The 69,505-nt window shown below is 42.6% G+C and overlaps 2 protein-coding genes and 1 long non-coding RNA gene across 4 annotated transcripts; 1 reads left to right on the forward strand and 2 right to left on the reverse strand.

The window, feature by feature from the left end:
- Positions 1–8,624: 8,624 nt before the first annotated feature.
- LOC308678677 (immunoglobulin superfamily member 1-like) lies at positions 8,625–26,758 on the forward strand (the record flags this gene model as incomplete). Its single annotated transcript, XM_081345907.1, has 7 exons — positions 8,625–8,634; positions 15,358–15,654; positions 17,267–17,557; positions 18,839–19,129; positions 21,343–21,447; positions 23,534–23,571; positions 26,540–26,758. 7 exons carry the CDS (start codon positions 8,625–8,627, stop codon positions 26,696–26,698), a joined length of 1,191 nt encoding a protein of 396 aa, XP_081202033.1. The 3' UTR covers positions 26,699–26,758.
- A 5,719-nt stretch (positions 26,759–32,477) lies between these two features.
- On the reverse strand, positions 32,478–35,552 carry LOC308676960. The gene is made up of 2 exons (XR_014028390.1): positions 35,262–35,552; positions 32,478–34,232 (listed from the first exon to the last, which is right to left on the reverse strand). It is a non-coding gene; the product is annotated as an uncharacterized lncRNA (long non-coding RNA).
- Positions 35,553–43,029: 7,477 nt separating this feature from the next.
- Positions 43,030–65,567, reverse strand: LOC308679135 (histone-lysine N-methyltransferase KMT5C-like). 2 transcript variants are annotated; one of them, XM_081346410.1, is made up of 9 exons: positions 65,514–65,567; positions 56,463–56,602; positions 55,838–56,003; positions 54,922–55,031; positions 54,569–54,732; positions 51,150–51,169; positions 50,428–50,564; positions 49,694–49,878; positions 43,030–48,983 (listed from the first exon to the last, which is right to left on the reverse strand). In XM_081346410.1, the coding sequence occupies exons 2-9, from the start codon at positions 56,570–56,572 to the stop codon at positions 48,148–48,150; spliced, it is 1,728 nt and encodes a 575-aa protein (XP_081202536.1). In that variant the 5' UTR covers positions 56,573–56,602; positions 65,514–65,567; the 3' UTR covers positions 43,030–48,147. The 2 variants fall into 2 exon arrangements, with proteins under 2 accessions (XP_081202536.1, XP_081202537.1); XM_081346411.1 differs by having other exon boundaries at positions 56,463–56,605; positions 65,514–65,542.
- Positions 65,568–69,505: the final 3,938 nt, after the last annotated feature.

Here is a 69,505-nt window from a genome sequence, read left to right on the forward strand (position 1 = left end):
CAGTTTTACACTAAGAGAACTGAAGTTAATATTAATACCCTATTCTATCATACCATTTTACTATAGTAAATAACTGAATAGAGTTGGACTTCTGGTTTGCCATCACAGCTGCCATGGCTGCTGGAAGGCAAGCTCCGTCTTCTGCATTCAATTTTGTTCTGCTGGGGGACCCTGGAAAGGGCCGAAAGTCACCCTGTAGGGGCAACAAGTAAGGAGGAGACCCCTGCTTGATCACAGGAGGGCAGCAGCCCTTCCGCTCGATCCGTGGCAGCACTCCAAACTGGCAGAGGAAAGACCGGCCATAACAATATGGCTCGTCACTAAGCTAGAGACAGCCGAAGTCAAAATTACCATCAAGCACTTCTAAAGCAACGCAGATGAAACTGGATGAGATTTGATCTTCTCTTTAACATCCTAAGTATTTTCTTTTCCTGTAAAAGCTGCCCAAAGTATCTTTTCCCCCTGTGAGGAGAGAGGGAAGGGGAATTTCTACCCCACCCTCTAAGAATAGCGGCGACTGACTACCCAGGGGAGTTAAAGCACTAAAAGAACAATTTTAATCTGATTGGATTTATATGTTTCTGAAACCTGGGGACCAAAAGTTTTCTTATTCTTACTGGAGACTTTTGCTTTTATCTACAAAAAAGAAATAAAACTATAGTAATTTACTGTCATTTATTATACTATGACAGACTAGACAAGACTATTCTTGAACCAATAATAGACTAGTAAAAATACCACTGCCCTCTCTTCCCCCACGCAAGTATTCTGACTGAACGTGAGGCATAGGAGGCAGCTAGACCAGGGGTGTCAAACTCAATTTCATTGAGGGCCGCATCAGCATTGCGGTTACCCTCAGGGGGCCGGGTGGGTATGGCCAGGGTGGGCGTGGCCTACTGGGTGGGTGTGGCTAGAGTGCTTATGGCCTACTGGGTGGGCATGGCCAGCTCTACATCGTTCGCATCAAGGGTGCCTATGGGGGCCTGGGCGGGAGTGGGACAGATCTGAGGGTCTCTGGCAGGAGGAGGGTCTCTGGGCCAGGGCCAAGGCAGTAGGGGCCATTCCCTCACTGTTTCCAGGATGGCTTTCCGGGCCACATGAAACCACTTCGTGGGCCGGATACGGCCCCCGGGCCTTGTGTTTGACATGTCTGAGCTAGACGATCCATATGATAGAGAAATACAGAGGAAGCCTTGAAGAAAATATCCACAGCTATTACAAAAAATGGCAGCTTAGCTGCGGATGAGAGGAAGAGTGAGGAAGAAACTCAAGATTCCTGGGTATAAAAGGGAGGAAAGAGAAACTCTGTCAGGGATTCAAGATTCTGTTATACCCCATATTAATATAATCACTAATAATCACTAATAATCAGAATAAAGCTGGAAGGGACCTTGGAGGCCTTCTAGTCCAGCCCCCTGCTCAAGCAGGAGTCCCTATATCATTTCAGATAAGTGGCTGTCTAGTCTCTTCTTAAAAAGCTCGAGTGATGAAGCACCCACAACATCTGAAGGCAAGCTGTTCCACTGGTTAAATAGTTATAGTTTTGGTGATGCCTGTTTCTTGATCTGACCTACTTGAAGAGCTGACAATTGTGAGCTGACAATATCGGAGCTCTGAGGCAGAGACTGATGAGGCAGAACACCACCAAACATCAATCTGAGGAACCAACAGGCAGTCAGACTCCTGGAGTGCTCTAGGAAACAGTGATCCCCCAAGAGGGTGAGATCTGATTCAGATTGAGAGATGCCAGATGCTGGCAAGACACCCAGCCCAATACCGCATTGGCCAGCAGCTGCAAAAGGGCTGAGCTAAGTTGGTCAGCATATGGGACGCAGTGGCTCAGTGGGTTAGGATGCTGAGCTTGTTGATCAGATGATCAGCAGTTTGGCGGGTCGAATCCCAAGTGCTGCATAACAGAGTGAGCGCCTGTTACTCGTCCCAGCTTCTGCCAACCTAGCAGTTCGAAAGCAGGTAAAAATGCAAGTAGAAAAATAGGGACCACTAAGGTGGGAAGGTAACAGCGTTCCATGCACCTTTGGCATCTAGTCATGCCGGCCACATGACCACGGAGACGTCCTCGGACAAACGCTGGCTTTGAAACGGAGATGAGCACCGGCCCCTAGAGTCGGAAATGACTAGCACGCATGTGTGGGGGAACCTTTACCTTTACCTAAGTTGGTCAGCATTGATAGAATAGTGAAGCAGCTACCCAGTCAAGCTTATTTGGCATCCTGGGGTTCTCTAAGAGCTCCTTTTGAGCTTTTGGTCACTCTTGGACAAAAACTCCCATAGTCCAGAGAAGGGTTCCTCTCACACGTGCTCCCGGCCCTACCTTCGAACCCCCAGCTTGACATTCTGGCTCATGGAATTCTATGTCTCTTCAACTCTATGTCTTTTCTCCTGTAGCAAGTCCCTACAGCTCATGTCATAAGCAAGTCATGAACTTTTGGAATTCAAGTCTCAAGGCTGACCTGGTTCCTGGCTACTGTCAGGACGTAGACAATGCACCAATGAAGATGTTCAAACTTGTATTTGTCTTTCTGTTTGTGATGGCTGACAGAAGATATGCTGAAGTGGGCAATAATTTATTCTCAACCCTTCACTGTCATGCCATCCTCATAGAAAGCAGCTTAATATTCATTGGACAAAGAAAGGCAGGGGATCTGCCAATGGCAGCCCTGGAACTATGCCCCATTAGATCTGGAAGGACAGTCCACTCCTCAGCCCCACTGCTGAGGTACAGTAAAGATACCAACTGAGGTATCAGCTGCGGAAGCTATAGGAGTTAAATACTTTTTCAGCCAACTCATGAATGCTTGTGGACCCTGCCATAAGGAAGCACCCACAATGAGGCAGAGGTTTGTACACAAAGAAACTGGAGGCTGATGTTTCCAAAAGGCAGTAAAAGATAGATACAGTATTTGTGCCAGACCATATTCTGCACAAAGAAGTACTACTTTCCTATCCAAATCCTATTTAAACCTAACCCTATTTAACTTTGGAAAATGACTTGAAATCATTTGGGGCCACCTGCTGGAATGGTTTCATGGTTTATAAAGTAATAAAAAGAGCGTATAGAGCGATAGAGGGCGTATCTATGGGAGTGAGTATGGACATGGTTTCTTATAAGGAACTACTTAGATTGCAAGGGACTGATTGGCAACTTAAATCATTAGAGGAGTTAAGACAAGAAAACATAAGTTACTCTTGGTTTCAATATACCCAATTGAAAGTTAGGTGGAAGTCAGATCAAAAGGTTGGCATCACAATTACAGATCAAAATTTAGTAAAACAAATTAGAGATTTAAATTGTGCACATATAAAGAGGATATATAATGCTTTAATTGAATTGGATTCAGAAACGGAACTGGTTAAAGACTGTATGATAAAGTGGTCACAAAATATTCAGGAACCAATTTTGTTGGACACCTGGGAGATAATTTGGGTTAGAAATGTTAAATTTACTCAGGCTCAAAATTTAAGAGAAAATTTTTATAAAATGTTTTATAGATGGCATCTGGATCCCAAGAAGTTGTCCAACATGTATCCTAACTTACAGTCTAAATGTTGGAGATGTGGTAGTTTAGAAGCTACCTATTTTCACATGTGGTGGACTTGTAGAAATATAAAAGCTTTTTGGATCAAAATTTGGTGGAACATTCAAAAGATTTTTAAGAGAAAGATAAAGTTTTCTCCGCAATTGTTTTTATTGGGTATTGTTGTAGATTGTGATGTTAAAGAAACTAACTTGATGTTGAACATGATAACAGCAGCACGGTTACTGGTGGGACAATATTGGAAGAAGGATAGTTTGCCCACTATAGAAGAATGGGTGTTTAAAGTTTCGAATCTTGCAGAAATGTCTAAGATTTCTGCTTTTTTGAAAGATCATTCACAGGAAAGATATATTTCAGTTTGGAGGAGATGGATAAATTATATTCAGAACAAATATGGGACTAAAAAGTTCCATTTAGCTTATGAGTAGATTTTAGTGGGATATTGTTAATGGTACTTTGTTTGTAGTTATGTTAAAGGGTAGTTAAAGCACATTATGAATTTGGTTAATTGTATATTATGCATAATTTTTATTTAGAATATGATTATTGTAACTATAATCCTGTATTTAGCTCTGGGAAGTGGGGGGGGGGGAAGTGGGTGGGTTTGGGGTGGGAGGGATTTGGGGATATATTGTAAAATTTTGTTTTTGTAAAACTCTTTAATAAAAAAAAAAGAGCGTAAATAGTTTGTGCCAAGGTATTCTTTGGAGAGCTACCGTTTGCATTTCCAGTTTAAGGTACACGATTCGGTCCCAACCCTTGAACATACTGCTGTCTTTCTTTGTAATGGATGATCAGAATATTGTGGTCATAGACCAGGGGTAGGCAACCTCGGCTCTTTTATGACTCGTGGACTTCAACTCCCAGAATTTCTGAGCCAGCATGGCTCAGCTTGGAAACCTCTCCCTTTCCCCTCAGCATAAAAGAACCAAGGTTGCCTACCCCTGTCATAGACCATTGTCAGGTCCACATTATATTAATTCTGTGTAACGTGAACCTAGCTATCATGATAACTATTCTTGCAAGAATATTGTTCCCGTATCTTCTTAGTGCTTCTTTTCTATGTGCAGATCACTTCATTTTAGTATTTATTTCTTCACTGATTTGATTTGATTTCTATAGCCACCTATCTCAACAAGTGACATCATAAGGCATAAAAACAATTAGAACAATTCAAAATGTACTTTTGTATAGCAAACGTATTTTTAACCGTAGCTTTTACAGTATATCATTTGTTTTATTTGTAAACCATCCAGAGGCATGCAAGCATGATAGGTGATATAGAAATTTGATAGATAGATAGATAGATAGATAGATAGATAGATAGATAGATAGATAGATAGATAGATAGATAGATAGATAGAAGGAAGATATAGATATAGATAGATAGATAGATAGATAGATAGATAGATAGATAGATAGATAGATAGATAGATAGACAGACAGACAGACAGACAGACAGATAGAAGATAGATAGATAGATAGATAGATAGATAGATAGATAGATAGATAGATAGATAGATAGATATAGAAGATAGAGATATAGATAGATAGATAGATAGATAGATAGATAGATAGATAGATAGATAGATAGATAGATAGACAGACAGACACACAGACAGACACACAGACAGACACACAGACAGATAGAAGATAGATAGATAGATAGATAGATAGATAGATAGAAGATAGATAGATGGATGGATAGATAGATAGATAGATAGATAGATAGATAGATAGATAGATAGATAGATAGATAGATAGGCAGGCAGGCAGGCAGGCAGACAGGCAGATATAGATAAAGCACCCAGTAAAGTTCTTAATACGGGTGTTAATACAGTCAGGAAATAGGGTGCTTAACATACTCTGGGTCCCAAGTCTGGGCAAACAAGTAAGTCTTTACAGTCTTATGGAAGGCAAACAGGGTTGGGGTCATCTGAATAGCAGAAGGGAAAATATTCTAGAGGGCAGGGATTATGGCACAGAAGGCACTTCTCCTGGCTCCCACCAGTCGACATTCCTTGGATGACCTCCAGCTTGTGGGTGCTCCGTCTCTGGGGTTTTTCAAGAAAAGATTGGACATCCACTTGTACAGGATGGTCCTACCTCGGGTAGGCTGTTGGGCTAGAAGACCTTCAAGGTCCCTTCCAACCCTATGATTCTAGGTCTATTTTATTCCATCTGCTGGCAATGGGAGGAAAACTTGATATTCCACTTTTGGACCTTAAGGTGTTTTTTTCCCCTCCTTGTTTCCCCAATTAAAAGGGAACGTTGCAGAGCCTTAAAGCTCTGAGTCTGGGGACTTCTGGGTGGTGCTTCAGCGGCAAGGATGGTCGGATTCGACCGCCGGCCCTTCGATCCTGTTGAAGCCGTGGAATAGCCGACGATCAGCTGTTCCGCCGCTTGAAAACCCTTCTCCTTGGGCAAAGAGGGGAGGGGGAGCTTCCAGGTAGGGGTAGAGCTCCCCTAGAGCCCCAGAATGCTCCGGATGAAGGACTCTTCTGCTTTAGCAGAACAAGACGCTGAATCCACTCCTGCCGGATCTGATTGACATCTTGAGTGACGGTAGCAGCAGAGCTGATGCAGGAGCAGTATAAATATCAAGTACAAAGCTTTAACTCTGAAACTTAAACTCTCTTCCTGCTCCAACGATCGTTTTGAAAGAAGGGGAAGATGGCGCCTGACTGATTTTTTTCTTTTTAACAAGAAGCAAAAGTGTTTTTCTTTAAAGTAAAGTGACTGTTTGAACTGAGTTGGAATATGTAAAATGGACTTTTAAACCTTAAAAGAGCTATTTATGATTTGGAGGTGCTAAAAAGTTATTTTCCAAATTTGGTTATTTCACAGTTTAACTACAAAGTACTAGAAAGTGAAAGTGTGTATTGAAAGTCATTAGTTGCAAAAATGGCTCCCAAACTGCATAGACCCATTTTTAAAAGTGAGGAGGCATTGTTTGTTCAGCAATCTGGAATGCAGTCTTTGAAGTTACCCCCCCCCCAAGCTGCTGCATCTGTATTGACTTTAAAAGATTTACAATATGCTCTAAACATGCCTTAAAAATTCAGTCTGAAAAAATATTTGAGAAGGTGGCAGAATTTATTGGAAAGGAGAGCAAGAAAATAAGGGAGGACACTTTGATGGCACTTCAAGTGTTTTCAGGCTGTATTGAGAATCTGGAAGAAGTGAAACAAAATAATCTGATCCTGGAGGCTAAAATGGGTGAAGTGGAGAATAAAATGGAAAAACTTGAAGATGAAATGATGATGATGCAATATAGAGATATGGAATTCGCCCTGAGGATCAGAGGTTTGAAAGAAAATCCGCAGGAGAATCTGGAAGAGATGTTGGTGGATGCCCTGGCGCCTATTTTGGGGTTTCAATTTGAGGATTTTTTTGAGAAGATAGATAAAGTATTTTGTGTTAATTCTTGGATTGCTAAACAAAGGAAACTGCCAAGGGATGTGGTTGTGTATTTTACAAAGAGAAAGATTAGAAATGAGATCATTCAAACCTCTTATAATAAAAGACTTAAAGTGGCTAATCAGGAGGTTTTCATTCTGAAAGAGATTCCTCCAAGAATTTTGAGAAAAAGGAAATATTTTTTCTTTCTGACAGATGAATTAAAGAAACAACAGCTTCGGTTTAGGTGGGAGATACCAGTGGGGATTGTGGTGAATTATTCTGGAAAAAGATATTGTCGTAATACAGTAAGGAAGGCACGTGATTTTTATTCTAATGTATTGAAAGCAGGCTTACCATCATCCTCAGAAGTCAAAAAGGAAAGGAAGAAGGAGAGCGACAGTTACAAGAAATAGTTTCGGAAGCTGTGCAATCCTTGGTTTTATTTAAAGATCTTAAGATTCAAAGAAGGACACGGGCTGCATTTAGATTTAAGGAATAATAATAATAATAACAGTAGAGATTAATGGAGGACTTTGATAGAAATAAGATTTAGAAATGGAACTTGTTAAAAATTGTAGGATAATTAAGATCTAATAATGGTGGATATTTGGGGATGGTATTTACAGTAGATCTTAAAAATTAGTATGTATGTATTTAAATTGTTAGTCTAAATCTTGAAGATGTGGTTGTGATGATGCAATGTATTATCATGTATGGTTGAATTGTAAAAGATTACAATTTTAAAAGTTAAAGTAATTTAGTGGAATATGTAAGATCTTTAAGAAAAAGATATTTATAATTAATAACTATAGTAGAATTTTTGATACTGTTATATTGGAAGAAGGTTGATTTGTTTATTATAGAAGAATGGATTTTGAAAGTTTTGAATTAGATAAAAATGGTAGAATTTGGAATATGTGAAGAATATTTGTAATGGAGATATATTATGATGTTTAAGGAGAGTTAAAGCGCGAATGGATTTAAAGTGTAATTATAGTTAATTAGTATATTTTAGATTAAGATTGTGAAAATAATACCCTGTATTCTGCTTTGGGAAGTCGGGGGGGGAGGGGGAGGTAGGGGTATTGGGTGGGTTAGGGTATGGGGTAGGGATAGGGGGGATGGGGTTTATGTTCAAAAATGTACTTTAAAACTTTTTAATAAAAAAAAGCTCTGAGTCTGACGCAAAATGAAGCTTCAGTTCCTCCATTTCAACACGCCCATAGATTGTTGTCACTTCTTCTATTTTCTTTCTTTCTTTTTCCTCTCACAAGTGAGGAAGTTTAGAGAATTGTCAGGCAGAGTAAGGAGGCTGTTGTCTGAATTAAGCTGCTTTGGGGGGACTGTGTATGCAGGACAAGATCTTTTCCATAGATTCTTGTGATATTTCAGCATCAAACAGAGAGGTTCCTTTGAGCAACAGGGCGAGACAAGACAGAAGACCTAGTGAAGCCGGAAGATCTGCTGCCTACAAAAATCCTGGCATGAAGCTGATTTTCAATCTGTTCCTGGGTTGGTATTGCCAGTAAATAGAAGATGGGAGCAATAGGGATGGCAACATGGTGCCAAGATCAAAGATCCAGTGTCAATTTCTGCTGCTCAGATATTTTGACACTAATGGAATCATCTTTTTTTTCAGGATGGTGGCTGACCCAGCATACGTGGATGGCTGAAGGTGAGTCTCATTAGACACACAACTATTGGATGTATGCAAAATTTCTCTTATCCCAGCAGGACAGCTAGATATTTTATAATTTATAGGAAGCCCAGTGTTTCTCACCTCTCATTGCATTATATACAACTCCACCCCAAAAATACAGGATTTTCTCTCTTGGTCTTTGATCGTACAACAGCTTAAAAAAAAAGTGAATAACAGTTTTCTGCAGTGGTCCAATATAGCACTCTCTCTCTCTCTCTCTCTCTCTCTCTCTCTCTCTCTCTTTGGCTTTTGCAGATAGGAAGGGAGAAGGATCTGCTCAAGACGAGCAGTAATCCTAAGTGCTGAAGCCCCTTCCCTTGCATCATGCATATTCGTATCAATCGGTGGGTTCATCTTGCCTGAGTCTTGTTTTCTGCAAGGAGGCATCTAATGACACTGCATGAATGCAGACAGATGATCAGAGCCAAGTTCCTAAAAGGGAGAACTCTGGCTATCCCTGTCACCTCAGTTCCAGACGAGTTGTGTGGATGGAGTTTACAAAACTCAACACTCAATCTTATCCTAAGATTTGTTACTTCCTTAGACTTACATAGCCTAAGATTTGGTTGAGTAGAATTTTTCTCAGGAGGCAGATGTCTAAAATCAAAACAAGGCATTAGAGGAGACAGGGCTGCGTTCATACTCTGTCCTGTGCCCCCAAAACCAAGGTGGAAGATGGTCTCCCTTCCAAAATGTGGAGGGAAGATCTCCCCAGTCCTATGGGATTTACTCTTCAAATCAGAGGGACCCTTTTTCCCCCAGACAGCTACAGTATCTTGCATTAGTGCAGACATTCTCTCTCTCTCTCTCTCTCCCTCCCTCCCTCTTTCTCATTCTCTCTCTCCCCATCCCTCCCTCTTTCTCTCTCTCTCTCCCTCCCTCCCTCTTTTTCTCTCCCTCCCTCCCTCTCTCTTTCTATCTCTGGCAACTCATGTGGTGTGAATCACTGAGTAAGGGAAATGTTGCTGCTTTTTCATGTTTTGCACAATTTCACATATAGCCGTCACCCACCACATGAAATATTATTTGTTGGCTAAAGGTATAACCTACGGATTTCTTCCAGATTCCACAAACAGCTGCTTTCAGGTTCTCCATGTTACAACCTCTCTCATCTTCTCCTCTTATCCAGGACAATTTTATCCCCAACCTTCCATCTCGGTGAATCCCAGCGTCGTAGTTGCTGTGGGGCAGAATATAAGCATCAGTTGCAAGAAGGAAGGGAACGTAAAAACGACATGCGTTTTCTATCTATACAAAGAAAATGTGGAAATAAGTCATGGAGATACAGATCTCAATGAGTTTGAATTTCATATTATCAATGCCCAAGAATCACACGAGGGGCTATACTGTTGTATATATAAATTATATTCGTTTTGGTCATCCTACAGCCAGACAGTTTTTATCTATGTTCGAGGTAAGAGCGCTTCCGTGCTGCTTTCGTCAATGAGACTAAACTAGTTACAGGTAGTCCTTGAGTTACAACTGTTCGTTTAGTGACTGCCTGAAGTTGCAACAGAACTGAAAAAGTGACATGACCAGTGCCTTTTTTCTAAAAAAAAAAAGGTGCCGGAACTCAGAGGTGCTGTCACTGGGAGCGATGCAGGTGTCTTGCTACGGCGTCGCCACCCATCCTTTGCACCCCCACCCCTGTGGCTTGGAGCCACATGCTGTGGGGATTCCTCTCCCCACAGCCGCTGTGGGGATTCCCCTCCCTGCAGTTGCCACACTGTGGCCCATGCTGAGCCCCCACCCGGAGCTGCTCCGAACCCCGACCCAGAGCTGTGTTCCTCATGGCAGTGGTCTCCGGCGCCAAATAGCCTCTTTCCAACCACATCCAGAAAAATTTGTAACAAACATTGGAATTCTCAAAGCCATGTTTGGTATTTCCCAGCAATCTGTTACTGGAAGGAAAAAGCAATCCCTGCTGCGTTACTGATCCCAGAGAAGCATTTGCATGTATGCAGGTATCCTTAGGGTTCCATAGTTATGGATGAGAAATATTGGTTGCAAAGGTGGCATTTCTGGATGTAATACAGATATTTTGGACTTATTTTTGTTTCTTTGCATGTTTCATATTTTTAAAAGGGCATTGTGACAAAAGAAAATTTTAATGTACAGATAATACCACCAGAAATTATTTTAGCCTTTTTAATAAATGTTGTTATTGATGTTAAGCTCACCATGGAAAACATCATATATTGTTATGTATAAACTAGGTTAATTATTTAAAGACTGAAGTGCAACATAACTAGGTTCTAAATAATCTATTTTTCAAAACACACAACAGTCCAAACAGTAAAAGTAAAGTCCAAATTAAGAATATTTCATTCTTAAGAATTGTTTAATTTAAAGTGGTTTAGTTGTAATAGATGGTTATAGATTCAAAATAGTTTTTAAGAGTGTACAAAAGATACTATTTTTTCTAGAATCAGCTAAATTAGACATATTACATTGAGAAAAATGTTTCTCATTTCTTTCCTGTTACCTTTATTGATTTCATTGCAGAGATGTTAACAGAAAATAGATTATTTTGTTATCTAATTTTACCTTCCAAAAGACAGAAGCAGATGAAAAATGTGAGGTTCTTTCCTGTTGGCTTTTTTGAATTAGCTGTTTTAGATTCTAAAAGTTTAGTTCCTAAAGAAGTAACCTTGTAAATAATTTTAATGTCCTCCTCTAGTGCAGGGTAGGCAACCTTGGCTCTTTAATGACTCAAGGACTTCAACTCCCAGAATTCCTGAGCCAGCATGGCTCAACTTGGAAACCTCTTTCTTTCCCCTCAGTGTGGCTGGCTCAGGATTTCTGGGAGTTGAAGTCCACGAGTCATAAAAAGAGCCAAGATTGCCTACTCCTAAAGTCAATAGAGGGAGCTTTTTTTTGCAAAAAAAAAAGGTGCCGGAACGCCATTCTGAGCATTCTATGAGAAAAAAAGCCCTGGACATGACCATTTTTAACACTTATGACTGTTGCAGTATCCCCATGATCATGTGATCAAAATTCAGACGCTTGGCAACTGACTCATATTTATGATGGTTGCAGCGTCCCGGGGTCATGAGATCCCCTTTTGCAAACTTCGGACAAGCAAAGTCAATGGGGAAGTCAGATTCACTTAACAACCATGGTACTAACTGAACAACTGCAGTGATTCAGTTAACAACTTGGAAAGAAAGATCTGAAAATGGGGCAAAACTCACTTAACAAATGCCTCACTTAGCAACAGAAATTTTGGGCTCTGTTGTGATGGGAAGTCAAGGACTTCCTTTATTTTTCCTAGATGTAAAAAAGGGAAACCAAAGTCTGCATTCTCCAAAATGCAGGAGGGATGGAAAATGCCATTTTCTCCCCAAGGCTGATTCCTGCCAAGGTCTCAAGAGATCATTCCAAACTGGAGCAGGCTGAGGGCCTGCTGTTTATCAGCTAATATCCTCCCCTGAACTATAATCCAATAATAATAATAATAATAATAATAATAATAATAATAATAATAATAATAATAATAATAATAATAATAATAATAATAATAATAATAATAATAATAATAAAGTTGGAAGGGACCTTGGAGGTCATCTAGTCCAACCCTCTGCTCAGGCAGGAAAACCTATACCATTTCAGACAAATGGCTGTCCAGTCTCTTCTTAAAAACTTCCATTGTTGGAGCATTCACCGCTTCTGGAGGCAGGTTGTTCCACAGGTTAATTGGTCTAACAGTCAGGAAATTTCTCCTTAGTTCTAGATAGCTTCTCTCCTGTTGCTTCTTGTCCTGCCTTTGGGCGCTTTGGAGAATAGCTTGACTACCTCTTCTTTGTGGCAGCCCCTGAGATAATGGAAGACTGCTATCATGTCCCCACCCCCATTCGTCCTTCTTTTCATTAAACTAGACATACCCAATTCCAGCAACCGTTCCTTATACGTTTTAGCCTCCAGTCCCCTGATCATCTTTGTTGCTATCAAAGTCATGTTTTCCATACAATTAAAGAAAAATAGTATTATTAATAGAAAAAATAAATACTTATAGCTCAAGGTTAAACTATGAGGTCTTTGGCACTCTCTGAGCTTGGTGGGTTTCTTGCAGATGCTTCGTTGCCAAACTAAGTAACATCATCTGTGTAAGCCCCACTACCTTTTAGCACCCAACTTAGCCATGAGTGTCAACTGATAAATTAAGAAGCTTTCTCAAGGTGGCTGCTGCTATATTGGCCCCTCCCCTGCCTCAGTCCCCACAAAGTGAGAAAAGAAAACACAAATTTGCATGGATTTGTTCGTCCCTGAAAGTTTAAGGGAACGTATGACAGTTTAGATCTCTCCACCTGTCTTTACGCCAGCAGGAAATTATACTGGCATGAATTGGCTATCCTATTGCTGGTGTCTAATCTACCCTACTGCTCTTTGCTCCCTGTCACGTGACGTCCTCCAATGGTAGCGGGTGATTACATTTTGTAAGTTACCCAGAGACACCTTTGTGTAAGTTGGGTGGCTGTGTAAATTTGTTTAAGAAATAAAATAAAAGCAAGCAAAGCCAAACTGACTTTATGTCTTTAGAGGCTGCCCATGGCTGGGATCAGAATGAGGGGGAAACCATCAATTTACCAGTGCAACAGGGGTCTTGTAGCTGTCACCCGCTGGGGATGAGCTGAAGTCAGTATCCTGGAGACAAATAAGCCAAAGAGGCCATGGTTGAGGAAGGATTTTGTCACGGTTAGAGGCAAGAGAGGTGGCATTATCTAAGATGAGATAAGCTCCAAGACACCAAGAACTATGCTAGGAAGTGGTCGTGGTCCTGTTTTTGTCCCTTCTTCTGCCCAGGAAGGAGGGAATCACTGGGCAAGTGATCCCTAATCAGGCTTCGTTTCTTGATCACCATCCATTCCATCACTGAGAGCAAAAAAGTGAGTTTTTAAAAAATGTAAAAAATTGAGAAGGTGCTAATTTAACCCTTGCCTGATCAAAGTCTTCTGAAGGAATTGCAGTCTCCAGGGTGGGATCATTAAGGCAACTTGGCGGCTGTGACAATATTTCTACATTCATCTCATGCCTAACACTGGTAAAAAAAAAAAAGGGTCCTTGGTGCTCTCTGAGCTTGCTTGTTTTCTTGCAGACGTTTCATGACCCTAACTAGGTAATGTCATCAGGGCTAGTAAGGAGCGCTGTTTGCTGTTGGTTTATGCCTGTCTGTAAGGGTGGGGGAATGGGACGCGGTGGCTCAGTGGGTTAGGACGCTGAGCTTGTCGATCAGAAGGTCGGCAGTTTGGCGGGTCGAATCCCGAGTGCCGCGTAACAGAGTGAGCGCCTGTTACTCGTCCCAGCTTCTGCCAACCTAGCAGTTCGAAAGCACGTCAAAACGCAAGTAGAAAAATAGGGACCACTACAGTGGGAAGGTAACAGCGTTCCGTGCGCCTTTGGCGTCTAGTCATGCCGGCCACACGACCACGGAGATGTCCTTGGACAAGCGCTGGCTCTTCGGCTTTGAAACGGAGATGAGCACCGGCCCCTAGAGTCGGAAACGACTAGCACTCGTGTGCGGGGGAACCTTTACCTTTACCTTTAAGGGTGGGGGAGGTCTTAGGGATTCTTTGGTTGGGCTGTTTATTGTTGGCTCTTTGGAGTCTTCTTCTCTTTGGGGCTGGCTGATTGTTTCTTACCTAGACTATAGATGTTAAATCTGTCTATATGTTGTGAAATTAAAGACTTTTCCTCATGCCTTTTGGCTGCCAGTTGGTGTTCATGGATGCGTTCTGCCAGTCTTCTGCCTGTTTGTCCTCCATAGTGGTTGTTGCAGTTCTTACTTGGTATGTTGTGGACGACTCCTGTTTTTTTGGCTTCTGGAGTCTCTGGGTCTTTTGGTTTGCTTAGGATGTTTTGAAGGGCTTTAGTTGGCTTGTGTGCCGTGCTGATTCCATGTGGTTGTAGTAGTCTATTTGCAGTTTCTGAGATATTCTTGATGTATGATGAAAATTCTTTAAGTTCACAACATACGGACAGACTTAACCACAGTTTCAATTGGGAAAATGTGACAATCCTAGACGAGGCCAAGTCCAAAACTGTCAGGGAATTTCTAGAAGCCTGGCACTCTGACGAATCAGCCATCAATAGACACGTAGGCATTGACAACATCTATAGACTGTGCAAAAGAGACAATCAACCAGCCCAAAAGAGAAAAAGGACTCCAGCATCTCTCCACCAGTAATCAGCACTCAGATCAGCATAGATTAACTCCAAGCCCACCTTCAGACTAACAATCAAGTAAGCAATACCCCAGTCAAGAAACTGCCATTAGTCTAAGAGCCATTAGTAAACAGCCCAACCAAGGAATCCCTAAGACTGCCCCCACCCACACAGACAGGCAAGACACCAGAATATAAACTGACAGCAAACAGTGCTCCTTACTAGCACTGATGATGTTACCTAGTTAGGGTAATGAAATGTCTACAGGAAAACAAGCAAACTCAGAGAGCACCAAGGACCCCTCATTTCAACCCCGAGCTACAACCTTTTCATTGGTACAGGTAAAAAGGGGACAAATTTAGATCAGCTGATGGTCACAGTTGTTACCTTGATTCCTTGCCTCCCTCCCCAGGTGGGCTTTAGCCTAACCATGGTTGTTTGTTTCCTCTTGAAATGCGAATATCTGCCACTTTAAAGACTCAGGCTGTTGCAAATATTGCAATATTACAATCTCATCTTTTTTTCCCCCTTATTCAGCACAATACTACCCCAGCCCCTCTATTTCAGTGATCCCCAGTGGCCTGGTTGAGCTAGGAAAAGAAGTCACCATCCAGTGCAAACAGGAAGATCACCGAGTTGTACAATTTAACTTCTTCAAACAAGGGGCTTTAGGACTACTAGCAACCCGATCTGTGCAGAACCAAGAGGCTAGATTCCTTATTTTCAATGCCCAAGAATCAAACGGAGGGATCTATTTTTGTGACTATCGATTCTACTACCCAACTTACAACAGATACTCAAAGTTCAGTAATAAAATATATATCAATATAACAGGTAAGAAGTGGATTCCTATTCTTCATAACTGCTTCACAAAAGAGAGTTCAGTGTTTTGCATTTTCTGTACTTAGAATACAAATAATCTACAACAACAACAACAATAATAATGATGATGATGATGTTGATGATGATGATGGAAGGGATCTTGGAGGTCATCTAGTCCAACCCCCTGCTCAGGCAAGAAACCCTATACCATTTCAGATAAATGGCTGGCCATATAGCACTTGAATTTTCTTTTTCCTCCATCTCTTCATGCATCTGCAATTCAGTTAATGTTTTATTATTCACTTGAACATCTAAGAATATACAAATGTAATAATCATAGTGTGATCTTCCCGTGTTGTATGGCAACAGTTCATGCTGTAGAATGAAAGCCCTCGAGTAAGTTTGTGACTCCTGATGACTGCTTGGACTAGTTCCTGCAATTTTTGTGACAAGATTTTTAGAAGTGATTTACCATTGCCTTCTTCCTGGGGCTGAGAGTGAGTGATTGGCCCAAGATCCCCTGTTAGTTTTATGCCCAAGGAGGGACTAAGACACACAGTCTCCCGGTGACTGGCCCAAGATCTCCTTTTGGTTTCATGCTGAAGGAGGGACTAGAATTCCCAGGTTCCTTGTGATTGGCCCAAGATACCCTGTTGGTTTCATGCCTAATGAGGGACTAGAATTCCTAGGCTCCTTGTGATTGGCCCAAGATACCCTGCTGGTTTTAGGCCCAAGGAGGGACTAGAACGCACAGGCTCCCGGCGATTGGCCCAAGATACATTGCATGCATGCATGAATGAATGCTGAAAAGATGTGGATTGCATAATTGAGAAACCATTATGAAAGAAATAGGTGGTTTGGTCATATAGAGAGAATGAACATAAGGCAAAACAAAGCTTAGAAAGAGCGAGTGGGTTGAGTGAAAGTCTGAGAAATTATGTCTAGCTGGAGTTGATGAGTTTGTTATGGAATGCTTAGGTTAAAGATAAAATTTCAGAGGAAATCCAAAATTATTTTCAGGTTAACAATGAACTTGAAGCCTTTTCTAAATTCAGGAAAGCTGTTTGTTTTGTGTTCCTTATTTCTCTGCTTTTATTTTCCTATCCAGCAAATTCCTCCCCGGCTATATGAGTCTTACTAGTGATTTTTGCAGAAGGGACGCGGTGGCTCAGTGGGTTAGGACACTGAGCTTGTCGATCAGAAGGTCGGCAGTTTGGCGGGTCAAATCCTGAATGCCGCGTAACAGAGTGAGCGCCTGTTACTCGTCCCAGCTTCTGCCAACCTAGCAGTTCAAAAGCACGTAAAAATGCAAATAGAAAAATAGGGACCGCTACAGTGGGAAGGAAACAGCATTCCGTGCGCCTTTGGCGTCTAGTCATGCCGGCCACATGACCACGGAGACGTCCTCAGACAAGCGCTGGCTCTTCGGCTTTGAAACGGAGATGAGCACCATCCCCTAGAGTTGGAAATGTCTAGCACGCATGTGCGGGGGAACCTTTACCTTTACTAGTGATTTTGCATAAATCTAAAAGAGGGGGAAATTGTAGGTCCTTGCCATTTTTAAGGCTTGTCGTTTGGTGCTTCTAATGGTTTTGCTCTTTATCTGATGTTTTGTTGCCTTCAGATCCCATGGTCCACAAGCCTTCCATTTACCTGGAACCCAAGGGACAGCAAAGGCTTGGTACAAATGTCCAGATCTACTGCCAGGGGCCAGAAGACGACCTGAACTATTCCCTCTATAAGTCAACAGTCTTCGTAACGTCCCAAAGGGCAAAACCAAACAGTTCCTTGGCTGAGTTTTCCATCTCGGGAGTCAGATTGGAAGACATTGGGAACTACAGTTGTTGCTATCAGCTTAAAAAAAATCCCTTTATGTATTCAAAGTTAAGTGATCCTCTGCAGCTGCAAGTAAGAGGTAAGGAATTTGCTCTCCCCACAGTCCCGGCTATCTTCCAAACCCCAATTCCCTGAATAAGAGCCATGAGTAAAATTGGGGACCATTTATCCTGAACCATTTGAGGCAACCAGAGGATGAGATGCTGTAATGAGCAAAGTTAAAAAGAAAGAAAGAAAGAAAGAAAGAAAGAAAGAAAGAAAGAAAGAAAGAAAGAAAGAAAGAAAGAAAGAAAGAAAGAAAGAAAGAAAAATGAGAATGAGAAAGAATTGCCGCCGATGTCATTTGTCATAGGTCTGAAAAGCAGCCTGTGTAGAGTCGAAAGAAAAAGGGCTGGGGCTGGTCTGATGCAACACCAGTGTAATATGTGCATGTGTCAATCACTTCTACTACGGGAAGACTAGTGTGAAGACTAGTCTGCTAAGTGTCTATGGAGATTCTCAGTCATCCAGCAACAGGTAGATGTGACTGGCAAGAGTTATCTGAGGGATCAAGTTATCCCTCAGATAACTTGATCCCAAGCCATGAAGGGCTTTAAGGGAGACAACCAACACCTTGAATTGCACCCGGAAGCAAATCGGCAATCAATGCAGCTCCCACAGGAGAGGTAATAATACATGTGCACACCGAGGTCTGCACAAAACCATGTGGGACGCTGCATTTTGCACCAACTGGAGCTTCCAGATGCTTTTCAAGGGCAGCCCCATGTGCAGCGTGTTGCAATAGTCAAGACGGGAGGTGACTAGGGCATGACTGACCGTGAGTAGGGATTGTTGGTCCAGGAAAGGTTGTAATATCACAGAGTCATAAACAGTGAGTTTATATGTTCGTGCGTGCGTGCCTGTACACCTTCACAGCCCTATTGGTTCAGCCCTCCACAACAGTCCTAGCTTCTCGCATGACCCTCTGGGAAAATTAATTGCCCACTCCTCCTCCAGCCTTAACCCTACTTTGATTGTCTGATAGAAGAGGATGCAGTGAGCATTTATAGCTTCATTTTAACATCTTGCTTTTACAATGCCATTCTTCTCTATAAGCTAAATTGTATAGCATATCACTTTGAAGACACAGAATGTAATATAAGGCATATTTGGTCACCTAGATAGAATAACAGAGTGGGAAAGAAAGAAATAGGCTTTCTTATCAATGTTTGGGGAAAAAATATGTATGTGAGAATGGAGAAGAGGATCCTTTCATTGCCAAAAGACTGAAAAGGGAAGGATGTTATTTGTGGTTGAATGAAACTGGAGATACTGATCTACAAGGGTGTCTGAGGTTCCACTGAATCTTTCCCCCTCCTAGATCCCAGCCTGACCAAGCCTTCCATCCAGATTATAAATGCAGAACAAGATGCCCTGGAAGCAAACATCTCCATACGGTGTGAGGGGACAGAACCAGATCTGATTTTTGCTCTTCTGAAATCAAGGCAGCAGATAGATTACAAGGCTGCAGAGCTGGGGGGAAAGGCGGTGAATTTTTCTGTTCACTGGATGAAGTCGGAAGAGGCACAAAATTATACCTGCCAGTACCACCACAAAAGCAGCCCCTTTGTCTGGTCAGTGCCAAGTGACCCACTGGAGATGCCTTGGAAAGGTAGGATGTCAACATAGCATCTTTCATTTTCCCCCATTTGCCCTGTCAGTGAATCAGAGACAGGCTGGATTTCTGGAAGACCTTGAACAGATCTCTTAGCAATGGATATCGGACACACTGTCTACACAACGTGGAGGTCACACACATCTGAACATGAGCAGGAGTGGGTGGGCCTGGGTCTACTTTGGGAGTTTTGAAATGTTTTGTGGGTGCCATCAAGTAAAGGTCGAGAGACAGAAATATGGACATATAGGCTGACAGCTAGACTTTCCACTTTTTTAGTAGGCTAATGGAAATTAAGTTAATAAACATAAGAGACTGAAAAAGAGCTAGAAACTCAGAGGAGAGAGTAGACCAGGGGTAGGCAACCTCAGCTCTTTTATGACTCATGGACTTCAACTCCCAGAATTCCTGAGTCAGCTATGCTGACTCAGGAATTCTGGGAGTTGAAGTCCATGAGTCATAAAAGAGCCGAGGTTGCCTACCCCTGGAGTAGACAAAGACCAGAGGCTTATCTGCATTGCTGAGTTATTCCATCACCAGATTATAACAGATCATAAAAATTGTACGTATGATAGGCTATTAATGAAATAGTGAGCCACTTGCAACGATTGCTTGGGTGAACCTAAAATGAGAAGGTCTAGTTAATGATCATAATAATAATTATGGTGGTGGTGGAAGAGGAGGAGGAGGAGGAGTCATCCCTTGACAGCACCTGCTCAAATTATTTTACCAATGACAAGAAAATGCTCTCAAGAAAATGTGGTAGAGGTGGAGGTGTGAATTCCCTTTTGCAGGGAGGGTGAAGGAGAAGGGATTTGGTCACAGTAGGACCTGCAGTAGCTTTAGGTGCAGGCTCTACCGGACCCCTGAAGTTGATCACATGACCAGCTTCAGATGGACCTCCAGTCATGAAAGAGTGCCAAGAGCAGAAAAAAGTCTATCTAGTTGAAAAATAATGCAGAAAGAAACATAAATGGAATCCTCGGAGTCCTCTGAGGCTGGTTGTTTAGATGTCACATTATCCCAACTTCTATAGGTAACATCATCAGCATGAGTAAGTGTAATGATTGCTTCAGTAGCTTGCCCTGCCTATTTTGGTGGGTGTGTGGTTTTCTTCTTAATAGTTTTTTTTATTAGGGTATTGTTTTCTGCTTTGCTTGTTTGTTTGTCTGGGGTTAATCCCTGCTTATCTCAGTGTTGGCTGATGGAAAGGATGTGTTCTGGAATAGAACAGAACAGAACAGAACAGAACAGAACAGAATAGAATAGAATAGAATAGAATTCATAATCCTTATCTTGAATCAAACAACCAAGCTCAGAGAGCACCTAGGACTCCACAATTCAACCCCACATCAAGAAAAACACAGCTGTGCAACTTGCATAAATTGTTAAAAGTTGCATTGTCTGTAAAGTAGAATAAAATGGATTTCAAAACCAACAGGCCGTTCTAGTATTCTTTCCAGTAGATGGTTGATGGTAATGAGCTGATGAGTGGAGGAGAAGTTCAAATGTTATTTTGTTGCAGTGGTTAAGATGGTGGATTAGAAGCTAAACTGGTTATGAGTTCTAATTCTTTAGCTACAGAAGCCAACTAGGTAACTTTGGGCCAGTCCATCTGTCTTAACACAACCCACTTCTTGGGATTGTTCTTATGGGAAAATGGGAAGAAGCAGCAATGTGTATGTTATGTATTGGGCTCTTGTGATACACCACGTGGGTTGCTAGAGCAGCTAACAGCTCTCCAGCAACCCAGACTACCAGTCTCCTGTGCTGCAATTGGCTATCCCCAGGTGGCAATGGTTGATTCAAACCTATTGGCTGCCACCTAGGGGCTAGACTATATATTGAGGCTGGTTGCAGCCTCTAGCCTCAGTACAGTTCCAGCATAGAATAAACAATGAGTTATCCTGTACTCAGCTTCGCATCGTCATTCCTGCACCAAAGAACCCGCTATTTAACAGTGTACTCTGCCTTGAATTGTACAAAATAAAAGCAGGATATAAATAAACTGAATAAACTGGAAAAGGCCACCATTGTTTTCCTCGCTATTTGCCTGGAATCTTTAAGGGGCTGTTAAGAAGTTGAGGAAGATGAACAAATGGGTGGACTGGACTGGTGAAAAGATCACAATAGGTAGTCATTCATTGACAACTATGCATTTCTTAGATAGCATTATTAGCCTTCTAATCAAGATGTCTGTGGCTTTACAGCTGCATCCTTAATAACTCTATGGACAAGTACTGCTGTATTCCTTTTCCTTCTGGCTGTCCTCCTGCTGGTACTAATCCTCATTTTATACAGAAAAAGAAGAAAAGGTAAGCAATATGGGTTGGTAGAGGAGAATATTTGTAGCTCAGGTTTGAAATGAGCTTGGTTGTTTTCTGGCAGGCATTTCATTATCCAGATTAGGTAACAGCATCAGTGCCAGCAAAAGGAGCACCAAGGATTCCCTTGGATAGGGATTGCTTTAAACAGCAGCAGAGATTAAGGCTACACTTAACTCTGGTTGCTTAAGAGTCTCATTTGATTAAAAACCTATTCATACTACAGCTAGTCCTCAATTTACGACCACAACTGAGCCCCAAATTTCCATTGCTAAATGAAACATTTGTTAAGTGAATTTTGCCCCGTTTTATGACCTTTCCTGCCGCTGTTGTTAAGTGAATCACTGCAGCTGTTAAGTTAGTCACACGGTTGTTAAGTGAATCTGGCTTCCCCATTGACTTTGCTTGTCAGAAGGTCACAAAAGGTGATCACATGACCCTGGGACACTGCAACTGTCATAAGTATGAACCGGTTGCCAAGCATCCGAATTCTGATCACACATGACCATGGGGATGCTGCAATGGTCCTAAATGGCTTGGGTCCAGGATATCTGAGGGAACACCTGCTGCCGGCATCAAGCTCCCTTCGTCCAGTGCGCTCCCACAGGGAGGGTCTTCTCAGGGTGCCACCGGTAAGAGATTGCCGGCGGACGACACCCAGGGATAGGGCCTTCTCAGTGGGTGCGCCTGCCCTCTGGAACCAGCTGCCAGTGGAGCTGAGGACTGCCCCCGACCTCCGTTCATTCCGCCGGGACCTGAAGACCTGGCTCTTCGAGCTCTCTGGCCCAGGCTGAGAATTAATTTTAATTTTAACTGGGGTTTTATTTATGCAGGGACGAATATAATTTTTTTAATTTGTTTTTAACTTTTGTATCTTTGTTTTTTAATCACCCTGTAAACCGCCCTGAGTCCTTCGGGAAAGGGCGGTATATAAATGTAATAAAATAAAATAAATAAATAAAATAAGTGTGAAAAATGATCATAGGTCACTTTTTTTAGTGCCATTATAACTTTGAACCATCACTAAATGAACTGTTGTAAGTCGAGGACTACCTGTCCAAAGTGTAGTTTGTGTGAGAAAGACGAATTTAAAAATGAAATAAGATTCTAGTCCTTATAACAGCAAGGAAATAGGTTGCAGAATACATATGGACAATTCCATTTGGCCTCTTTGGAAAAGCTTGGGACCAGAAGTAGAAATGGCTCCAAACTGACTTGATTTGGGAAGAAAGTTTGTGCAGATAACCCTCCCAGGTAGTTTAACATTATTGCTATTATCATTTAATTATTCTATTTTGCAACTACTGTTTGCTGTTATAGTTTGGATTGGTCTACAAATATTACAAATACTTTAAATCGCTGTAAAAGAAAATCGAAGGCATTCCCTTACCAAACATTTTTTGGGGGAATCAGTACGGGTGGCCCTGAACTTATAGTCACAATTGAGCCTAAAATTTGTTAAGTGTGTTTTGTCCCGATTTACGATCTTTTTTGTCACAGTTGCTAAGTGAATCACCACAGTTGTTAGGATAGTAACGCAGTTGTTAAATGAATTTGGCTTCCCCATCGACTTTGCTTATCAGAAAGTCGCAAAAGGGGATCACGTGACTCCCCCCAGGTCGCCACAACTGTCATAAATACATGCCAGTTGCCCAGCAACCCAATTTTGATCACATGACCATGGGGATGTTACAGTGGTCATTAAGTGTGCACAATGGTCATAGTCACTTTTTTTTAGTGCCGTTATAACTTTGAACCATCACTAAATGAACTGTTGGAAGTTGAGGATCACCTATATTTTTATACCGAATTGCCTGTAATGTGAGTTTGGTCCACTTTTCAGGTTGTGGGAGGTAAGAAAGGTTGGGAACAGAATGGCGTGGAAAATTCACTGCATTTCTGCGGAGTACAGAAATCAATGTAAAATGTAAATGCTTGATTGCAGAATTCTCCTACTGCAGAATATATGCAGCCAAAAGAGTTAAGACCAGGAGCTTGGGTGTAGCAAATAAGCCAGCATTTCTCATTTAAAATAGGCCAAAGAAGGATTTTTTCACAAGATCTCTTTAACTTACAGACGCTGTTACCGAAGAAAGTAATGTACCACCTAAGATGGTAAGAAACATTATTGTCAACATGTCGTCCATGAATCTGTCAGTCGTAAATCAACAGGGCAGGGCTAATTTTCATTTTTAAAATAAGGGTTCACAAAAGGCAAAGGAAAGTATTTCGGCCTTAAGAAAACCTTCGCATTTCATAATTAGGCCAATACTTTTACTGGGTCTCCTAAATTGGCACTCCCCAACCTTTGCAGCTTGACGACCCAGCTGGGGATGGGGAGAAGGGAACCGGGCTGCATGAGCGGCGGGCTGGCCCACACGCACATGTACATGCAGCCCGACTACAAGTCGAGCTGCACACATGTGTTGGCTCACCGCTCGTGCAAGTCAAGCTGCACAGGCATGTTCGTGCGCCAGCTCACGGCCCAGTAGTGGGCTATGACCCAGGGGTTGGGGACTCCTATCCTAACTGATCACAAGCACTGTGCAAGTTTTCGAGGTAAGTTTGAATGCCAGCAAAGGAATGAGACAAGGCTGTACACTGTCTCCTTATTTATTAAACCTATGTGCTGAATAAACATTGAAGGAGGTTGGATTGGAAGAAGATGTTTTTAAAACTAGAAGAAGAAACATCAATAACCTGTGCTATGCTGGCAACCTTATTTCCGGTAGCTGAGAATGCAAATGCTCTGCAAGCTGTAATAATGAAAGGCAAGGAGTACGGTGGGGAAAAAAAACGAAAGCACGATTAAATATAAAGAAAAGCAAACTAATGGCAATAGGCACAGCAGAGAGACTTAAGATTTGCAAGACATATACTGAAGTGGTGGATAGCTTCTGCCTTTTAGAATCAACTATTAGCAATAAAGAAACCAGCAGTCAAAAAATATGCCACAGACCAGCACTTGGAAGGGGAGCAACAAAAGCCTTAGAAAAATGTTATTCTGGTCCTTGATGTGTCTAGTATTGTGCAGGCAATGTTTTTCTTTGATATTCTATGGAAGTAAATTTTGGACTTTGAAGAAATAGGAAGGGAATTGATGCTTCTCAACTTTGGTCAAAAGTTGGAGTTGAAGAAGTCTCTTGAAGATATTAAGGTCAGCCCAAAAAACAAAACAAAACAAAAAGATTATACCACTTTACAATGCCTTGGTAAGGCCACACTTGGAATACTGAATCCAGTTTTGGTCACCACGATATAAAAAAGATGTTGAGGCTCTAGAAAGAGTACAGAGAAGAGCAACAAAGATGATTGGGGAACTGGAGGCTAAAATATATAAGGAACGGCTGCTGGAATTGGGTATGTCTAGTTTAATGAAGAGAAGGACGAGGGGGGACATGATAGCAGTGTTCCAGTATCTCAGGGGCTGCCACAAAGAAGAGGCAGTCAAGCTCTTCTCCAAAGCGCCTGAAGGCAGGACAAGAAGCAATGGATGGAAACTAGTCAAGGAGAGAAGCAACCTGGAACTAAGGAGAAACTTCCTGACAGTTAGAATGATTAATCAGTGGAACAACCTCCCTCCAGAAGCTGTGAATGTTCCAACACTGGAAGTTTTTAAGAAGAGACTGGACAGGCATTTGTCCAAAATGGTATAGGGTTTCCTGTCTGAGCAGGGGGTTGGACTAGATGACCTCCAAGGTCCATTATTATTATTACTATTATTATTATTATTATTATTATTATTATTATTATTATTATTATTATTATTATTATTATTAGTAGTAGTAGTAGTAGTAGTAGTAGTAGTAGTAGTAGTAGTAGTAGTAGTAGTATTCAATCCAGAGCCTTAAATCAGAAAATAATCATGTTCAAACTGTCATGTTTGGAACATATTATGCAAAAAACCAACTTTACTGAGAAGTCCTGGGAAAAGTGGAAGAAAAGAGAAAATGATCTCTATCAGCACTTTGGATGAACTGCAACAGCGGTGGTGCACCATGGTGAGGGCGGATCTGAAGGATCAAGTTAGGGACAGATCCTGGAAAAGGTCTATTAATGTGCTGACTAAGAGTTGATGGCATTTAATCAATCACAGGGCCAAAAATGGCTACTGAAAGACATACCTAATTTCCATATCTGCTTCTCCAACACATCACCAAATAATGGTTTTCAATATCCAAGTCACCTCAAGGTACATGACTAATCAGCAAAAGTTCTAATGAGCTCAACCCTGGAAGGTTTTTTTTTAATGATGTTTCCAAACATTCATTATTTTGGGGGGTAAAATTCTGCCTAGTGATGAGAATGTGCAATTAAATTTGCTAACGCAGAACAAAGCGTGTGGCCACTTCTGCTTTCTACACTTTCCTTTGTAAGATGAAATCATAATGAGTTCCTGTATAACTCCAGATTATATAATTAGGATGATAACTGGAAGAAACCATGTGATCAAGAGTTCTGCATATAGCATTTTGAGAAAATTAGCTATCAATAAGGCTCTTGAAAGAAATTGTGTGTGTGTGTGTGTGTGTGTGTGTGTGTGTGTGTATAATTACACATATACACACACACTCACACACACACACAGAGACATATACATACATACATGCATATATACACCAGCATCCCAACTACCACACCAAACAGGCTCTCAATGAACATTGAATGAATATTGTTGATTCATAATATTTTAAATTGTTGTCTACTTTGAATAGCCAAGCCAGCCTTAGGTTTCTATTGGAAGAACATGAAGACAAGTGACAAAACGTGTGACATGATATCATTTGGTATATGGGGACACCAAAGAACATAAGAGTGTTTGGGCTGAGAGGGAGTGACTGGCCCAAGGTCACCCAACTGGTTTTCATGGTCAGGTGGGACTTGAACTCAGAGTCTCTTGCTTTCTAGTCCAGTGCCTTAACCACTAGACCTAACTGGCTGTTGGTTAAGTATGGATACCCCAGGATTAGTTAGCTGTTCAGGAGAGCCCACACTTAACGTTTTTTAGAGCATACTTAAAGGCTTCTGTTGAAACATTAACAGAAACACTGCATTCTCAATTTCTTTCTTTTCTCCTCTGCAGTTCTTAAACTCTCCCATACAGGAAACCCCTGATGAAGTTTTTTATGCTGCAATTAACCACAATACATTGAAAATCAGACCAACAAGCCTTTATGATACAGACCCCGAATCCTGTGCCTATGCAACAATATCCAAAGGAAGAATTAAGGAGACCCAATAAGGAAGCCTATTCAGAAGTGAAGGTCATTCTGAGATGTTGGCATACCCAGCTATACCCATGTTCAGATCATCTTGGGTATTCACATCCCTCTTCCTCTTTCACAGTTTTAATTGTTCAATCTCAGAGGTATGCTGGGTTCAGCCGAGCACATATCCTGCCCATAAATGTCTTCACAAGCAGATTATTATAATAACCAATGCTGCAAACTGAATCCTGGCATCCCGTAACTCAAGTCCAATTTTTTTTCCCAAGACTTGTGATGGGCCAACAGCAAAAAGAATCAGACAGGGAGATGTTAAGAGACTCGCTATGGAATTACGAGTATCAGAACTCTATAACTGTAATCACGGCTGGAAGTGAATATCTAAGGAAAAACTCTGAAGTTCGGATTAGTAAAACAATATATTTTTAAAAAGGACACTACAGAAATATTTTTGCTTTTAAACATGAACTCTATCTAGAGGCAACTGTATCAAAACCATTGGATCTTGCTTCCTCTTTTCTGACTTTTCTATGCAGCCATGAGGAATTTTATGTTTTGTGAAAGCAAGTTAACCTGCACCTATGGTAGATATAGGGACGCAGTGGCTCAGTGGGTTAGGACGCTGAGCTTGTCGATCAGAAGGTCGGCAGTTTGGCAGGTCGAATCCCGAGTGCCGCGTAACAGAGTGAGCACCTGTTACTCGTCCCAGCTTCTGCCAACCTAGCAGTTCAAAAGCACGTAAAAATGCAAGTAGAAAAATAGGGACCACTACGGTGGGAAGGTAACAGCGTTCCGTGCGCCTTTGGCGTCTAGTCATGCCGGCCACATGACCACGGAGACGTCCTCGGACAAGCGCTGGCTCTTTGGCTTTGAAACGGAGATGAGCACCGGCCCCTAGAGTCAGAAACGACTAGCACGCATGTGTGGGGGAACCTTTACCTTTACCTATGGTAGATATTGTTTCCACCCCAACAACCAACCTCATTATGATGGTGAAAATCCCCTTTTGCAACAGATCCTCCGTTGCCAGTCACAATGATTCTAGAATGGACATGGATAAGGCTGATTTGAATATTCTTACTATAATTAAAAAGGTGAGGAGGTTGTAAAAAATTTCATGAACGTTTTCATATTCAGGAAAACATGTTCTGGAAATAATACCAACAATACCAAAACCCAGCCTTTGCAGTGGCTATATGACATTGTGATCGTATTAAGATATATTGTTCTGACTCTTGTGAGTACAATTGTGTCCTCACCTGTGCAATTTGTGACAGGTTAACAAAAAGAGGGTGGACAGATAAATAATTTGAGACTGCTAATAGGTTGTTTTCGCTCCAAAAGTACAGCCAACTTTCTCATCTCAGGAGTTTCATCCGGTAAACCGATCAAATCTGGTACATTAATGTGAACACGCCCTTGAAAAATAAAGTGAAAGGAAGTTGACCCACCATGGGATTGTAGCAGGACCATGGCAACTTGTAGAGGAATATTTTAGTAATGTGGAAGAGAGGAGGACAGCGCTGTGTCCCCCTCTCTTGATGATAAGACAAATTCAGGGTCACAGGGACAGAAGACACAACTTAGGTTTTTAAACTATACTGAGGGGGGGGGGCTGGAAACAGGAGTAATTTGAGGTTCCTTCTGTTGGCTTTGTTGAAGTACTGTATGTGTTCCTGAGAATGAGAATCCAAATCTGAGCAAGGATTAGTGATGCAGGTTTTGTGACTAACAAGCATATATCTACAGGAAATACGGGTAGGATAGACAAAGCCTTTACTTAGCTAACTACACCCAACCAGATGAAAGTTAGAGCATGGGTTCTGTGGATGTGGGAAGAAGAGCAGAAGAAAGGGACCCAAGATTTGCAATTTCTAGACAAAGATCAGGTAGACAGAGTACAATTCAGAATAAATCCTGAATTCTCTAACACAGACATGTCAAACACAAGGCCTGGGGGCCAGATCTGGCCCGCGAAGTGGTTTCATGCGGCCCGCGAAGCCATCCTGGCCCAGAGACCCTCCTTCTGCCAGAGACCCTCAGATCTGTCCCACTCCTGCCCAGGCCCCCACAGGCACCCTTGATGCGAACGATGTAGAGCTGGCCATGCCCACCCAGTAGGCCATACGCACTCTAGCCACACACACACACACACCCCGAGGGCAACCGCAATGCTGATGTGGCCCTCAATGAAATTGAGTTTGACACCCCTGCTCTAACACATTCATAAAAAAACATCCTCCATGTGGTAAGTCAGTCAGTGCCTTTGGATTTACACCACCAACACATGGTTGATACATGCTCCTCAGAAGAACCTCCATTGGCAGTTTGTCTTTAAAGTTGCAAGAAGTATTTCATGAAACCCCCACTTGAAGTCAACTTCATAGTTCTTATCTGGCTTTTCAATCCAGATCTCAAAGGAGCAGTTGGAGAACAAGTAAATTGTCTTACTGGGATCTTGTCAGCTGGAGCTGACACACAGGGCAGCCCAGTCAATGCCAACTTTTGAACTCTTAAATCCTACAAAACTTGCTTCCTGCACCTAGATTTGGAATTCTTCCTTTTTATTTCTAGTTTTCTTTTTACTAAAAATGGGTTAAATCAAATTAAATGGGTACAAGGGTCTACTAGACTATTAATGTTGCAGTAATTACTTAGGACGCGGTAATTACTTAGGACGCGGTGATTACTTAGGACGCGGTGGCTCAGTGGGTTAGGACGCTGAGCTTGTTGATCAGAAGGTCGGCAGTTTGGTGGGTCGAATCCCGAGTGCCGTGTAACAGAGTGAGCACCTGTTAGTCGTCCCAGCTTCTGCCAACCTAGCAGTTCGAAAGCACGTAAACAATGCAAGTAGAAAAATAGGGACCACTACGGTGGGAAGGTAACAGCGTTCTGTGCGCCTTTGGCGTCTAGTCATGCCGGCCACATGACCATGGAGATGTCCTTGGACAAGCGCTGGCTCTTTGGCTTTGAAACGGAGATGAGCACCGGCCCCTAGAGTTGGAAACGAATAGCACGCATGTGCGGGGGAACCTTTACCTTTACCTTTAATTACTTAGTATGTAAAGCAATGTTTCTCAACCATGGTGACAATATGTATGGACTTCATGTCCCAGAATTCCCCAGGCAGCATGATTAGGGAATTCTGGGAGTTGAATTCCATACATCTTAATGTTGCCAAGGTTGAGAAACAGTGCCATAAAATAAAGGTTCTTTTCAGTTGAAGTCCACAGCCTTCAGCCCTGGACCTCCTCCTCCTGGCCTTTCATCCAGATACTGACTAGATTGGCTTTTGCTTAGCTTTTTGAACTTGACAAATTCACTAGCATCAGCTGTTGTGACATGTTTGACTCACTCACAGCCTGGCTGACGCCTTGGTGGATGCCTGGGAAAGGGCTGCTACTGAGGCACTCGACCGTGTTGTACCCTTGCGACCCCTGTCCTGGCGCAGATCCCACTGGGCCCCATGGTTTTCTGTGGAGCTCCAGGAGATGAAGCATCGGAGACGGGGTCTAGAGAGCTGTTGGAGATCCAGCCGGTCTGAATCTGATCGATTGTGACTAAGATCCTTTATAAGGTCTTATCTCGCGGCGATGAGGACGGCGAAGTCTAATTACTTCGCTGCCCTCATCGCGTCCACAGATAATTGCCCAGCCGCCCTGTTTAGGGTGACTCGCTCCCTCCTTAATCAGGAGGCGAGAGAGGAGCCCTTACAGGGGCGGGCCGAGGAGTTTAGTCATCATCTGGCAGACAAAATTGCTCAGATTCGGGCCGGTTTGGACTCTGACTGGGCAGTCTGCCGTGGAGGAAGCGAGCGGTCTTGAGAGTGTTATCTGGACTGAGTTCGATCCTGTGACCCCTGATGAGGTGAATAAATGAGGAGGCTGAGCTCTACCACCTGTTTATTGGACCCATGCCCCTCCTGGCTGGTTTATTCAGCTCGGGAGGAGACACGAGGCTGGTTCCAGGCAGTAATATCTGCTTCTTTGAGGGAGGGTGTTTTCCCTGTCGCCTTGAAGGAGGCGGTGGTGAGACCCCTTCTCAAGAAGACTGCCCTGGATCCAGCGATTTTGAATAACTATCGTCCAGTCTCCAACCTTCGCTTTTTGGTGAAGGTTGTTGAGAGTGTGGTGGTGCATCAGCTCCCTCTGTTCCTGGAGGAAACCGATTATCTTGACCCGTACCAATCGGGCTTCAGGCCCGGGTACAGCACAGAGATGGCATTGGTTGCACTGGTGAATGATCTCTGGCGGGCTCGGGACAGGGGTTGTTCCTCTGTCCTAGTCCTATTAGACCTCTCAGCAGCTTTTGATACCATCGACCATGGTATCTTACTGCGACGTCTCAGGGGACTGGGAGTGGGGGGCACTGTTCTACAGTGGTTCTCCTTCTACCTCCTGGGATGTTCGCAGTCGGTGTTGATGGGAGGGCAGAGATCCGCCCCGAGGCCTCTCGTTTGTGGAGTTCCTCAGGGGTCGGTCCTCTCTCCCCTCCTGTTCAACATCTATATGAAGCCGCTGGGTGAGATCATTCATGGTTTCGGGGTGGGCTATCATCAGTACGCTGATGATACCGTGTTTTTTCTTTCCACTCTGAACCAACCCAGTGATGCCCTCGTCGTGATGTCCCGTTGCCTGGAGGCGGTTTGGGTTTGGATGGGGAGAAACAGACTTCGACTCAATCCTGCCAAGACTGAGTGGCTGTGCATACCAGCATCTTGGGTGAACCATTTTTGTCCATCGTTAACGATGGGGGGTGAGGTGTTACCCCCCGCTGATAGGGATAGTAACTTGGGTGTCCTCCTGGATTCATGGCTCAGTTTGGAAGATCATATAGGAGCCGTGACCAGGGGGGCTTTTGCCCAGGTTCGCCTGGTGTGCCAGTTGTGACCCTATTTGGACCGAGATGCCCTATGCACAGTCACTCATGCGCTCGTGACCTCCCGGTTAGACTACATGGGGCTGCCCTTGAGGACCACTTGGAGGCTTCAGCTGGTGCAGAATGCAGCTGCACAAGTAGTAATGGGAATTTCCTGATACTCTCATGTAACACCTCTTCTGCATTGGCTTCCAGTTCCCCTCCAGGTGAGATTCAAGGTGCTGGTGATGACCTATAAAGCCCTAAATGGCATGGGTCCAGATTATCTCAGGGAGCACCTGCTGCCAGCATCAGCCTCCCATCGTCCTGTGCGCTCCCACAGGGAGGGCCTCCTTAGGGTTCTGCCAGTTAGGGAATGCCGGTGGGTGATTCCAAGGAAGAGGGCATTCTCTGTGGGCGCGCCTGCCCTATGGAATGAACTGCCGGTGAAACTTCGGACTGCCCCGGACCTTCGCTTGTTTCGCCGGGACCTGAAAACTTGGTTATTTGATCTTTCTGGCCTGGACTGAGGGGGTTTTAATTTAACTTTAAATTTTAAATTTTAATTTGTTTTAATCGTGGGCTAGTCTTAATTTAATTCTATTTTAATTGTATTTATTCGTATTGTTTAATTCGCCCTGTAAACCACCCTGAGTCCTTCGGGAATAGGGCGGTATATAAAATAAATAAATAAATGTAAATCCACCAGCGTAAATTACTGAAGCAATATAAATATCCTGTGACTAATTCACTAACATGGAAATTTGGGGACTTCTGGAGCTTCTCCATTCTCAGAAATGGGGTAATGTCCACATTCATATTCGTTTCTATATTTATACTATTGGTGTTTTCTGTGATCTTGTTGAGTTTTATCTTTGGCGACCTTGAAGAGTTGATGAAATGTGGCTGACTATAATTTAATAAAGACACAACACGCTACATAGTGAGTCCTTTATCATGATCCTGAGGAGGCCAGTACCTTAATACAAAATGCAAATCTCATTTCTCTTGTCCAGGCCAGATTTCCAAGCCTCCCGTTCGGTGAGATCTCATCCCAGGGTCATTCTGAAAAATGTCCACATCGTCTAAAACAGAGGTGGGGAATTATGGCCCCTTTATGACTTGTGGACTTCAACATCCAGAATTCCTAAGTCAGCTGTGCTGGCTCAGGAATTCTGGGAATTGAAGTCCACAGGCCATAAAAGGGCCATAGTTCCCCACCCATGATCTAAAAGAAGAGACTTTACTTGCCTGCAGCATCCTCTGTGACAAGAAAAAAATTCCAATTAGAGAAGCAGCAATATTTCCCATTAAAACTATTTTATTTGGGCTGGGAGTAGGACATTTCTCAACTTTCAGGGCCTTGCCTCCATCTGTCTAAATGCAGTTTTGGCCAATATGTCCTTTCATCCATTATTTAATTCCAAAACTGAAAAGCTTTAATCCAGCTATCCTATTTAACCCTATTTCATGGTCTCCAACCTCATTTCTGTCTGTGGACATCATTCTACTTCCTGCTAACAACGCCTTACCTTATTTTAATGTTCCCCTGCTCCTAGCCTCAATCATGAGCTACAGTTGTGTTGTCAGAAAGACACAAAGAAGGGTGTTTATTAAACCACTTACAGTATATTATCCATATGCCAGGTGTCAGGTTATAATCAATCTGAGTGGTCTTGGATCCAAAAGGACATGAGATAAGGCTGTCTGCTTAATCAGATACATTTGTGACAGCACAATTTCTAAATTTTTCTTCAAAAAAATCACTAGCACAGTCACTTAGCAGTAAAAAGGAGGAACTGTTTGCCAACTCCTTTAAACATTTCTTTGCTGTAATTAGGAAATGAGAAGGATCTTTCTCTTTCTCTCCCGAAGGAAGTACCAACCAGTACCGAAATGAGATCTTTTGTGGACAGTGATTCAAAATCAAATGTACCAATAAGCTCTGTTTACTGCAAACATGAGAAAAGAGAAAAAATATGGACAACTGCAAAAAACAAAATGCAAATGGGCAAAGTGAACGTCAGTGTTTATGCTTCTTTCTGCTGCTGATATAACACAATATGCCAGTGTTTCTCAACCTTGTTAACTGGAAGAAGTGTGGATTTCAGCTCTCAGAATTCCCCAGCCAGCATGGGGAATCTCATAAGGTTGAGAAACACTCAAATACTACACCAAGGGCCTATCACTTTAAGGCAGGAGGAAGTGTTGACATCTCCCTTGTTATTGCATTCAAATTTCAGCCCGTTTACTTCTGACTTTGTCAGACTGAGTTGTCATCCATGTCTTCCTGAACTTACGTTTTCAAGATGGAAACTATTATTACTTTGACATGCAAATCCATTTTGTTAGTTTATGCTTCAGTAGGTAGAAGAATTTAGCTCATACTGTCTGGGCTGGATTGGCTGGGTATCCCTAATGTCTCTCTGCCACTAAGCTCCACAATAAGCATTCACCAAAAGTGTGAGATAAATTCTTTGTTGTTGTTGTTAGTTGCGAAGTCATGTCCAACCCATCGCGACCCCATGGACAACGTTCCTCCAGGCCTTCCTGTCCTCTACCATCTGCTGGAGTCCATTTAAGCTCACGCCTACTGCTTCAGTGACTCCATCCAGCCACCTCATTCTCTGTCGTCCCCTTCTTCTCTTGCCCTCAACCTTTCCCAGCATTAGGCACTTCTCCAGTGAATCCTTCCTTCTCATTAGGTGGCCAAGGATGTATAAATAAAAATGCAAAGAGAATGCAACAAAGCAAAACATAAATACATGATAAAAAGGTTGCCAGCCAAAAGACTGAGTACATTTCGTAAGAAATTACATCAGAAGGAAGTTGCATTTTTAAAGCTTGCAACCAGGAACATTTATCCAGCGCATCCACAGACAACTTCTTTAAAATAGCTGGTTCCTAAGCAAGATTAACATCAGTATTCCCAGGTAAGATGCATAATACAGCCTCTTTATGTTATAGGATATTATGAACACATTTTTAAAATCTGTAGAAAAAATGCTTGGCATTCATATTAACATAGACCAGGGGTAGGCAACCTCGGCTCTTTTATGACTCGTGGACTTCAACTCCCAGAATTCCTGAGTCAGCTATGAGTTGAAGTCCACAAGTCATAAAAGAGCCGAGGTTGCCTACCCCTGACATAGACTGTAAAACAGACAGTATTTTAGCAATTTGTACATTTTTACTTGAATCCTTATTCAGTTCAAAATATTAATCCTCCTGTGAAACTTACATTGCTTGCACAGGCTAAAAGAAATAATTAAGATGCTAATTAATATAATACTATACAATAAGCATGTTCTTGTTACCTTTTTATCTTCTGAACTAATCGTAGTAATCTGTCTTCCCTCACAATATGCCAGTCTCCCATTTTATGATGGCAGATAGTCATGAGCTTACCAGCTCTTAGAGACCACATAGATTTTCCTCCAGGTGGATCTGTCCTCAACCTGCTTCTTTAGGTCTTCCAATGGTGACAACACCACTGCAAGTGAGACCATGCACCTTACTGCTGGGTGTCCTCTACTCATCCCGTCTACCTTTCCTAGCATGAATGACATCTCCCAGGGAGACAGGTTTTTACAAAATGTGTCGGAAGTAAGACAAGTTGAAGCTGACTTTATGTGGCTGCTAAGAAATGACATTGACTTAGCACAGCAGCACACAATCAGTCAATGCTTGTGAGTTTGCCACCTTCCACTTTTGTTGTTTTACCTTCTTCCGATCCCAGGACAGCATGACTACAAGTCTTCCACCTCTGTGAAACCCAACAGTTCTCTCGCAGGACACATTGTCCATCAGTTGCGCAAGTGAACTGGACAGGGAAATGACGTTCCACCTGTAGAGAAGCCAGCTTCCAGGCACATGAGCGGATGGATCTCAGAAGTACAGGTGGGTCCTCGACTCGCGACCACAATCAAGCCCAAAATTTCTGCTCCTAAGCAAGACGCTTCCACGAATTTTGCCCCACTTCGCCACCTTTCTGGCCACGCTTGCTAAGAGAACCCCTGCAATTGTTAAGTTGTAACACGGTTGTCACGTGAATCTGACTTCCCCATTGATTGCTGCTTGTCAGAAGGCCGCAAAAGGCGATCACAGATGCTGCAACCCTCCTAAATACGAGTGGGTTGCCAAGTGTCTGAATTTTATCATCTAACCCTGGGGATGCTGCAATGGTTGCTAAGTGTGAAAAACGGTCATAGGTTGCTTTTTTCCATTGCCAGTGTTAACTTTGAAAGGCCACTAAGCAAACTGTTGTAAGTAGAGGACTACTTGTACTAGGAAACCCTATTTTATTTCCCTGATGCTAATCTGCGATATGGGGAAATATACCGCTGCATACAGCACTTCTCCGTTTGAGCTGAGAACTCCATCTGTTCACTCTCCAGTCACAAAGATCCCAAGAGGAGGACCAAGACTGCATGCTGTTCTCATAAAAGACCCTAAAGGTAAAGGTAAAGGTTCCCCTGCACGTGCGTGCTAGTCATTTCCGACTCTAGGGGCCGGTGTTCATCTCTGTTTCAAAGCCGAAGAGCCAGCGCATGTCCGAGGACGTCTCCGTGGTCATGTGGCCGGCATGACTAGACGCCAAAGGCGCATGGAATGCTGTTACCTTCCCACCATAGTGGTTCCTATTTTTCTACTTGCATTTTGACGTGCTTTCGAATTGCTAGGTTGGCAGAAGCTGGGACGTGAAACAGGCGCTCACTCTGTTACGTGGCACTCGGGATTCGACCCGCCAAACTGCCGACCTTCTGATCGACAAGCTCAGTGTCCTAACCCACTGAGCCACCCCGTCCCTTTTTGAAACACCCTAAAGCAGGATAATTGCGCTAGATAAAAGTGCACATTACAGGTAAAGTAATATTTTTTTAATTTTTTGTTTTATATCTTTGTTTCATTTTAGGCACAAGTGACATGAGGTATATTCAAAATTCACTTTAGAGAAGGGAAGCTCTCCCGAGTTGAGCTCAACCCCAAGAATGTGGTTTGGTGTAATTTTCATTGGCTTTTTTTTATGTAAAGCGACTAAAATGAATCCAATCAGTATCCTTTAAATGGTGATTAAAAAAAAAAAGTTTAGACAAGCAGCCTATATAATCTTTGGAGCAGGACATAGTCAAAAGATGCAGCAAAATCCTGCCCTGTTCGTTTTGTGGTTCTACAGTGCCACCTAATGGCCATATTAGTTCATGGGAGCAGCACTCCCCAACCTTTTGAGCACCAGGGACCCCCGTTCAGCGGAGAGAGGTTTTTCCATGGACCGGAGTGGGTGGGGTGTCACGTGCTGCCTACATCCTGCAGATGGGGCTTCACTTGTTTGCACAGCCCATTTTTTGGCATGCCACAGACCAGTGCCAGTCCACGGACTGGGGGGTGGGTGGGTTGGGGGACCCCTGCATGGAACCATTTCACTCTAACTGTGATGATTCCCTGAGAGTCTTCTAAGCTAGGGAGGGCAGCCAGGTGTTGTCATCTGCTGAGGCCACCTGATTTAAGTTAACAGTAGCTTTTTCCAGCATTTCATGGAGACGGACAAAAGAATCCGCCAACAAGACTGTTTTAATCAGTTTAGTTTAAGTAGACTATGATGTGAAAAGGCCATTTTTTTTAAAAAAAAATCTGCTATAGTCACAGCAGCGCAGAAGCGTTCTTGGGTCAGTCAAAGCAATGATGCCGCTCTTGGAAAAGCCGTCCTCTTTACTCTGCGGAAGGGACGCGGTGGCTCAGTATGTTAGGATGCTGAGCTTGTCGATCAGATGGTTGGCAGTTTAGCGGGTCAAATCCCGAGTGCCGCATAACAGAGTGAGTGCCTGTTACTCGTCCCAGCTTCTGCCAACCTAGCAGTTCGAAAACACGTAAAAAATGCAAGTAGAAAAATAGGGACCACTCCAGTGGGAAGGTAACAACGTTCCGTGTGCCTTTGGCATCTAGTCATGCCGGCCACATGACCACGGAGACGTCCTCGGACAAATGCTGGCACTTCGGCTTTGAAACGGAGATGAACACTGTCCCCTAGAGTCGGAAACGACTAGCACGCATGTGCGGGGGAACCTTTACCTTTTTCCAGCATTTTATGGAGATGGACAAAGGAATCCGCCAACAAGACTGTTTTAATCAGTTTAGTTTAAGCAGACTCTGATGCGAAAAGGCCATTTTTTTAAAAAAAAAATCTGCTATAGTCACAGCACAGAAGCGTTCTTGGATCAGTCAAAGCAATGATGCCGCTCTTGGACAAGCCGTCCTCTTTACTCTGGGGAGGGAAGATGTAATAGACCTCCAGGCCCGTTACCGCAGTCAGCTCTATTCCCTCGAAAGAAAGGTCGACAAGGCGGCTACATTGTGGATTGAAAAATCGAGACCTTGTGGACATACACCAGTTTCTCCCTCTTTGGTCTCCTGTGACCCTCTGAAGCAAGAATAAGAAAGATCTTCAGGGGTACGTTTGGCCTCCTGACCTTTCAGAGGACCACAATGACAAGACTATGTTGGTGTCACAGAAGCGGGACAGGACTGATGGTCCCAAAGGTGCTTTTTTAAAAAAAAGACAACTGGACTTCCTCAGGGTTTTTTTTCTTTGAAAACGTTTCACCTTATCCAAAAAGCCTGGAGGATTGAGAATGTCTGTAGACATTCAGACATTCTACCCCATTTGTTTGCCTTTATGTTTATGTGGTATGGGGACAGAAGGCATTTGGAAGAAAAATTACTTTCATTCTCACTCTTAAATCCTGGGGGGGGGGGAATTGTAGCTCAGCCCTTCAATGACAGAATAGTGTATTTCAGCAGATGTGAGAGATTGCAGGGAAGTGAGGGAGAGGAAGAGAGAAAAAAACCCACAGATATAAGTAATTTTACAGCACCAGGTGAGCCTGTTGGCAGCAATCCAGCCCAAATAGGGAGATCTCTGGGGAAAAAACATTTAAAATATTCCAAAAGCTCCACTTTAAATAACTATTAAGGAGGGTGAGAATATCCTCTTGTAATTATTTAACCCCATCCCCCTCCAAAACATCCCCCAAACTAGCATTTAAAGACACCTTGCTGAAATCTGTGTAATTCTGACTTCCTTCATTTTGCCCAATGTGAGGCTTAGTGTCAGTCTTAGAACTTTTAACAAGAATTTCCCAGCCACTTGAGAACAGAGTATGCTTTCGAGAAGAGTTGTAGGGTGTTGGTGAACCCTGACGTGTCACTCAAAATGTTGTGGCACGTCACCTTTTTGACACACATCATATGGGTTCACTTTCACTGTTTTGTAAACAGTGAAGTACTAATACCACTTTACAATGCCTTGGTAAGGCCACACCTGGAATACTGCATCCAGTTTTGTTCACCACAATTTAAAAAAGATGTTGAGACTCTAGAAAGGGTACAGAGAAGAGCAACAAAGATGATTGGGGGACTGGAGGCTAAAACATATAGGGAACGGTTGCTGGAATTGGGTATGTCTAGTTTAACGAAGAGAAGGGTGAGGGGTGACACAATAGCAGCGTTCCAATATCTCAGGGGCTGCCACAAAGAAGAGGGAGTCAAGCTATTCTCCAAAGCACCTGAAAGCAGGACAAGAAGCAACGGATGGAAACTAGTCATGGAGAGAAGCAACCTGGAACTAAGGAGAAACTTCCTGACAGTTAGAACAATTAACTAGTGGAACAACCTGCCTCCAGAAGTGGTAAATGCTCCAACTCTGGAAGTTTTTAAGAAGAGACTGGACAGCCATTTGCCTGAAATGGTATAGGGTTTCCTGCCTGAGCAGGGGGTTGGACTAGATGACCTCCAAGGTCCCTTCCAACTTGTTATTGTTGTTATTATTATTGTTGCTGTTGTTATATTATTATCTGCATGAAAAGTAACAACCCAGGTCATCATGCATTTCTAGCCATGACAACTCCGGGGGAAGGCAGATCAGTGTAATATTCACTTTTTTTTTGTTTTAACCACCTGGGAGCTATTTTCTTTGCAGAAAATCGGGTGGGCCATCCCCAGTTCCAAGATGTTGCATTACCCTGTCCTTAAGCAGTGGGAACTCTACTGTATTTTTGGGAAAGTGATTTTTTTTTGCAGTCTCAACCTGCTGTTCTCTCCCCCATGAGACCCAATGTTTACGCTAAAGTGGCACCCAACGAAATCACCCAGGCTGACCTCTCGCACTTTTTACATTGTGCTTCGTCTTGCTGGGCCGCTAAGCTTCCTTTTCCTTTCTTTTGGACCATCCACTTAAGCCATGCCTTTGTTTGGCTGCTCCGCTGTTTGCTAGTGGCTGCAGAGCTCCAGAACACCTGTATCCTCTCACCCCTGTGTGAAGACTGAAGCTGTTTGGCAACTCTTGTGATGCTGACACAGGGAAGAAGGAGAAGGAGGAGAATAGGCAGCATAGGTGCCTGGAATTTTGCTAAGCAGTCTGCTCTTCTACATACAGTAAAACTAGCTTATAGAGTTGTATCCTCGAATCGTGGCCTATGCGTGGCTTTATTGCCCATACTGGTAAGGAAAACATCCGACAGAATGTTACAACCAAAGACCAGTTTTCTTCATCCTGCGATATTAATAAGAGGGTTTTGAACAGTAACAATTCCAAGGTAATAACCAACAGCCTCTGGGTAATATTTTCATTTAGAAATTGTGCATTTCTCCACAATTTTCCACAATACTTCAGGGGCACCCTAGAATATTTACAAAATACAACGAAGGCATTGAAAGCACATGGATATCCATTTAATGTTAGATATGCCTGCATGAAGAACCAAGAGAATTGGTGAGGGATGGCAGGATAAACACAAGATCGGAAAAGGGTCAGAATTAGGCATTTCGTGCACCAACCTCCTGCTACATCTGTTGGGATCAGCTCACACTGAAAGTTTCTACAATGTGAACCTAAGCTGGCAAACAGACAGGCTTTGTAGAGGGGGCTACTTTGTATAAAACAAGCAAAAAGCCACAATGTTGCAGTCCTCGGCTGTGAAGTAAAAACAAAACAAAAACAAAAAAAACCTGAAACTACTTCCTCAAGTGAGGCCAAGGAAAAGAGTTATATAAAAGTTAAGTCCGAGCATTGGCTGTGTCCTTAAGAATTCTACAAATGTCAACTGAACAGGGGTTATTGCACTAACAGAATACGTGGGGGTGCAACTTGTCAGCTAAAAAGCTGACAGCTTGGGTTCGAGACACAAGTGCTGCACATTGAAGTGAGCTCCCGTTACTTACCCCAACTCCTGCTCGCCCAGCAGTTTGAAAGCATGCAAAAGTGAATAGATAAATAGGTACCACTTTGGTGGGCAGGTAACAGTATTCAGGGTTCCTCAACATATGTTCTTGGCTGGTCACATAAGCGTGGAAGTGTCTTCGGACAACGCTGGCTGCCTTGGCTAAAAAAAAGTGAGATGAGCACCACTCCCTCTAGACCAGGGCTTTTCAACCAGTGGTACGGGTACCACCTGTGGTACACTGGCACCTGGCAGGTGGTATGCGACCATCCTAGAAAAGTGGTAGCAGGGGAGGGGAATGGGCTGAACCGGTGGCAGCACCACACAAGCCTGAGCGAGAGACGGCTGAAGCTGCAGGGCTGTCGGGGCTCAGCGGAAGCGCCAGGATCAGTGCTTCTTCGGGGCTGTCAGGGCTCAGCAGAAGCGCCAGGATCAGTGCCAGGCTCCAGCTGGAGCTCAAAGCTGATCCCGGCATGTCTGCTGAGCCCAGAAGCAGCGCCGATCAGCTAGAATGTTGCAGCATCTCCAGGGTCTTGCGAGTTACATTCAGATGCTTGGCGACTGATTCATATTTATGATGGTCAGTGTCCCAGGGTCATGTGAAGTGACCAAAACCTGCTGCAACCACCCAGCAGAGGGGAATAAAAACCAAACACCTTCCCCACCCCACCCCCGCTGCCAATCCTCAACAGAAATGCTCACAAGAATGAAAACCTTGGACAGGAGGAAGAGCGCTGCCGGGCAGGCAGGCAGATGTCTTGCTCAGCTGTGGCTTGGGGGGCACTTTTCCCAGTGCCATTGTAACTTTGAACAGTCACTAAGCGAACTGTTGTAAGTTGAGGACTACCTGAACTTCATCACTTTTTTCCTTTTGGTTTTTTTTGGTCATCAAGTTTTTGACACCTTGCTAGGTGACTGATGGTGCTCGGATGTTGCCGTATCCTAAAAGTGGTACAATGGGTGAAAAAGTTGAAAAGCCCTGATCTAGTCAAACATGACTAGACAGGGGAAACCTTACCTTTACCTTTTCAACAGAATAAGTAAATTCTTTTAATATATTGGTTTTATCTGTTTTGCATTGTTACTTTCCCTTTTCAACTGAAACTAAAGATATATAACCAGTGCTTTTTTTGTAAAAGAAAAAGGTGCCGGAACTCACACATGTCATACAACCAGCCTTGCCTCCCCTACAAAGTTCCATCCAAAAACGGTGCCGGAACTCCGTTCTGAGCGTTCTATGAGAAAAAAAGCTCTGTATATAGCATGTGCATCTCTGAAACACATGTTTAATGCACGATTAGAAAATTAAATATTTTTCCAATAAATATTAGAAAACTAAATATTAAGCTTCACAGAGAAAGCAATTCATTATCAAAGTTTAAAGATACTGTAACTCTTTTCAAAGGCATTTTGTATGATAAGTTTCTCCACTGTGAATACGTACACGTGATTTGTTTAAAATTTTACAAGAATAAACTAGACCATCTCTACCAATTCTTTAAAATATCCAGGAAAGGCAGAATTAGATAACTTATTGGTATCAAGTAAACTATAATCTTTTTCATTGCGAAGACTCATAAATATTCATATTATGCATTATATTGTATTTGAGCCCCTATTTTTATTTAAAATATTTTCTTTTTAATTCATGCATCTAAACAAGGGTATATAAATGTATATTTTTATGCTTTTTATACTTTTATTTTGGATTCATGACAAAATAATAACAAAGCTGAACTAATATGCCAACATTAAGTTGCCCTGCAAGCAAGGTATAAAAAAACCAATAATGTATCACTAAAAAAAATTATTGTTCAACATCGTAACATCAAATTTATCCTCAATGCTGTCAAGCATTTTTATTTTGTTTTCAAACTTCTTTGCTTAAGCCTAAAATTTCCTGGGTTCAAAACAGACTTTTGCCAAAGCATGGGAAGAACAATCTCTTTATTGTCCTCAACTGAATATTATGTAATGATTTAACAATGAAACTTCATTTTCAATCATTATACCACAGGTACACTTTTTAGTTCTGTTTACAAGATATGAAAATCTGTCTAAAATGTTCGACTTACCTTACGAGAGAAGAATACACATTGAGTCTAATGTCCTTAACATTCATTTATCAGTCTGGATAATGAAACAGTTTTTAAAGTTCTTTTTTTAAATAGCATTTGTTGTATCTGAAGTAATTCTGCAAATAGATCTTACAGTAGGCAGTTTGGCATTAAGCCTTGTCATGCACTCAATACATATATCACAACATCAAGAAACAGGAAGTTTTAAAAGAGTTTATTTCAATCAAGTATTTTAAAAAGTATTATGCACCCCCTCCCCCAACACACACCATTAAAAATACAAACAGAAGTTTCTGCCTTTACCCCACTTCAGGATACCGGCCTGATCATGGGGCAGGAAATACCCTGAGGCCTCAAATTTCCACACATGGAGCTGAGAGTAACCTCCATCAACCCTTCCAAATATAGCACCATTAAAAATTCAGACAACCCTCTTACCCTCCCCACCCTCTCCTTCTGCTCAGACCAAACTAATATACACCCCAGGGCTGTGTGCAGTTAATCATGCTGTAACAATGCAAGATTTGAGCTTGAGTCCAGGTCCTGTTTAACTTCTGCCATCTAAAAAGTCCTGGCCCCTTGACATTGGGACGACAGATTTGTAAAGATATAGACCAGCTAGGCTAGATGGGGCGCACTAACTCAATTTTTCCTGTAACATATTGCCCATGTTACAAAAAAAAAAAGCGCCCAAGAACTCATTTTCATAATTCGTGTAAATTCAGAGCTTGGTTTATGTTAGTTTTTTTTTTTTGCAGAGTACACACAGACCTGCAAATATGCTCCATGTTACCCCCTTTTTGGACTCTCCTTTCTTCTGGATGCTGAAGTTTGGGGGGAAAATCCTTCATTTAAATAAAGTATTGCAAGTATGTTGAGAGATGGGGTAGTACAAGGGAGCAAATTCCCCAAAATCCTAGTTAGTGCATATTATGGGCTGAGTGTTTTGTTTCTTAATGAAGCAAGTTTGTAATGACCCCACCACAAAAGGCAGGTAGCTGGGACTGATGTACTGTGGTTAAAACCTGGGGAGGAAAATGATAGGCAGGCTTCTACCAAACCACTCCCTGAGGAAGCCAGCCAACCAGAGGCCTTCCCCAGCGTCCAGGCTGCTTATTTTTCCCAGCTGTGTGAAAAATCAAGGTACCTTAACGTACCCTCCTGAGCGTAACTTTTACGGAGAAGTGGAATTCAGTCTCTCTTTTGAAATGGGGATACGGTGGCTCCAGGCCAAAAGCATCTTTGAAAAGTCTCATAAAAGATGGAAGAAGCAATGCAAGAAGCCATGGTATTATCTGGGGAAACAAGCAGAGGCTGGACCTGGAGAGGCTGATTTAAAAACCTACCCATACAGGATGCTACAAAACACACACACATACACACACACAAAACCCACAACTGGATCTGCTACCGCACCACCTCATGAGAACACGTATGTTTTGTTTTGTTTTTAATCTGAAAGCATGAAAGTGGGAGAAGAAATGACAGGACTTAACGGACACTGGACCGAAAGAAGACTGACGTCAGAGATGTGAGTGAGTGCCTTGATGCTTCCCTTCCCAAACAAGGTAGCACAAACCATAAACCCACCAGGAAAGATGGGGAAAAGAGAGGCACAGGAAAACTCAGCCCCAGCCTGTCTTTCCATAATGTACAGTATCCTGACCAGCAATATCCACCCTTCCCACCCCTGACCTTTGCCCACACAAAACCCTTGACCATCTTGCCCTCTTTGTTCCTCTCTCCCCTCCCCCCATCACCGTCACTATCTAAAGGCTGTGACACTAGTCTCCAACTATTAACTAACATGGAACATCCATAAGTGGAAAGTAGCAAACAAGAAAGCAAGTCTGGGCGCCCACTTTAATAGGAGCCACAAAGTCAGAAAAACCACTAAAACCTCTATTTCTTTTTATTACGTACATCTATGCTGTGCACAAACACTGACACACAGATGAAAATGCACATCTTGGAGAAGCTTCTTTAAAATTCAAAAACTAATGAGACACCATCCCACATTTAGATCAAACCTATTCTCTTAGACACTCACATATAGGCATTAATAGTAGTATCATACATTGCGAACCCCCACATTCCGTGACGCAACCAACAATGTGCAATTAACAAGAAATCAATGGAATAATTATTATGAAATATAAAATGATCACTAACGTACGTAACTTTGGGGAAAGAAAAAAGTGCCTTATTTAAATTTTCACAAATATAAAGCAAGCTTACAGAACAGGAAAAGATGTACAATTTCAGCTATGTCTCAACTGTTTTAGTGAGCAATGTGATACAAGTAGCCCTTGACTTACGACCATTTGTTCAGCAACCAAAGTTACAACAAAGTGGAACATAGGGACTTATGACCCATGCCCAAAGTTACAGCCATTGCATGCCCCCATAATCAAACTTCAGGTGTTTAGCAGCCTGCCCACACTACCACCGCAGGGGCACCTCAACTCCTTCCACTGCCTATACCCCACCCCACCCCCATTCCAATTTGGCCCCCTGCTACCCTGTGCTCTGCTGCCCCAGCTGACCTTAATTTTTCTCTCTCTACTACTACTACTACTACTAACCATGTATGCCTGGTCAGGGGCCAGCTTTGTGCTACAAAAAAGGGACAAATCAGCTTAAAAGGGTTATTTTGGTGGGCCACAGCGCACCAAAGCGCCCCTTTGCACCATGTTCTGGGATGTGTGGAGCTGGCTTTCTGCTGTTTAAAAGAAAACGGAAAAAAAATGCAAAGCAGCCCCTTTCAGCGGCTGCTTCGCACTTTTTCCCTTTTATAACACAAAGCCAGCCCTGTTTGGCTCAGGAACACGGCGCATTTGGCATACTGCAGCTCTGGAACAGACTTGGTTCCTTTTTTTCCCCCACCTTGAAGACAGTCCCAGCTCAGCCCAATAGCCAGAGCGAGTAAGCAAAGGAAGCAAGATGGTGGCAAAGGTCAGCTGGGGCAGTGGGGGGGGGTGTCTCAAAGTGCAGGATGGCGAGGGCAACTGGAATAGGAGCAGCTGCAGCTTCCCAAAGCGCAGGGTACAGGACAGCCCAAAGTGCAGAGATTGGAAGGGGGCGGGCGGGCGGGGAGGGAGAGCTAAGCAGGTTGGTAGAATTTACCTTATTGAGGCTCACGTTTGGGAGGGACAAATCCTGGGGTGGGTCCTTGGCTAATGACCAGTAAAATTTGCTTAACAGCAGCAACAAGAATCACCAGGATTGTGGGTCACTGAGTAATGTGGTCACATTACATCACTTTACGATTGCATCACTTAGCGATCAAAACTCTAGTCTCAGTTATGGTCATAAGTTGAGGACCACCTTTATCCAGTTCACTAACAGTTTTTAAGCTATCTTTTTTCATATTATGTCTAGGGGAGTAAAAGGAAAAATGTCCATAGACAGTGGTAATTCTGGACAATAAGATGAATCACCCATAGGCAAATATTCAAATTGTTACCAAAATATGCTATTGTTATGCCTTTCCAATCAATTTGTGGAAAAACTGTTCTATTGTCTCTGTGTCTGTATTGTTTCTGTGATATTTTTACATGAGTATGCATTGTCTATGGTTATTCTTCTTAAGATTTCCTTCTCAGGACAGGTTGAACAGCATCAGCTCATCCTTTCTCTTCAAAGCTAATAGCTATAAACTACTTACAAAATTACAGTGGTTTCCCAGGAATCAGCACCTGTTTTGCAGAGCAATGAAAAACCCAGAACTGCAATACATTATGTATGTCAGTCCAAAAACGCATGCCAGACACACTAGTTGCTACTCTAAAAGCTCTATAATTCAGATTTTCCAACTTCAGAGATCAAAGAACCTTTGCTGGATCCTACCCATAGGTATTTAAAAGAAAGTCTAAGTTTAACGGAACTTACTCTCACATGTGCACAGCTTAACTCCCATCTTAACATGACCTTCAAGTCATCTAGACAAGCTTCTCTAACACTAACTGCACCAAACTACAATACCAAACAAACAGAAAAGGAATGAGTTGGAAAAGGAACACCAGACTGTTCTAAGACACTTGGATATGTATCCAAAGTCAACACCACAAAGGATTCCACAAAATTTTAAAACAAAGCAAGCACTTAAAGGAAAAGCTTGAACTGCAACATTTCACCCATTCAATTGCCACCACCTCTCCCCATATACCTTGCACTCAGATTTCTAACACTGGAATGTGCCCTTCCTGTTCAAAATCCTGTCACGGCAAGCTGAGTGGGAGAAATATACAGCAAATCCACTTACCATACGTGACTTTGAACCGAGTTAGGCCACATTAACCCGAGTAGAACTTTTTTCCTGCTCATCAGCCTCTCACAGAAGGAAGCCCCTTTATCACAATGCCCCTGAGCCAAGCAGCTCAACTTTATCAAATATAAAACACCTGAATATCTAAAGTTCATCAAGATTCTAAAAAGCCCCAGTAGACACCTGTTTAAAACTCTAGCTGGGAGAAGAAATAAGTCACGCAAAATAACTAATATAAAAGTAGCTTCCAAAACTAGAAAATTAGATGTCTTGTAACAATAGGCACCCGAACAGTGAGACGGCAAAAGAGGAGCAAGAACAATTTAATCCCCTATATAAGCCTGTTTAGCCAAAAAAAAAAAACAGCCTTCAGGCTAAATGGATTGAACTGTTTAGGCTGCATGTCAATGTGCACTTCTGGTTGCTGGTTTTCTCACAATAAGTTTTAAAGAGACTTCCCTGATTAGATGCTGGTTTTCTTTTCTCCACAAGTCACTTCACCAATTCTGCCTCACTCTGTAGGGACAATAAATGCCAAAATACCATGTTCATCTGTCAAGCAGTCTATGACTACAGCGCTACAAACCAGAGCATGGAGATATCGAGAGTAGAGAGGTGAAAGGACTCTGTGGGAGAGAAAGTAAAGTTCAAAGAAAAGACCGGGAGGCAATCAAAAGCATCCATGCAGTCTACTATATGGCTTAAGTTTCAAGAATATACAGTAAAGTTTGGCAAAGTAGTGGAGAACAATTTTTTTTAAAGGAATCGTGAGGATGTGATAAAGGAAGTACTCTGGAAAGATAACTGAATTATCAATTTCAATGGAAAAAAAGTAGGAGTGGAACACAAGGCAGTGTTTTTAGCACAGGCAGCCTTGTGCCCACTGGGGACATTACTTCAGAAGAGATGTTATTAACCCATACAAGGCGATGGGGAGAAGGGCACAACAAAAAGATGGATAATTTCAGGCAAATTCTGGTAGATGGTTATCATGGGTAAATTCAGTAAGAAGCTAAAGTCTTGTTTTCAATCACAGGAGATCAGCCAGATCAGGACATCTCCTCGCAGGGGCTTGCAGCTACCTCAAGGTTGATGGAACCGTGGCTCACTACCAGTCGAAGCCGTTTGGGTGGCACAAAAGGGGGAAAAGAAACCATCCGCTTAGGGAGATGCTGTTCCTCTGCTTGTTCCTTCTCCGTCTTGTCTGAAGGGAGCTGCTGCCAGCACTGCCTGCCTCCAAAAAGGGGGCCTTCCAGGCGGACGTGAGCATACTGGGAAAGCTTGGGGTCTACCATTGGTAATGACAACTGAGATTGGGCCAAAACGTGAGCTTGGCACTGAGCCATGCTTCTCGTTCTGCACAAAAACTGGCTGGATGAAAGAGAACCTGAAGAATCAAGGGGGACTTGCTCTCCTGAATGGAGAACCCCAGACCCTGATTCGTGGGTTTCTTTAACATCAGCGTGACTTTCCACATCCTTTGAATCCTCGGTCCCCTGGCTAGACTCCTCATTAGTGTTAGAAGGTTTTCCTTCTTTAGTGTCACACGCTACTTCCCTATGAAACCTTGCCCAGTCCAAGGGAATTCTCTTCCCAAGATTCACTACCAGGCTGCCCTGATTGGACACGCCCGGGCTTTCGGGGCCATGGTGCATCTTTGTAAGAGAGCAGTCTTGCTGGGTCTTGGAGTGGCAATTCTTGTTTATCAAAGACTGCCTGAGGTCCAATACAGGCAACACAGGAGGAGTACAAGGAAGGAGACACACCAGAGGCTGCTTACGGAGCTTGCATCCATGTGCTCTGCAGGCCAAGCAGTTGTGCAACGGGATGTGTAAAGGCTTCAGCATCTTCACATACCAGCGAGTGGTATATCTGTGTACAGCACCTAGAACAGGAAAAAGGGATATCAATTATTAAGAATGTCACTCCTCTTTCCAGTTTCATCTTATTTAATACAGCTGCCATATCTTCACTACACAATGGGCAATTTCCATTTCTCCCTGGATTTTTCAAGGGCTTTTAAGAAGATGAATTGAGTGTATGACTGCTTCACCATCCAACCCTGACATTCCATAATCCGATAAACTCTTTCTTTCAACATGTAAATATTTGTCTCTTAAAACAGGTCTGGCATACCAGTAGGGAACCTCACCGTACTTGTCAGCAGTCCCACAGGGAAGCTGCGCATTTTCCTGAAATCACACAGTACGCTCAAGATCCCAGACAACATTAAGGAGGCAGGAACAGAGTAGTCTACCTTTCCCGCTTGGAAGCCAAATATCTGAACATTGCTTACATTTCCCAATGCAGGAACTACAATGTTAGGTTACCCAATTAGTTCTGCCAGGCTTTAATCTAATACTGTAGCTAGAATAGTTTTTGAGCATCCATCTCAATAAACAACAAATTACCACCTTTATTTTTGCTACCACAAAAGAAGTTGAGATAACTACTGCTGTGGAACCCTGGGGCTGACAGGGCTGTCCTCATTACAATGGACACAATGATGTTACAGGGGATGTGCAAACCATATTGCCCCGCACAGCACCGTGATGCACAAAATCCATTCCAGTTAAGTATTTCTGCATAGCTCACCATGTAATTGTGATTTCCTGCGCCGGGCTTTGTGTCCCGCTTTCACATTACGTTGAGCATGTTTGCAAGACTGGTTTTTCCACCTCTGCAGACGGCCATCTGTCTCTCTCAGTAGGTATTTCTCATTGACTGAGGTAGCTACCAACGGTGTCTGATTCAGGAGGCGAAAAGCTCCTTCCCCCTTCCTAAGGAAAAAAAAATGGAGAATGAGAGGCAGTATCAGGAGCAGCCCAGCATTAATCAAAACGATTACTGTTTACTCAAAATATTTATACATCTTTTTCTACCCTAGGAGAAAACAAAACACCAGGGCACTTACCAAATGCATGCAAAATGAACACACGATAAACTTAACACTAAGGATGAAGAGATTTTCCCACTGTTGAACTCTTGTGTCAGAACATTTATAACTTCCCTCTTTCTAGCTTTTAGATGTTATCACTGATCTTTCCAGGGCTCTTGTGATAACCGAAGAAAAATACGGCCCCTCCCCTTTCAAAATCCCATGCTCGCTAGCAACCATCCCTTGAGGACTAAGGCTTGTTAACACCTGAGCATTAAGCAGTCTGCACTTCTTGCCAGGAACGATTGCCGAAAGCACTCGAAGGTGGGGGCAAGAATTAATAGAGATTGTCGTTTGGTTTTCCCTTCCTGCAACTGTTTCTCGAGAAACTCAGAAATCCAACGCCCAACCAGCTCCCAACCTTTGAGACTGTGCTCCCCTCCATGTTCACCTTTCGCAAGTGTGGCACTCGCATAATTCATTGTTCTCCCCGAAGAAGCCGTCACCATAGAAGCATGTGATCTCATCATCTGGCTCAATGTCCCGCAGCACCTTGACACAAGCCGTGTTCCCATCCATTGGGACAAACTACGGCACAAACAATGGGTTAGGGGTAGAAAAAGCAGGAGAGGAAGGGCAGCCGGGAAAGAAAGAGGAGAAGCAGATCTAAGAAAGTCCAAGGGGAAGGGGGGAGAATGAAGCAGTCTCCTCATCCCCTTCAGAAAGCCCACATTTCAAATCAGCTCTTTCTCAAAGCTGTCTGTTTAGACTTCTCACGCTTTTGTAGCACAAGTTTGCAAAACAGGCTATCAAAGAGAATTTGATTTCTTCTGATCCTAAACAATAGAAAACTGTGCCATATTTCCAGTTTTCAAGACAGGGGGAAAAGTCTTGTACCTCCAGTGAAAAAATGAGAAGATTAATGAGGTAAAGTTTCTAGGATTACAAAGAGATACTTTCCTACCTCAGACAATCACAACTCCTCCTAAGTGTTTTCCAGACACTACTACAGTATATTGTGCTCCTGGTCTATTTCAACCTCTCCCGAAATATATTCCCTCTCATTCCTATTCACTGTAGTCAGTAATACATTTAGGCCTCATCCCAAGTTCAGAGTCTCGTATTCTAATGAACAGCATCCCTTGCCCCAACAAATAAGCCAACGCAGCTTACCTTACAGTTTGGTCTGCAGTCTGTTTAGTTGCACAGTGAGTAGGAATTACATTTTGGAGGGGAACAATAAGAAGAAAAAGGAAGATTTTAAAAAAGAGCTAGACATGAATTACAAGTATTCCTTGTTAGCAGAAGCTGCAGCAGAGAAAACTTGCTCATTTTTTCAACAGTACATTTTGCTTTACCTAGAAGTATTTACAAATCTGAATCAATTGAGTAGGTGCAATGCAAATTATGGAAACCCAACCGAAGAAAAGTATTGTATTTGGCTTAAATCCTCACTGTTTTCCACAGTATGAACTCAAGGCAGCATATTTGACATTTGTATAAGTACATTATCATATCAAACCACTCCCACTCAATAAAGTGCAAAACAATTGTGCCTTATGTCTTACACCTTTAATGAAAATTTTAAAATACTGAAAGGAAGTAAGCCAAATAAGGAGAGGCTTCCAAGAAAATTCAATTCATTATTGCCTTTTGCAGTTAAATTCTGAACCCTAAGTCTATCAGATAATCCCTTGGTCATTTGAAAACCTTACTAATGCAGCATTTCAAGCAATTATCTAAGGAAGCTTTCTTAACAGACTATTGCGCCTCACAAATAGGTGGCAAATAAATAGCTCCCATTTTCGCTCTCTAGAAACGTGAAAAATAAATAAATAATAAATTTAGAACAGCTTATTATTCTTAATGCCTTTTTCTGCCTAATCTTTAAATAGATGAGACACAAATTTAGGATTGAATTTTTAGAGAATTTGGTTCCAGCTTCAAAAAAAGTAAATAGTCCTCTATTCAACATAAAACGTAACATCCTGACTAGATTTTCAAATGCATTTAGAATAAGAAGTTCCTTAGACAGTGCAAACTAATTTTTCATCAACCCTTTTACAATCAAATTCTCAATTTCTATAGCAATATTCACACGATTAAATGTCCCTCACTATGAAAGCTCACACAAGAAACAGCACCAAGCAATTTTAATCTAGAGGCCACCTATATTGATAGTTAGCACCCACATTTCTCCCAGTTACTAAAATAATCACAATTCTTAAGGTAAAGGTAAAGGTTCCCCCGCACATGCATGCTAGTCGTTTCCGACTCTAGGGGCCGGTGCTCATCTCCGTTTCAAAGCCGAAGAGCCAGCGCTTGTCCGAGGACGTCTCCATGGTCATGTGGCCGGCATGACTAAACGCCAAAGGCGCACAGAACGCTGTTACCTTCCCACCGTAGCGGTCCCTATTTTTCTACTTGCATTTTTATGTGCTTTCGAACTGCTAGGTTGGCAGAAGCTGGGACGAGTAACAGGCGCTCACTCTGTTACGCGGCACTCGGGATTCAACCCGCCAAACTGCCTATCTTCTGATCGACATAGAAAAATAAGAGATAACTTGCACAGGTGCACATACAGAGTGACGTGACTAGGCCACTGACTACAAAGAAACTGCTTCTGTCCAGTCATTAACTGGCCTGATAAGTAGGGACATTTGTATTTCTTTGGAACAAATTGTCCTTCTTTTAAGCCTCAACGCCTTTAAATTTCAGCAATTCTACCAAAGAAACAACTCATTGCAACCACAATGCCTTTTTTTCTTTTCCTTTTACTAAAATATAAACATATCTCAAGAGAAACCATGCTAGTAGGAACAATTCATCTATATGTTATCCAAAGACAATGACTGTTATAATCAGTAATAAAATACGCTTTAGCATTATTACCTAGTCAATCATATTAACTAGGAAAATATATTCATTTTGCTAAGAGAAAACTGAAACAGTATATAGGCATCAAGATTAAAATATTTTTTTAAAAAATTGTCAATGAAAACCAATGCAAGTTTTGGCAACCCAATTAAGTTGTTAAGTATAGAGTGTTGTCTGTCTCTGTGTCAGAAGCACCTACAAAGCTAACTGAAATGAGATGATTAATTCTTAATATTGTAATTAGGATCACGCAGCAGTTCAGATTTGAAGGGGAAAATGTGATTTGGAGATCTGGGGACACTCACACTGCTCCAGTGGCAATTCTGTAAAGAAGTTGTGTCTTTCCCTTGTTTCACACAGTGGCCCAAGAAAAGCCACACTGGACTTAAAGAAACGTCAACAAGTCTAATGAGCAACTCCCATGTGAGCTCTGAATAATATATTCTCAACTGAATCCTGACTGCTGTACCGCCCCATTAATAACAACTGCATATTCGCTACATACCAGTCATCACTACTGTTTGGTTCTGATATATCCCTGTTGATATCTATAGAAAGTTCAACTTCCCAAATAACAGACTAGAATATTTAGAATTTTGACTAGAATCTCTCTGATCTGGGATAGATAGCTATCTTATTTCTCCTCATAAGTTAGTCTTAAGTTATAAGACCAGTTGTATAAAAATTACCATTATCATTTTCATAGCAATTTAAACAGTTTGAGGCAACTACCTCTCTAACTTGCACCTGAAAGCTTCCACCTTCAGGTGCGAGGCGGTACCTTGCTCAATAGTAGTAATTGTGAGAGGGATCTTGGAGTCCTAGTGGACAATCACTTAAATAAATATGAGCCAGCAGTGTGCTGCAGCTGCCAAAAAAGCCAACACAGTGCTAGGCTGCATTAACAGAGGGATAGAATCAAGATCACGTGAAGTACTAATACCACTTTACAATGCCTTGGTAAGGCCACACTTGGAATACTGCATAGTTTTGGTCACCATGATGTAAAAAAGATGTCAAGACTCTAGAAAGAGTACAGAGAAGAGCCACAAAGATGATTAGGGGACTGGAGGCTAAAACATATAAGGAACAGTTGCTGAAATTGGGTATGTGTAGTTTAGTTTAATGAAGAGAAGGGTGAGGGGTGACATGATAGCAGTGTTCCAATATCTCGGGGGCTGCCACAAAGAAGAGGGAGTCAAGCTATTCTCCAAAGCACCTGAAGGCAGGACAAGAAGCAATGGATGAAAACTAACAAAGGAGAGAAGCAACCTAGAACTAAGGAGAAACTTCCTGACAGTTAGAACAATTAACCAGTGGAACAACCTCCCTCCAGAAGCTGTGAATGCTCCACCACTGGAAGTTTTTAAGAAGAGACTAGACAGCCATTTGTCCAAAATGGTATAGGGTTTCCTGCCTGAGCAGGTGGATGGACTAGATTACCTCCAAGGTCCCTTCCAAATTATTATTATTATTATTATTATTATTATTATTATTATTATTATTATTATTATTATTATTATTATTATTAAATCCAGAGCCTTAAATCAGAAAATAATCATGTTCAAACTGTCATGTTTGGAACATATTATGCAAAAACCCAGCCATTTGTCCGAAATGGTATAGGATTTCCTGCCTGAGCAGGGGTTTGGACTAGATGACCTCCAAGGTCCCTTCCAACTTTATTATTATTATTATTATTATTATTGACCTACCATGATTAATGAAGGCTGCAGGCCCTAGCCAAAGCTGGGCACACTGTTTCCGGGTGGAGTACATGATGCTGAAGTCATTTTCACCTGCTCGGAGGAGGCTCTCGTCGGGTTCTGTCAGTTCTGCAATGTAGCCCTCTAAAAGCTCCAGTTTGTCATTCTTTCTCCTTATGGGAGAGGGGGAAAAAATAACCTTACCTATCCAGAGGATTATGTTGCTGTAATCCTAAGTAAAACATGCAAGAGCACATGCATGGCTACTTTATTAGCCACTTCTTTGCATGCTGGTTGGTATAATCCAGTGTGCAAGTTAATAATTTTGCCACACGGGGAAAGCAGTAGTACTATGAACTTACCATGACTTTGTAGACACTACCTGGGCTCCATTTATTTCTAAGGAATATCGACTACAGCGTCTGATGGCAAAACCACTCTCGGGAAGGAAAATGCGAAGGTACCGAAAAATCTGGGATGGGTATGGGGGAGAGGGAAGAGAGGAAGGAGTATTAGATACGTTTGCTACCTTGAGTTGTTTATAAAAAATAATAAAGGTGTGATATAAATAAATCAAATCAAATCACTGCAAGGTAGTTAATTGGAAGAATCAATGGAGAGAGAGAACTGAGACGGAGACAATGCTCACATCACTTCTATGAATATGTTTACTCTCTTCCCATATAAAATGTACCTCGCTATAGTTGTAAACAATTTTCTTTCTATCAAGCTCACATTCACATAAGTTGAAGATGCTTAAAACATCAAAGCCAAAAAAGATAAAAGAGAAGAAAATGATAATTCTTGGTCCTTTCATCCACAGCCAGCCTCTGTGGACCTTCACTGCCAACTTGTGTTACAAGTAACAGTCAAGTTTAAAAAAAAGATTAGAGCCTAATAATTTTATGTCACTTAATTACAAAGTTCGTGTAGGTTGTATGTGGCCAGAGCACTGATACATTTAATTTGGTCTAGAGAAAAGGAAGGCATAGACTAGGTTAGGATAAGTACTTTTTTCTAACTTCCATACATTCTTAGAACATGCCCCATGATTCACTTTTAATAATAAATAACATGTTATGGAACAGCCTTTCCAAAAACCTGATTGTTTGGGATGGTGTTAAACTCCCACCACCCTAACTGCCATGCTGACTGGGATAAGAGCCATAATGTAATAATCCAAAAGGAACGGGATTGGGATGAAAAAGTCTATATAAATAACTTTTTGAGATTTCAACATGCTCTCCAGCCATTAAAAGGCAAAAACCAGGATTGTACATGACTCTTGAAGGCAGCTTCCTGCTGATGGCTCCGGTTTGCAAAATACTGGCAGGCCCAGCCACCCTGCATCAAGGCTTGATATGCTGCTTCTAGGTCCTTGCGCTTCCGGAAAGCTTCTACTGCCTCCCGTAAATGGTGCTTCCTCCTGATGGCTGGGAGTGGGCTATGAAAATAAAAGAGGAAGAATTTCTTTTGTAGCATATTTTTCCCCCCTCATTTCAGGTAGTCTTTGACTTACGACCATTAGTTCAGTAACCATTCAAAATTACAACGGTGCTAAATGGACAAGTTAGGGTTGTTGCACCCCCTGCAATCATGTGTTCAAAATTCAGGTGCCTGGCAGCCTATTTGCACTAGCAATCACAGAGGTGCTGCAACACGCCCCCGTTCACCCATCTCAGCTGCGCAACAGTGCTTGCTGTAGCACAGGAGGCCTCTGCCAGATACACAGCCCACCAACAATCAAAATTCTGGTCCCAATTGTGGTAAGTCAAGGACTACCTATACTCTCTATCCTCACCACTTAATATCCAAAGATCGATCTATCTATCTATCTATCTATGCATTACCACTTGACAATCTTAATTTTCAGACTTATTCCATCTCCATTCCTACTTCTTACCTTACATTCATTTTATGAGTCCTAAAGCCAAGGTAGGAGTCAAGAATTAGCGTTGTGGCAAGGTCATCATTCTCACATAGTTCTTTTGCAGTTAACCGAGTAGAGCCCATCTTCTTTCTAGAACCATACTGTTCTCAAGTCTGCTAGCCACAAGAGAGAAGCAAGACAGACAAAGTAAAATACACAGAGAAGTTGGGAATCTGAATGAAAAATCCAATAAAAGCAGGACTATCAAACATTAAAATAAGTCGATTCCCTATAACCTCTACCATAATTTAACTTGCTGTTTGCACATACACTGAGATTTCTTTTTCAAGAAAGTCAGCCTTTTTTAGAATGGTTTTAATAAAGTAAAGTTAATTTAAAAACTAAAAAAATAGCACGTTGCCACATTTGCTCATATTGTTTGTATGACGTTGATGTTTGCATTGTGTTGCAATTTTTATAATTAAAGTATAAGCCAAGAAACACTTTTTATATCCGTAGGTTGATCAGTAACAAACTGAATTGATAAACAAAAAATATTTCATTATGCTTTATATTTCATGTAACTTTTTAATATTTTGATAAATCTTCTAGTACCACTTTATTAAGCCTGAGGCTCATGTAACTTTCATTTGACCTGATCTGATCAACAAAACAAAATTCTCCATGGCCAGGGGGAGAGGGAAGAAGCACTGCAAAAATCTCTACAAAATATTATCTTAGAAAAATGTTTTTAAATCATACCACATAACTCAAAACATGAAATACAAATATTTTTATGGAGGAATCTAGACTCTAAAACCTTAAATAATTCTTCCTGTTCTATCTTCCTCAAATTGATGCCCTCCGTAACAGGAGTTAAAATCCATTTCTAGATTCTAGAGCAGACATGTCAAACACAAGGCCCGGGGGCCAGATCCGGCCCGCGAAGTGGTTTCATGTGGCCCCCGAAGCCATCCTGGAAACAGTGAGGGAACGGTCCCCGCTGCCTTGGCCCTGGCCCAGAGACCCTCCTCCTGCCAGAGACCCTCAGATCTGCCCCACTACTGCCCCCATAGGCACCCTTGATGCCAATGATGTAGAGGTAGCCATGCCCACCCAGTAGGCCACACGCACTCCAGCTGCGCCCACCCAGTAGGCTGCGCCCACCCTGGCCACCCCCACCCACCCCCAGGGCAACCACAATGCTGATGTGGCCCTCAATGAAATTGAGTTTGACACCCCTGTTCTAGAGGGAATATTTAGGAAAGATACCCAGTAGGTGGCAGCATCTGACTAACTTTTGTGAGGCTCACAAGACAAGCAGAGGTTGGACCTGGTTAATCCTAGAATAGAAGAATACCAGCAATCCCTGTGATGTAAACTAGATTGGGATGTCAAAGCAACATTGTAAAGAAAATGACAAACCACTTGCATCACCAGAAGATGAGTTTGACCAGAGAGACTATATTTTAAAATACAGAAACATTCAACATCTATTTCTTGAATTCTTGCCTCCTTCTAGTTCTGGAGATACTGGAACTAGAAATATTCCAAACCTGCTGATGCCTAGTCTCCTAATTGTTGATGCACTTTTCACTTCTCTCTTGAAACAGTTGTGACACAGATATTTAAGACAATAGCTTAGGACCAAAACTTAACACTTTATTAATATTATCATTGGCAGTTTGTGTTGTACTATAAACTGTTTAATTCGTGAATGGTTATAAATTGTATGTTAAAGCAGGAAAATAATATATGTCTGAAAATAAAACATTCCAGAAATTTCAGAATTTCTCCCCTGCATCATATATGTTTCTATGAGAAGGAGCAGAGAAATAAATATGTAATTGTTTTTTTTCTCCAGGATTTCAAAATGTCCAAAGAATTAAAATTTCTAGTTTGGTCCCAATCTGTTAAATTCTCTCTCCACTTCTTTATTTATTTATTTATTTATTTTATTACATTTATATACCGCCCTTTCCCGAAGGACTCAGGGCGGTTTACAGGGTGATTAAAAAACCAAAATACAAAAGTTAAAAATAAATTTTAAAAAAATTATATTTGTCCCTGCATAAATAAAACCCCAGTTAAAATAAGATTAATCCTCAGCCTGGGCCAGAGAGCTCGAAGAGCCAGGTCTTCAGGCCCCGGCGGAATGAACGGAGGTCGGGGGCAGTCCTCAGCTCCACTGGCAGCTGGTTCCAAAGGGCAGGCGCCCCCACTGAGAAGGCCCTATCCCTGGGTGTTACCCGCCGGCAATCTCTTACCGGTGGCACCCTGAGAAGGCCCTCCATGTGGGAGCGCACTGGACGAAGGGAACTTGGTGTTCCCTCAGATATCCCGGACCCAAGCCATTTAGGGCTTTATAGGTCATCACCAGCACCTTGAATCTCACCCGGAGGGCAACCGGAAGCCAATGCAGCTCGCGGAGTAGAGGTGTTACATGGGAGTATTGGGAAACCCCCATCACAACTCGCGCGGCCGCATTCTGCACCAGCTGAAGCCTCCGAGTGGTCCTCAAGGGCAGCCCCATGTAGAGAGCGTTGCAGTAGTCTAAACGGGAGGTCACGAGCGCATGAGTGACTGTGCGTAGGGCATCTCGGTCCAGATAGGGTCGCAACTGGCGCACCAGGCGAACCTGGGCAAAAGCCCCCCTGGTCACGGCTCCTATATGGTCTTCAAAATTGAGTCGTGAATCCAGGAGAACGCCCAAGTTGCGAGCCCTATCAACGGGGGGTAACACCTCACCCCCCATCGTTAGAGATGGAATAGTCTGGTTGACCCAAGATGCCGATATGCACAGCCACTCAGTCTTGGCGGGGTTGAGACGAAGCCTGTTTCTCCCCATCCAGACCTGGACCGCCTCCAGGCTTTGACTTTAGATTCATCACGGCGAGGGCATCGCTGGGTTGGTTCGGGGTGGAAAGAAAAAGTTGGGTATCATCAGCGTACTGATGATACCCCACCCCGAAACCACGAATGATCTCACCCAGCGGCTTCATATAGATGTTGAACAGGAGGGGCGAGAGAACCGACCCCTGAGGAACTCCACAAATGAGAGGCCTCGGGGCGGATCTCTGCCCTCCCGTCAACACCGACTGCGAACGGCCCAGGAGATAGGAGGATAACCACCGTAAAACGGTGCCTCCCACTCCCAACCCTGAGACGCCGCAGTAGGATACCATGGTCGATGGTATCAAAAGCCGCTGAGAGATCTAATAGGACCAGGACAGAGGAACAACCCCTGTCCCGAGCCCTCCAGAGATCATTCACCAGCGCGACCAATGCCGTCTCCGTGCTGTATCCGGGCCTGAAACCAGATTGGTACGGGTCCAGATAATCAGTTTCCTCCAGGAACAGAGGAAGCTGATGCGCCACCACACTCTCAACAACCTTCGCCAAAAAGCGAAGGTTGGAGACTGGACGTTATTTAAAACAGCCGGGTCCAGGGCAGGCTTCTTGAGGAGGGGTCTCACCACCGCCTCCTTTAAACCTTCCAAAAAATTTTATACCACCTACTCAAAAAACTCACTTTATCACCCCCTACAAATGATATTTCTACATAGTTCACTGCTTAACAGTGAATATTTAATGCCAAGAAACCCTATAAAATGAAAACCCAATCCCACTCCAAAAATCAAGTGCATTAGGCACTCTTCAACAGGAATCCTCAAATACTAGTTGGTTTACCAAGCAGGCTCATTTGGTGCTTGCTATCCCTACTTCCAAAGTTGTTGATTTCGATAGGCTGAATGTTCCCCTATCTTCACTGAGAGATGAAAAAAACATAATAGAAACTGCATTGCTGTTTCTCAGATTCATCAAATCCCAATTAAGGACATCCTTGGTAAAAGAAATGGACCTCCTTCACCATTCTTCCCCCAGATGGCTAGAATTGCTGGTTTGCGAATACTTATTCTCCAAGAGATGAGGCCAGAATAGTGCCAGCAGAACCATTTGTCCATAAGAGATAATGCTGCAAATTGACTTTAGATTCATATAAAAATGTCAGAATTCTTCATCTCCTGATAGCAGTTTGCACATACCAGATAGTTGAGCCAAATACTATGTATTTATACATCTATTTATCCACTCACTCAGGCCTATACACTGCTTTAGTCATAGACTCTGTCTAAGCTTACATTTCCAATGAAATGTATTGAAGTGTTACAGCGTCCTGAGTGAGTAGTACGATGCCATCACCTCAAGTGATGGGATTCAAACATGTGAAGCACCGGTTCTCTGTGTGGATGTCGCTTCCAGAAGTCCATTCTGGACCTGGGCAACAAAAAAATTAGCTAACAGTTCTGCCGAAGTGGTGCGAACCGGCTGAATCCCACCACTGCATCACCTCTTTTAAGGCAGGAAGAACCACCCACTTTCTCAAAGATGTATTTGTTACTTCTCTCCATCCAGCTTCTGTCAGCTCCTTAGAAGCCTTCACCCACCAGGAAAAGCGGGGATCCAATCAACAAGTGGCAAAGCTAATATCACTAGCCCCCTATCCATTTCCTCAGAGCCAATAGAATCAAACTCATCCCAGATAATTTTGCAAGACCCCTATTCTTTGCAATAGACTTGCCCATTTGGCTTCTAAATGAATCAAAAGCAATTTATATTCCAGATATAAATTGCTTTTTAGTCTGTATTCCTGGTAGGACTCTCATTATGAAAACAGTATCTTCAGGTTTTGCAAGAGAACATCAATTGCTCAGTTAGGAGAATCATGATACTGTGAAAACTATACTGGGATATCAAGTCAACATTCTTGTCAAGCCTTTGTTTCTAATTAACCAACTCCCTGAGCAGTTGTGTAGTACCAGCAAGTCTTACTGGATTACAGCAAGATATACTGTAAATCAGGGATTCCCAACTGGGGGTATGAAAACTTGGGTTTTTAAAATCATGGTTTATATGCATAATTCATTGCCGTTATTTTGAACTTTTGTAAGGGGTGCAAGAAATGGTTGGGAGCCACTGCTGTAAATGCAAATCAGTTAATGTGGATTTTTTGGCTGTAATATAGAAGTGAGTTGCTGCTGCCTTCTTTCTTTTGCAACTTCTCAGACTATCCTATAGCTATGGTTTCTATTCAAATACTAACCAATCCCAACTATACGTATCTTACAAGCTCAGCCAGGCGTTGCCTCCTCCTTAGCCATATGGCTAAGAAGGCCAAAGTAATAATTTGAAGTGAGAGCATAACTATACTCACCTGAAATGAATACCTATGATTAATTCAGGCATGTCAAACTGCCAGTCTGCAAGCTGGATGCGTCATGCCAAAACCGCACCCACCCCATTGCCGGCAATGGGGAAAAAGTCCCAATACATCGTGCGACATCACGTGACACTGTAAGTTTGACATGCCTGGGTTAACTGAACCACAATTTATTCAGCCTAGTTCTCTGGTTTAACATGACACACTGAACCACAAACAGGATATTTTTAGCTTAGCATGCTGGGCAGAGCCAATGTATGCGATTAGTTCATGGTTTAATTATGCTGTATGAAATGATAAAAGAATATTCTGGCACAGATGACATAAAAAACAAAATTCATGTAGTTTAAAGTCAGGAATTTGGGGCCTCAATGCCAGAAAAAATAGTCTTACAAGTTAACCAGACCTATGCAATTCCATATCTTACACTGAAATTCTGTTTTAAATTCATTTACTCATATTTTTACTCATAATTTTCTGGCTTTAGTTTTCTGAATTATAACAGGCTACAGTTTCTTAGTTTTCTTCTCCCAATTCCCGGCAATGCCATAAGAAGAAAATAGCAGTTAGTCATCAGGATGGCAGAATTTCTTGGGAATGGCTATATCAGCATTATATAATTTAAATAAATTAGCATTTATATGAGTAGATAAAAAGCAGTATTTCCTAACCTGGCACTTTCCAGATGTATTAGACTAAAATCTGTAGAACAAGCATGACAAACTATAACCCTAAGATTACTCTGACTGGTACTGCTGAACACTTGTGGGAATATTTGTTACCATATGAGATACAAAGCTTGAAATTGCATGTCTTACAGTAAGCTTGACAGTTTTTTTAAAAAAAATCTTTAAAAAGCAAAGAAAAATAGACCCACACAATTTGCATCATTGTTTTGTTCATCATGTTGTAGGATTCCCTCAAAAGGTTAAATGCAGCTCTATGCCACCAAACATTGCCCAATGCACATCAGGAAGTGCAACTATGCCACCCCATTGCACATCAGGAAGGCATCTGGTTGGGGCAAAGAACACACGTCAAGACAGCATCTTTGCTATTTCCCAATATATGATTCTGTCAACCTATTTTTCAAAATTGTTTCAAATCCTCTTCAGTCCTCTTACTTAGCTTGTGTATCACACATCAACCAAATCAGAGTTTATTGGGTAAACTATATTTGGTTCCATTCATACGTCACACTAAACAGCAGATAGATACATTATGGCTGTTTGCACTGTATGAACAAAATTACTGAGATATCTTTCTTAACAGTATATTCACATTATTAATTTTGTTTATGAAATAAGATGCACTACCATACAGTTACTGGATAAAACATAATATTTCAGACTGCTATGAAGGGACAACATTATGATTCAATATACCTGAGTCCTTTTCAGAAGGAGTAGACATCAAATACAGTGATAACTGTACACATGTCAAAAAGAAAATTCTAGAAAAAAGAATTACTGGTAAGCAAGAAAGTGCCAATAGAAGAGAATTATTTATAGCTGAATGTTGGACAGTGGGGACCTTGGTGCTTTCTGAGCTTGGTTATTTTCTTGCATATATTTCATTACCAAACTAGGTAACAGCAGGGAAGAAGAAAGTTCTGAATATAAAACAATTTGGACAAAGTTTACTCCCATTCTTCAAACAGCCTCCTATGCCAGATTGCTGTGCTAAAGGTTTGTGACTTATTCATCAATGAAGATCTAATTCAATTATCTTTGTTTATATTTTATCTATAATTTCCTTACTGGGGGGGAACAACACTGAAGACCAAAATCAAAACAACAGCCACTTGCCCTTTAAAGTGTCCTATAACTGTCCTAACCATCAAAAGGTATAAACATCCACCACATAACACATATTGAAGAATCAGCACATATCACTTGTTTTTAATACACAATAGTAATTTTAAAAGCCTCAAAAAAACTTTAAAACCTGCCTCAAATAGCAACTTTAACTATAGCAGCAGTGTGTGAAACTGTACAGGTGGTCCTCAACTTACAACCATTCATTTAGTGATTGTTTGAACTTACAATGGCACTGAAAAAAAGATTTATGACCATTTTTCACACTTATGACCGTTGCAGCATCCTCATGGTCACATGATCAAAATTCAGATGCTTGGCAACTGTTCATATTTGCAAACAGGCGCAGTGTCCCAAGGTTATGTGATCACCTTTTCTGATCTTCTGACAAGCAAAGTCAATGTGGGAGCCAGATTCATTTTAAACAACCACGTTACTAACTTAACAACTGCAAGGATTCATTTAACAACTGTGGCAGGAGAGGTTGTTAAACGGGGCAATTTTATTTATTTTTATTTTTATTTTAATTCCATTTATATCCCGCCCTTCTCCGAAGACTCAGGGCGGCTTACAAGCTTAGCAGTAGTAGCCTTCATTCTATGTATATGCCTGCTTATTAGGGCTTTCACACACACCCCAAGCGGCATTATTACAAAGTCAGCTTAATTGCCCCCAACAATCTGGGTCCTCATTTTACCTACCTCGGAAGGACGGAAGGCTGAGTCAACCTTGAGCCTGGTGGGATGCGAACCTGCACTAATTGCAGGCAGCTGGTGTTACTTAAGGAGGCATTAGCCCACTGCGCCACCAAGGCTCTATACTCACTTAACAAGTGTCTCACTTAGCAACAGAAATTTGAGGCTCAATTGTGATCGTTAAGTCGAGGACCTCCTCTGTGTATAATTGGCAAGAGCTTCAAATTTATTATTACACTGGATTCAGGCCCCAAGTGTAACACGGTTAATTCTGGATAGGAAATTTCTGGACCAACTCTATAACGGAAAGATATTTTAACCCAGAACTAAGAAAGCACAACTTGGAAGAGATGAGAGCGGCAGTTGATGCCAGGGACCATGTGACAAGATTTGAAAATGAAAAGCATCCGATTGGCTACCGCCGTGAGTTATTTGTAAAAATAAAGGTGGGCTCCAGGCAAATAAATAAATAACTAGGTCTAAATCAGACTTTACTAACCTAGCGTCCCACGGATGCCGTCAACTACAAACTATTGAGAAGGCTGCTTAAAAAATTAAGGGAAGGCCAGTATGCCTGCAAGACATTACTGTTAGGTAGCCTTGAGTGTAAAACGCGCCGTTTTCTTTCCAGAAAGCCATTTGCGGAGTATGAAGAGATAAAGAGTTTGGGCGGGGGAGGGGGGCGGGGGGGAGAAGAGAAAAATGCTCCTTAACCGAACCCCAAAGCTTTCATTTGAAGGGTGGAGAACGGCAACCTGGCTTTGAAGGAGCGCCTGAGGAAACGGGGCTTTTTAATTCAAAAGAGGCTCTTTAGGATGAAAGAGGAGAGGAGGGGAAAGGAGGGGCTCTGACCCTGAGAGGAAATGCCCCTTGGCGGGCTTTTGTTACCTCAGGATCTGGACTGGAAGGGGAAACCGAAAATGCGGGCGGGGAGGGCGGCACGGGGGGGGGAACCCGGGCTTCTCGCCCCCCCCTTCCCCACAGACAGAGACTTGGCCGACTGACAGGCAAAGTCGAAGGCAACCCGCTCGTGTCCCAGCCTCGCGCAACCCTCACGCGACCCAGGGAGATTTCCTCCGTCTCACCCCCACCCCCAGCGAGACAACCCCCCCCCGCGCCTTCTCCTCGCGGGCTTCCACGCGCACCGCGCCTTGGTGTAATCACCCGCGCGCGAGCGAGCGAGAGAGAGAGAGCGCGAGCCGCCTTCTCCTCCCCCTCCTCCCCCCTCCTCCTCCTCCTCCTCACGCGCCGGCGTCCCCAAAGGACTTTGCCCCCACACCCTCCCCCCCACCCCTTTCGCTTTCCCTCCACCCCCTCCTCCCTCGTCCCCTTTCTTTCCTTTCTTTCTTACACGCAGACCCCGCGCGAGCGCTCCGTTCCTCATTCTCCGCTGTTGGTTCGCCCGCCTCACAACGCGCGAGCGCGCCCACCTTTCCCCCCGCGCGATTCGCCCTTCCGCACGCCTATCAATTTCCCGGCCCCGGGATCGCGGGGCGCCGTTGGCCACGCTCAGCCGTCAATCACAGGCGGCCCCACCTTCTTCCCGTTGTGCCTCCATTGTGCCCCTGAAGGAAAAGGCGGCCTCCTGGACCTCCCACCCGCATGCTTGGGTGATGATTGGTGTAGAGAGGCTTCCTTTGGAAAGAGTGTCTCGGTTCGATAGGGTAGATTCGTGTGCGGCTGTTTCCTACACCTTGCTCACATGAGGGGTGTAGTCGCAGTTTATTCGACGATAATGGTGTCTATTAAATTTGAATCCGCCTTCCGAAGTCGAATGAGGACGCGGCCCCCAGCTTACGTGTCCGATTGGGCAAATCTGCCGCCTATCAAATTGCTTACGTGTTCCTCCTCCAGTCGCGCCTTATGTGGAGCAGCGTCCTGCCTACAACATGCTTATTGCGCATATTAAGCATAGAGCAATATTTCCCTATTGGATAATTGAATGTCAAATAAATGTAACCGCCCTCTCTTACAAAGACTGCACAGCCCGCCCCCGCTTATCTTCATTGGTTAAACGCAATGCTTATCAATGAGTAAGGCATGCCTCCAAAGCTCATTGGACAGTTCAATGAACTTGGGACAAATCGTTCTCTTTCTTCACTTTCTGTGGGCGTGCCCCCACCCTTGTTGATAAAAGAGTAGCGTTCTCCTAAGCCTGACATAGTAATCGTTTTGAAGGTGGGAGATCCCCTGACCGAGCCTCGCTGCCCTTTCTGTAGATACCGCCATTTGAAATCTCCCACCATGATGCCGCCATTCTCTATTGGTTCGACTGATCTATCCGCGTGCCTTAGCAGTAAGCAAGTTTACTGGTCAACTCAGCTGTCTGTCACTGAGCATTCACACGATTTGGTTCGGCTTACAAAGCCACGCCTATAATTATGAGGAGAAACCCACAGAAACAATTTTGGTTTTATCCATTATTACTTTTTTGAACCGCTGAAAATGGACGAAAATCTCACCCATCCCAACTTTAACCCTTTCGACATCCAGTTTTAATTCATTCTAAATATCCTCATTCCACTGGCATAAATTTAAGAAGACATATTTAATTATGGCCCTGCCTAAATAGCACCTAATCCATCTTGCAGAACAGTTAAATGCTGGCGGATAGGAGTCCACCAGGAATTTCTATGCTAGAATTGGGAGAAGAAGAGAATAAACCACTGTGAGATATACAAGAAATGTCTATCTTATAATTTTTCATAATATAGATTAGCTTATATTTTATAAAAACTATTTATTTTATTTATTTTATTTATTTTTATTTTTATTTTTTTATTACATTTATATCCCGCCCTTCTCCGAAGACTCAGGGCGGCTTACAAGCTTAGCAGTAGCCTTCATTCTATGTATATGCCTGCTTGTTAGGGCTTTCACACACACCCCCAAGCGGCATTATTACAAAGTCAGCTTATTGCCCCCCAACAATCTGGGTCCTCATTTTACCTACCTCGGAAGGATGGAAGGCTGAGTCAACCTTGAGCCTGGTGGGATGCGAACCTGCACTAATTGCAGGCAGCTGGTGTTACTTAAGGAGGCATTAGCCCACTGCTCCACCAACCAGTATTTTAAGGTATAATCATATAGCCAAAGCACAGCCATTTTTAACTTTGCTAAAGTGATGACGTATACAACTTGGGTTGAAGCAGACATTAGTTAGATTGTATGAGTGCCTGTTACTCGTCCCAGCTTCTGCCAACCTAGCAGTTCGAAAGCACGTCAAAATGCAAGTAGAAAAATAGAGACCACTACGGTGGGAAGGTAACAGCGTTCTGTGCGCCTTTGGTGTCTAGTCCACATGACCACGGAGACATCCTTGGACAAGCGCTGGCTCTTCGGCTTTGAAACGGAGATGAGCACTGGCCCCTACAGTCGGAAACAACTAGCACGCATGTGCGGGGGAACCTTTACCTTTTATATAGATAGGCAAAGGGACGTGGTGGCTCAGTGGGTTAGGATGCTGAGCTTGTCGATCAGAAGGTTGGCAGTTTGGCGGATCGAATCCCGAGTGCTGCGTAATGGAGTGTGAGCGCCTGTTACTCGTCCCAGCTTCTGCCAATCTAGCAGTTCGAAAGCACGTAAAAATGCAAGTAGAAAAATAGGGACCACTACAGTGGGAAGGTAACAGTGTTCTGTGCGCCTTTGGTGTCTAGTCCACATGACCACGGAGTCATCCTCGGACAAGCGCTGGCTCTTCGGCTTTGAAACGGAGATGAGCACTGGCCCCTACAGTTGGAAACAACTAGCACGCATGTGCGGGGGAACCTTTACCTTTTATATAGATAGGCAAAGGGACGTGGTGGCTCAGTGGGTTAGGATGCTGAGCTTGTCGATCAGAAGGTTGGCAGTTTGGCGGATCGAATCCCGAGTGCTGCGTAATGGAGTGTGAGCGCCTGTTACTCGTCCCAGCTTCTGCCAATCTAGCAGTTCGAAAGCACGTAAAAATGCAAGTAGAAAAATAGGGACCACTACGGTGGGAAGGTAACAGCGTTCTGTGCGCCTTTGGTGTCTAGTCCACATGACCACGGAGACATCCTCGGACAAGTGCTGGCTCTTCGGCTTTGAAACGGAGATGAGCACCGGCCCCCAGAGTTGGAAATGACCCCGCATGTGTGGGGGAAACTTTACCTTTTTATATAGATAGGCAAGGGAACAGAGTTGAAACATTTGTATCATCCAGTTTAGACAAAGTGGCTCCTGTTATGAGCTGAGTAGGTTGAATGTTACAACATTAAAAGGGAAAGATAAAAAGGTAAAACAAAGGGGAAATATTAGTTATACAGCTGCAGTAGTCTAATAATTTTACTAGGCGGTCGGAAAGCATGTGACTCCAGCCTCAGTCCACTCTTTGTGAAAGTCCCCAACACTTTTGAATGGCCTTTTCCTGACAATCCTCTCCAGGCTGCGGTCATCCCTGCTGCTTGTGCACCTTTTTCTTCCACACTTTTCCCTTCCACATAACTTTCTATTCATGTGCTTTGATACAGCACTTTGAGAACATCCAACTTCTTTTGCAATTACCTTTTGAGGCTTTCCCTCCTTATGGAGGGTGTCAATGATGGTTTTCTGCACAACTGTCAGGTCAGCAGTCTTCCCCATGATTGTGATTCCTACTGAACCAGACTGAGAGACCATTTAAAGGGTCAGGAACCCTTTGCAGGTGTTATGGCTTAATTAGCTGATTAGAGTGGGACACTTTGAGCCTAGAATATTGCACCTTTTCACAATATTCTAATTTACTGAGATTGTGGTTTTGGGGTTTTCATGAGCTGTAAGCCATAATCATCACAATTATGACAAATCACAGCTTGAACTATCTTGCTTTGCACGTAATGAGTCTATCTCATCTATTAGTTTCCCCTTTTAAGTTGCATTACTGAAATAAATGAACTTTTGCATAATATTCTAATTTTTCGAGTTTCACCTGTTTTTATAAATGACTTGAATGATAGAAAATATGATTATTCAATCTGTGGGCAGCACAAAAATAAAGTAGTAGCAAATATCTTTTTTTAAAAACAAAAAACAAAACCCAATATCAAGATGCAGAAGGACTTTGGCAAGTTAGAACAATGGGCAGAAAGTGCCAAGAGGAATTTCAATAGGAACAAAAGCAAAGTTCATTTGGTGACTAAAATTAAAGCATGAGAATAGGGTGAAGAAGACTATATGGGATAGGAACACTTGGAAAATGGATCTGGGTGGATCAGCATAAGCCAACAGGGTGCTATAGCTGCAAAAAAAAGAAAAGAAAAAATACAGCGCTCAACTACCGTTTTATGTTAAATTAAAGAGACATTTAATCATTGTTAAAGCTGGCTATCTTAACAAGAGACTGGG

The sequence above is a fragment of the Vipera berus genome (genome assembly GCF_964194415.1).
Source record: "Vipera berus genome assembly, chromosome: Z".
In the NCBI taxonomy this organism is placed as follows: domain Eukaryota; kingdom Metazoa; phylum Chordata; class Lepidosauria; order Squamata; family Viperidae; genus Vipera; species Vipera berus.

Excerpts from the sequence above, each read along its gene's own strand:
- LOC308679135 (XM_081346410.1), bottom strand. The coding sequence starts at position 56,572 with ATGGGCTCTACTCGGTTAACTGCAAAAGAACTATGTGAGAATGATGAC. Across the intron at positions 51,170-54,568 it reads TGCAGCCTTCATTAATCATG|ACTGCAGACCAAACTGTAAG; the intron begins GTAGGTCAATAA and ends GCAACTAAACAG. Across the intron at positions 49,879-50,427 it reads GAGTGCCACACTTGCGAAAG|GAAGGGGGAAGGAGCTTTTC; the intron begins GTGAACATGGAG and ends TTTTTTCCTTAG.